The sequence below is a fragment of the Helobdella robusta genome (assembly GCF_000326865.2).
Source record: "Helobdella robusta unplaced genomic scaffold HELROscaffold_29, whole genome shotgun sequence".
NCBI lineage: Eukaryota > Metazoa > Annelida > Clitellata > Rhynchobdellida > Glossiphoniidae > Helobdella > Helobdella robusta.
Window position 1 is genome coordinate 1,893,593 of NW_008704475.1, and position 72,089 is coordinate 1,965,681.

The 72,089-nt window shown below is 31.4% G+C and overlaps 5 protein-coding genes across 5 annotated transcripts; 1 reads left to right on the forward strand and 4 right to left on the reverse strand.

Moving 5' to 3' along the window:
• Positions 1-1,077: 1,077 nt before the first annotated feature.
• Positions 1,078-1,350, reverse strand: HELRODRAFT_153281 (hypothetical protein; the record flags this gene model as incomplete). The annotated part of the gene is made up of 1 exon (XM_009020872.1): positions 1,078-1,350. A coding segment is annotated over one exon (273 nt), but the record flags the coding sequence as incomplete, so codon positions are not given.
• An 18,407-nt stretch (positions 1,351-19,757) lies between these two features.
• HELRODRAFT_174367 (hypothetical protein) lies at positions 19,758-21,281 on the reverse strand (the record flags this gene model as incomplete). The annotated part of the gene is made up of 7 exons (XM_009020873.1): positions 19,758-19,820; positions 19,972-20,082; positions 20,143-20,307; positions 20,409-20,483; positions 20,696-20,794; positions 20,878-20,934; positions 21,135-21,281. The coding sequence occupies 7 exons, from the start codon at positions 21,279-21,281 to the stop codon at positions 19,758-19,760; spliced, it is 717 nt and encodes a 238-aa protein (XP_009019121.1).
• Positions 21,282-25,850: 4,569 nt separating this feature from the next.
• Positions 25,851-44,561, reverse strand: HELRODRAFT_81167 (hypothetical protein; the record flags this gene model as incomplete). The annotated part of the gene is made up of 20 exons (XM_009020874.1): positions 25,851-25,947; positions 26,471-26,547; positions 28,020-28,101; positions 28,483-28,623; positions 30,394-30,561; positions 31,715-31,819; positions 31,884-31,960; positions 34,845-34,992; positions 35,300-35,355; positions 35,426-35,550; positions 35,702-35,784; positions 35,856-36,091; positions 36,148-36,213; positions 37,979-38,113; positions 38,220-38,333; positions 39,244-39,398; positions 41,005-41,125; positions 41,569-41,729; positions 41,899-42,008; positions 43,966-44,561. The coding sequence occupies 20 exons, from the start codon at positions 44,559-44,561 to the stop codon at positions 25,851-25,853; spliced, it is 2,853 nt and encodes a 950-aa protein (XP_009019122.1).
• A 4,691-nt stretch (positions 44,562-49,252) lies between these two features.
• On the forward strand, positions 49,253-53,140 carry HELRODRAFT_174373 (hypothetical protein; the record flags this gene model as incomplete). The annotated part of the gene is made up of 7 exons (XM_009020875.1): positions 49,253-49,426; positions 49,684-49,755; positions 50,364-50,609; positions 50,727-50,820; positions 50,930-51,005; positions 51,066-51,096; positions 52,058-53,140. 7 exons carry the CDS (start codon positions 49,253-49,255, stop codon positions 53,138-53,140), a joined length of 1,776 nt encoding a protein of 591 aa, XP_009019123.1.
• Positions 53,141-57,903: 4,763 nt separating this feature from the next.
• HELRODRAFT_81107 (hypothetical protein) lies at positions 57,904-66,803 on the reverse strand (the record flags this gene model as incomplete). Its single annotated transcript, XM_009020876.1, has 9 exons — positions 57,904-58,001; positions 58,315-58,558; positions 59,466-59,641; positions 59,859-60,007; positions 60,111-60,180; positions 60,471-60,581; positions 60,903-61,021; positions 65,830-66,231; positions 66,721-66,803. Coding segments are annotated over 9 exons (1,452 nt in total), but the record flags the coding sequence as incomplete, so codon positions are not given.
• Between the last annotated feature and the right edge of the window lie 5,286 nt (positions 66,804-72,089).

Below are 72,089 nucleotides of genomic sequence, written 5' to 3' on the forward strand. Positions count from 1 at the left end.
AAACCTCGATTTTCCAATTTTTGGTCAATCGTTAGGTGTGTCAAAAAACTGCATTTATTATAATTTTTAACTCGTTTAAACAGCCTTTGCTCAAAAATCTCACGTGGTTTTCGAATTTCAAAAAACTGACAGCACTTGTGACGGTTATTTATCCGATGATCAGTCGCGCAGGATGCTAAACTATGAGATTTTATATAGTTTTGCTAGTCCTGTTGTTCTCATCCGGTCCTTTGCTATTTTTTTGCCTACGTACATTCAGTCAGAACTATCAAAGCGAATGTGGTTGTTTTGCTGCTATTTCATTAGTATTAGATTTTTGCCCTAAAAATTGCAGCTTAGTATTTGCTTTACAAGAATAACATTAGTAATCTTTCCCGTATCTAAGAGTCCATTAGTATGTGAGTCAACAACTACAATCTCTCATCAAAAAACTAACTCGCCTCAGCTATCTACCTGTGTCATATCCTACCGTCACTCAGATATTCGACACTCGACTCAAGACTTTCCAAGAAAGTAGAAAATAACAACAACCACGTCATCCATCCTCTACTACCACCAATCAAAACTACCACACACAATCTTCGTCAACGCAAGCATAAATATCAAGTCGCCACTCATTCAACATATCAGGGTAAGACCTTCATCACAAGACACCTTAAATATGTACATATATTATATATATCCACGATAAGCACTCAAAAAAACTTTATCATTTACTCAATCTAGCTTTCTTTTTTTCTTATCGACCACCTCACTAACTCATTAAGCCAGTATCTAGTTCATTAATAAATTACTTTATTTCTTTGCTTTTTTATACTATTACTTTATTTTGTTTTCAATACTTTTCATGTTTAAACAGTGGCGGATTAATCTTTTTGCCGCCTAGAGGCACTCGTGGTTTGCCGCTCCAATTTTAAATTTTATAATTAATTTAGAAATTAAATTCATATAAATGCAATATTTTTAAAACATTTTTATTAAGTACATTCTTTAATAATATTCATGTAATGTAATATTATCAATTTTAAAAAATAAATTTTCTTTCATTGCAGTTTATAAAAAGTATTTCAAAACTTTACGACGTGCCTTCCTGCGCGTAAATTCATCAATAACGAAATTAATGTCTAAATCTTGCAAAATTGTTTTTTCGATGCATAGAATTGCAAGATAATTTAACCTTTCTTCGGACATTGTCGAACTTAAATAGTTTTTAACGCGCTTTAAACAAGAAAAAGATTGCTCGGCCGAACAGTTTGTAGCAGGAGTACAAGTGTACATCCGAAGTGCAATGTCTACATTTGGATATACACACTGCAAGTCATTCAATCTTATCCATTCACACAAATCAATTGGAGTGTGTGGAACTGCATTTTGGTCTAAGGTAGCCAAATGAGACTTTAAATGCAACAGTTCAGTATTTATGGTGTCTTCTAGATCGTTTGGAAATAAAGATTTTAATCCATCCGCTGCAATCTCTAACTCACCCATTGACAATGTTTTGAACTGTACAATTGCTTTGAAATTTTCATTAATTTCTACATAAGCGTTTCGTTTCTTTGTCATTTCAGTTAAGTTATCCACAATTGCCAAAAATAGGTTTATACGAAAATTTTCTCGAGTGGTAAATTCTGTTTCATTGTCAACTAATTCGTCGTAATGCCGCTTCCGCTTTCTTAATGGCGGTATCTTGTAGTCATCAACTAAAGACAGGACTTTTCGTTTTTTTTCATAATCCTCAAATCTTTCTCTGAGTGATTCGAACAACGTTAAAAGTGAGTCGTAAATTTCGATTACAGTCGATAGATCAATGTCTACTTTTTGAAGTTTGACGTTAGACTTGTTCAGACATTATAAAACATAACCCCACAATTCTACCATAATTCCGGTTTCAAGAAAACTCAAATTAGAAATAATTCCTTTAGCCTCAGCACGAGTTTCTGGTTTGAATCCTTTTAAAGTATCAATTTCAATAATTATTTTTATTCAACTTGAATATTTTAAAATAACAAAATTTGCCGCCCCCCAAAATTTGCCGCCCCAGGCCGGTGCCTGTTGTGCCTGTGCGTTAATCCGCCACTGTGTTTAAACATTTTTTATCCGTTATTTTTTTTTCGTTTTCCTTTTGTAACAATTTCCGCATCTGTCAGATTCAGATTTTTTGAAGAATAATAGAAAAAACTCAGGAGATTTACTTAACTATATAAAGGAAAAGGTGATGTTCTACTTCTAACTTGATCGTTATACTGTGAAAACGGTTGAAACTGATTTCATGATTCTTGGATTATTTTATTTTTTTTCAGTGTCTGTTCCAGTCATGGATATATAATGGATATGGCAAATCTCATATGTATATATATATATATTCATACATCGGTTAAAATACATCCATAGAACCAAAAACATCAATGAAAAATTAATTTTAAAAAACATTTAGCTTTTTATCTATGTTTAGAATATCGTCTAGTTTTCGATTATCGTCATAGCTTCCGTAGTTGAGTTATTACCAAATAAGAATTTCGCTTTAAAAAACTAGCAACATAAGTTGGTAATGTTTGATTGCTAACGTTGCTGGTGTGTTTCAGTTGCGTTGGGCTTTTTTGATACTAATTTCCAAAATTGTTGTTGTTGTTGTTCATATTTAACGGCATTTATGCTCCCAAAGTGGTACAATTGTTTGCCAAATTAAGAAAAAATTATTTTTTTTCCATGTGGAAAAATAGAAGTTCAGATAATATGAAAAATGTTTATTGCACTGAACGTGGGGAAAGAGAAATACTATGGGAAAAATATTTAAATCATATCGTAGTGGTTACAATCCTTCAGAAATTGTATTACATTGATAATATTATTGTTATTCTTAAAATTCTCTGAAACAACAACACACGTTTAGACGACATTTTCCCCGAGATCGGGGGTTGCCGTTTGGCTACCTATGATGAAACCGAAATACCCCTCGACGCCATCCACATCTGTCACTCGCCTCAGTATCACGTAACCCCGCTTTCACCCTGTCCTTCTCCACCTGCTCTCTCCATCCCAATCGCGGACGACCCCTTCCTACCACTCCTTCAACCTCGAACTCCAACGCTCGCCTAATCCCGACCCTTTCATCCCTTCTCAACACATGTCCATACCATCGCAATCTCGATCTCCTTATCAATGTCACAATGTCCTCATTCAGTCCCATCATTGACATCAGCTCTGTACTACTCCTCCTATCCTTCACTTTAACCCCACACATCATCCTCACCATAGCTCTTTCAGCCCTCTGCAGTACACTTTCCTCCTCTCTCCTCAACACCCAAGTTTCACCACCATATACCATCGCTGCTCTCACACATGCTTTATATACCCTCCCTTTCATCTTCACTGACCATTTCTTTCCACACAATACCCCACCCAGTTCCCTAAATTTCATCCATCCCACACGAACTCTAGTCGTAACTGTGCTCAAACATCCTCCATCCGCGTTCAGCTTATCCCCTAAGTAAACAAAGCTTTCCACTCTTTCAATACCACCACTCAACCCCGTCCTTGCGTCCGTCCTATTAATCACACCATGAACACATTTCTTACATTTGAACGTGCCTTCCACCTTTTTAGTGCCCCCCTCACACCACTACATCTCTTATGCACCCATTTCTGACATCCTATACACAATACCGAGTTAGCCTTCACTCTCCTGTCACATACCCCACAGGGGTTTATTTTACTTATCACTCGCTCCCCACCTTCCCCACTCACCATTACCTTCGTCTTACCAATATTAACTTTTAACCCTTTCTTTTCAATAACACTTTTCCATCTGTCAAATTTTAACTGCAATTCTTCCATGCTATCAGCCATCAAGACTAAATCATCTGCATACAAAATTCCAAATAACAACCCCTCCATTATGTTTCCACACACAACATCTATCACAATTGCAAACAGAAACGGTGATAACACTGATCCTTGATGCACTCCTACCTTAACACTAAAAGCGTCCGACATCCCCCTTCCAACCCTCACCTTTGTCTTTGCCCCTTCATACAGCTGCATCACAGCTTTAACAAGTCTCTCATTCACTCTTTTCTTCCTCAACGCCCATTCAATGACCTTCCTCGGTACTCGATCAAAAGCCTTTTCTAGATCCACAAAACATATGTACAATCATCGTTTCTTCTTTCTATAATTCTCCTGCAACATTCTCACCATGAACAACGCATCCACCGTTCCCCTACCAGGCATAAACCCACACTGCATTTCATTAACTGTCACCATATTTCTCAACCTCCTCTCAAGCACCCTCTCCACTACCTTCATTCCGTGCTCTAGCAATTTCACACCTCTATATGACCCACAATCTCTCACATCTCCTTTGCCCTTATACAACGGCACCAACACACTGTGTCGCCAATCCTCAGGTATACCTTCATCATCAAACATACTGTTAGCAATTCTCATCATAACTTCAATTCCTATCACCCCACTCGCTTTTATATGTTCTGCCGCCACTTCCGAAACCCCTGTCGCCTTACCTAGTTTCATTTCTCTAACTGCTTTCTCTACTTCCTCCATCGTCACCTTTTCTATAGGTCCGTGTGTGACCGCGGATTCCACATCTCCATCTCACTCATTCTTTTCATTCATCAACCTTTCCATATGAGCTTTCCACACCTGAGCTTTTTCCTCCTCATCTATGCACAACTTGCCAGATCTATCCCAAACACATCCATTCCCTATAACATCTTTCCTATCCCTCATTGACTGCTTTGCTACTTTGAACATTTTCCTCGAACTCACATCAAATTCCATTTCCTTCATTAACCTATCTGATGCTTTCGTCATTGCAGTTGCCACTGCCTGATTTTCAACCTTCTTAGCCTTCCTATACTCAAACTCCGCTTCCTCCGTCATGTCCCTTCTCCATACCCTAAACCTCTTCTTCTTGACTTCCAAAACCCTTCTTATATCTTCATCCCACCACCACGTCTCACCATGCCTACACTTTCTTTTCGTCCATCCACATACTTTATCTGCCGTAGCCAACACACAGTCCCTGTATCTCTCTCAAACATCTCCATCCTTACCACTCTGCCAATTTTCAGCCACCTTCACTTCAAATGCCTTTCTCACCTCTGCATCCTGCAACTTCCATGTCTTTCTCTTTGCCACAAACTTATCCTTCTTCCTCCTCCCCATTTCTTTTGATGTCACATCCATCACAACCATACTATGCTGCAGCATACCAGGTATCGCCTTCACATACTTCCTATGTTTGGCCCTTACCAATATATAGTCTATCATCGACCTATGCTCCCCTGACCAATATGTAATCAATCACGCTGGTTCCCTTGTAAACCAGGTATCCCCCACCGCCATGCTATGTGCATCCGCCAACTCTAACACTCTACGCCCTTCCTCATTCCGTATACTATATCCCCATGTACACCTTCATATCCGTCTGCATCCGCCCCCACATGACCATTCAAATCACCCAACAACACCACAAACCCGCTTGCCCAATCTCGTCAGAAACATCATCATAAAACCTATCCTTCTCCTCTTCCTTCCTACTTTGTTGCGGAACATATCCTGATATCACCCTCACTATTACTTTTCCAAACACCATCACCACCACAATTACACCATTGCTTCTCCGCCTCACTTCCAACACCTTCTCCACCAACTCTTCTCTTACCATCACACCAACTCCTCCCGTACCATCATCCCCCTTCCACCACAACTTATATCTTTCACCTTTAGCCCCCACAAACCTTGTACCCTCACCCTTCCATCTGATCTCCTGTAATGCAGCCACGTCGACCATTCTCCTTTGCAGCTCCTCCACCACTTCCAAACTTCTTCCTGTCAACGTGCCTACACTCCAGGTACCAAACCTCCAACCCCTTGGTCTACAAGTAGTCTTTCCATCTATAGTGCCTTGCACCGCCACACTATAGAGTGGGGTGCCGGTAGCCAGACCATCCACAGGGCCTTGCACCACAACCCCATGGACTGGGTCTCCGGAGATTCTTCGCACCCTCTTCTGCCGGATACTGAGGGCCATTGTTATTTCCGTCATCATAAGTATTATTTTTTGGCTAGTTTTTACGCAGGACGCCCTTCCTTACGCAACCACAGTTATAAGCAGTGGGGCTAGCCTTTGATGATCCAACATCACTCACAAGGCAGTGAGGGTCAGTTTAATGTCATAACCAGTACAACTTAAAATTCTCTGAAAGCTCTTTATATATTAAATGTTTATGTCTATTTGTAATTGGGTTCTCGCAAGTTATAATATATTGGATTGTTAATTTGTGTCTGCAATATTGACATAATGTTTGATCTGACTTATTTAATATATATCCATGTGTTAATTTTGTGTGGCCAATCATTAGTCTGTTTATTCTAGGATACCAATCGGTGAAATCGGGTGTTAAATATTCTGCATCTCTTTTGTTCGATCAATGGCTTTATTTACCTTAATTGTGTTATGCAATCATTCCATTCATTTTGCCATAATGTGTATATATATTTATTTATTATTGATTTAATGTCTGAGTAAATCATTGCTGTATTTAGTATGGGTTTATTGTGGGCTGTTACAGCTAATTGATCGGCCTTTTCATTACCAAGAATACCTATGTGACTTGGTATCCAGATTATTTTAATATGGCAGTTATTTTGTACAATGTTATGATTTTTAATTTTTATTGTATTAACAAGGCTATTGTTACTTGTATATTGTTTTAGTGATTGTACACCTGATAAAGAATCAGTCAATATTATAAATGATTTGTTAATTTCATCTTTTATGTAATCTAATGCTTTATTGATTGCCTGAAGCTCGGCAGTGAAAATTGAAGTGTCACCAGGCAAATGTTTGGCTATTTTTGTTTTATCTATTATAGCTGCTGCTGTTGTTGAATGATCTATATTTGATCCATCTGTATAAATTATGGTGTTATTAATATTATGATTGATGATTTCTTTGACTATTGATTGTATGATGTATTGGTCCTCACATTTTTTATATTTTGTTAGTTTTGTATTTATTGAAGCTTCATTCATTCTCCAGAAATAAGGAAGTTCAGGATTTTTAAGTATATCTTGATGTTTTATGATTTTAATATGATTTTCAATGCGCAAATAAAATGGAGCTATTGCTTTAGGTTTTTTGAGAAAGTTAGTTATAAATTTTTTACTTTTAATGTATTTATATAAGGGACTTTCTGGGTATGATATGATTTTATAATAATAGTTGAGTGACAATTTAATATGTTGGAGAGATTTAGTGGAATTTCATGTAGGCTCAGAGATGGAGAGGTTCTATAAGCGCCCAAACACAATCTTAGAGATTCATTTATAATTGGGAGTAGTGAATTTACGTATGATTCTGGCAGATCCATAGACTTGGAAACCATAGTCTATTATTGATCGTATTTTGGATCTATATTATAAATAAATATTATAAATTAATAACTTTTCGTCATTTGCACCCCATTTGTAATGAGAAAGAACCTTAATTATATTGAGGTATTTAAAACATTTAGTTTTAACATACTTAATATGATGTATAAAATTGAGCCTTTGATCAAAGATTAAACCCAAGAATTTTATTTTGTTATCAAATTTGATTGGTATTTTATTTAAATGTAATTTTGGATATTTTATTTTTCTTTTATTTGTAAATAATATGGCCGTTGTCTTTTGAGTTTGAAAAAAAATCCCATTATCTGTTGACCAGGCATAGATTTGGTTCAATAAACCGTTTAATTTTCTTTCAGTATTTTTATTTTTGTAAGCTATCATAAAATCATCTATATAGACATCCAAGCATGTCCGGTGGAATTATGTTGCATAAACCATTTATTTTCAGACAGTACAGGGTAACTGATAAAATTTATCAGGTCGCACGATTTTTCAAATTTTTTTTTGTATATAATCTACTTTTTCTTATAAAGCAAAATTTGCTGATTAAAATAATACCAAATTTATTATTGTAGCATTTATAGTTACCGAGAAAACGAATTTTGAAAGAATTATTTTTACTTTCAACTTGCGCCATGTTAAGAGTGGCGCTCAATGTTAAGTGAGCATGGAGCGTTATATTCGCGCACAAGACGTGAAAAGAACGATTTAAAATTGAACACAAAACAATTTTTATTCTTGTTTTTATAACAGCTGTAAAATAAGAAAATAATAATTATGAATAATTTATATTTACAATAAAATTTAATTATAAATGATTAATTATAATTATAAAATAATTATATATATCTATAATTTATATATATTATATAATATATTATAATAATTATATATTATTATTATTATATGATTATTATATTATTATGATATAATAAGGGGTGCTGAAGGTCTTGAATATTTTTCTTTTACAAAATCTCTCAAAGCTTGAGCTTGCATAATGATTTTGAAAAGACTTCAACAAATAGAATAGAAATATCTGTAAAAAAAATAAATTCATTTTATTATGCATCATTTTATCATATTCTAATTACAAAAATATTTTTACAGAATGTTAAATAAATGGTTATTTATCACATTTCTCTAAAAATTGTCGTTGTTACTTGTGAAACTTAGCAGTTACAAACATTCTGATGAAAAACTACCAATACAATTCAAACAACACATTTTGAATTTCGAGACAACGCGGTACGCGCCGAAAAAAATCCATAAAAAATTCATTATACTCTAATTTCAAAAATATTTTTACAGAATGTTAAACAAATGGTTATTTATCACATTTCTTCAAAAAAAGTCGGTGTTGCCCATGAAAAGTAGCAGTTATGAACATTTTTATATAAAAACACAACCAATACAATGCATTTTCGTGACCGCGTGGTGCGCACGGAAAAAATCCGTAAAAAATATTTCTTCTACTCTAATTTCAAAAATATTTTTATGGAATGTTAATAAATGGTTAATTATCACATTCCTTCTAAAAAAATCGGTGTTACCCATGTTTTACTAATTTTTAAAAATAATTTAATATACACCAACCTCGTAGCGAATAGTCTGCAACAAATGTGACTCAACAACAACAAAGAAAAAATATTTTTATAATAATACATATTTCTTTTATCGCTCATAACAACCGAAAATTATATAGGTGGGCGCATTTTCGAAAATTAAACAAAAATAACGACGACGAAAACGCGAGTTTGCGATAACAATGTAAATTCACTTTCAGGAAAAACCGTTAAAGTTCAGCGCGCGCGCTTCCGCATTCTTTAACGTTGTGCGACCTGCTAAAAAATGCTACCCTGTGGAATTCCCATCTCCATTTTTTGGTCTAAAATTATTATATTTTAGTTTAAATTTTCTTTTATTCAGGAAGTTGGATATGAATAATGGAAGTCGACCTTTCAGACCAGCTCTAAACAAATCCCTTAAGATACCGTATCTCCAGGCCTTATCATAGGCCTTTTCAACATAAAAAAAAAATGGCAACAACCTGTTCGTTGCAAACAAATGCTTCCCATATAAAAGTTTCCAGAGAAACAAGGTGATCAAGCATCGGCCTTTTTGACCGCCACACTGAAATGGGGATATTATTAGTTTAGTTTGTAGGTAATATGTAAGCCTATTATTGACAATTTTTTCAAAGATTTTACATAAAGTATTTGTTAAAGAGATGGGTCTATAGTTTAGGGGGTCTTCTATTGATTTATTAGGCTTTAATATTGGTATAATTATGGCTTCATGCCATTCCTCCGGGACATCAGAGTTAATCCAAATATGATTAAATGAATTTAAAATTGAGATCAATGAGGCGTTTGGAAGGTGTTTTATCATATTGTATGTGATTTTATCTGGCCCAGGACTAGAATTGTTACTTGTATCAATGGCATATTTTAATTCTTCCATGGTAATCATGTCATTGTAAGGTTCATCATTATTTGAATTAAAATCTAACAAATTTTTTTCTTCCGTGTGCATTATATTAGCAAATGTTTTATTTATGCTGGAAATGGATGAATTCACCCGGAATTGATTTGCAAGAGTGTTTGATATTTCTTCATTAGATTGATAAATGCCCTTAACATTTATATTGTTTGAATTGCTGTGATTGCTTTTGTTAGTTATTTTGTTGACAACTGACCATATCTGTTTAGATGTATTTTTTGTTATTGTACTGACATAATTATTTCAACAATTGACTTTTTCTTGTCGAAATACTTTCCTAGCTTTAGCCTGAAGTTTTTTAAAGTCTATCAAATTTTTAATGCTGGGTTTTTTTTTAAAATATTAAATGCTTTTAATTTTAAATATCTACTGCTCTTACATATGTCATTAAACCGTGGATTAATTTTTGGTCTTACCTTCATGGGGTTGATTTTTATTAATGGTGTGGTTAGTTCTATTGCCTTAATGATCCTTTGAGTTATATATGTTATTGGATGAATTACTGAATTACTTTGTAATTCTGTTGAATTTATTGTATTGTTACATATCTTGCTAAACTGATCCCATTTTGTATTTTTTAGGTTATACTGTTCACTTATTTCTTGTTCTGTCATATTATATGTTAAGATTATGGGAAGTGATCACTGTTATGCAGGTCATCTTCCCTTCTCCATTGCAAATTATTGAAAATTACAGGTGACGAAAATGCTAAGTCTATTGTTGATAATAAATTTGGATGAATATGAAAGAGGGTGGGTTGAGAAGGATTGATTAAACATATGTCATTGTGTATTAGAAATTTTTCAATCTTTTTACCATTTGTGTTATTTTTGCCACTGCCCCAAATTACATTGTGTGCATTGAAGTTCCCAATCAATAGAAATGGTTTTGGCAAAGATTTAATTAGTTTTTCAAGTTCATTAGTATTTATAATCATATTTGGTGGGTTATAAAAATTACAGATTATCGGTCTGTCTAGGTTAACACTAACTGCAGATGCTTGATATTCTGCATTAATATTTAATTGTGATTGAGGGATTCTATGATGTACAAAAATTGATAAACCTACTCTAGGGTTTGTAGGAGTTGTTGTAGCAGCTATATGGTAAAAGCCGTAGTTTTTTATTTCAACATTTTTAGTATCAGTTAGCTTAATCTCTCGCAAACATATAATATGGGGAGAACATTTTTCAATTAATATAAAAAGTTCTAGAATGTTACTTCTAAAGCCTCTGATATTCCATTGGATTATATTAATTTTATTGGTTTTTGGTTGTCATTTATTTTGTTTTGAATTATAGTTGCCTCTAGTATATTGCTTAGTTCTGTTTATTTTTGTAGCATTGAGTTCCCCTTTATCTTCATCACTTGTACCGGCATCACCAAAATCATAAACCTCAATTGGGTCCATGCAACTTGACTTATCACTGCAAATATTTGTTTTTTTTTATATCTCTATTTAGATTCTGCTCAGTTTCTCTTGTCTTTGCTTTGTTGCTTTTCAGTGGAATGTTAATAATATCACACTGAATACCTATGTCAATCATTTTTTTACCTTTGACTATTTCTACATATGTTGGCTTTGACTCTTGTTGAATTAATAATTTGGCATCTTTATAAGTTATATTTTTATTATATTTTGTAATTAAGATATTTTTTCCAATCTGTATTTAGGGCACGATTTATCGAATGTTGCGTGTGCCTGCTTGCAATGATAACATTTCGGTGTCTTATTGCATGGAGAATCAAATGTATGTTTATGTCCCTTTTTACCACATTTGGGGCATATTTGTTCATTGCTCTTACATAATTTGTGGAAATATCTCTGACATTTAGTGCACCTCATTGGTGGGGGTATGTATTGCTGAACATAGATTTTTTGATAGCAATATTTTAACTCACTTGGCAATTTAGTAGTTTGGAATGCAATGATGAATGTATTTGTATCAATTCTCTGACCATTTTTTGTTATCTTAATATTCAGAACGTCGTTAACGCCGAACTCTTTCAGTTCTTCTCTTATTTCTTCGACAGTACAATTTTTGAAAAGAGGAGTTTTTATCACTCCTTTTACAGAGTTGAGTGATTTATGTAAATAACATTTTACTTTTATATCCAATATGTAACTTAGGTTATGAATTTTATTTTTTTGCCCCTCATTTTTTATTGAAATTAAAATTTTTGTTCCAAATATCTTTATAATTTCAGTATTTCCAATGTAAGTTTGTAAAAATTTGAGAGTTTTAAATAATGGTAATTTGCTAAATTTCAGTTCGCCCTCATTGATAGCTTCTATGACATAAAAGAGGTTTAATTCTTCATCCTCCATATCACTTAAACTAAGTTGGCGTTTTAATTTTTTGTGTTTTTGGGAGTTGTTCATTATTTCCATTTATTTTCACGCTACCAATGTAGCTGAATTAAAGAAACCACCCCAAATGGGGCCGGTCAAAAAAGAACTCTCCTAAAGGAAAAATTGAAAAAATGGAAAAACAAAAAAGTGAACCACTCCTGGAAGTCAGCTTCTGCCAGCGATAGTATTTGGAAAAATAAAAAAGAATAAATTCAATTCAACCAACTTCTTAGAAAATGAAAATTAACAAAAATCCGAATTCACGAAAAAATTGTGGAAAAAATTACAAAAAATTGTGAAAACGATGTTTACACCGCCATTGCAAACCAAAAACCAATTTCCAAAATTACAAGTTGCACTGTTATCCCTCACTCTGCTCTGCAATGGATATTCTGATAATCAATCACATTCATTTATTCATATTAATTTGTCTTTACGTTTTATTTTATTATTGTTATAAACACGATATGTAAATTCATGAGAATGTATACCAAATGTATGATTGCTCATAATTACTGTAATAAAATAGCTGACAATCATACATTTGAGTACCTTTTTTTCAATATATAATCATCTGAAGCTGAACCAAATTTCATAAACTTTCATGTTGTCTTTTGAATTTGGATTGTATATATAAAAATGGAAAATGTCTGCTTTCAATTTTAATAATTTCTAGTTATTGATAAAAGCCAGAGTAAATTAATGACTCATCTGCCTATACTATATGTATGCCATGGATATGAAATGGACTGTTTTTAGCAAACTGTGTTAATTCTACATTTAGTCAGTGATAAAATAAGTAATATTTAAATACATTTTTTTAATGTATTTTCAGTACTTTACTTTTAGCGATTAAAATAAGGATAGTTTTATATTTAAGTGCACATCCTTTACGTATGTCAATGGCAACTAATTTGACAACAAAAAGACACAAATGTTTAAAAATATTTTATTAAAAAATATAAATGAAATGAAATGATATCTTTTTCCATAAAAATTTCCAATTGATATAACATTATCTAAAGTTTATCTCAAAAAAAGTTATATTTTGTATGAAAAAATAAATTAGATAAAAAAATGAATTATCAAAACTGACAAATAATGTAAGGAAAGGGTTGAAACTGATAAGATATAAAGGCATACATGTTAGGTAAAGAAGGCCTTGAAAATAATTTTGTCAGTTGATGAATATATAAAAAGGTATAATGAACATTTTTCAATAATGGGGTTTGATTTATATTTACAATATTAAAAATTTTTTGTCGTCAGCATAATTTCAAAAACTAATTATGATAGGAATAAAAAATTGAAGGTCAATTGTTAAATGTTTTGAATGAAAAAACAAATTCCAAAACAATGAAGAATTGAAATAATAGTTGATGCATTATTGTTTCAATTGAATGAATCAAATGTGAAAACACAATTAGAAATGAAATATGATTGAAGTATGTTAAAGTATGTTAAAATATGTTGTGAATAATGATTTCATAAATGAAAAAATAAGTGAAATATAAAATAATGAAGATGTTAGAGTGACGGGTTTTATGAAAACAGATTTTACCAACAGCAAAAGTATGTTTTATATATATATGAAACAAATATAATTGCTAAGTAAATCAAACAATTCAAAATTTACAAATGGTTGATAAATCTTTTCATTGATAAATGACTTTATTGTCTTTTGAAATGTATTAACTTATGAAATTTAGAACGGATATTTATTTGATTTGTGGTTTTTGCGAAATGAAATGAACGTACATTTATATATGTTTTTGCAATAAGTCTAAGTAAACAAAAATAATGATTATTTAATCCATTAAATGGGTCTGTTAAATGTTCTTTGAGATTTAATAAATCTTCATTAGCCAACCGTTTAAAAACATTTTCATAAAGTAATTTTTTAAATGATAATTCAGCTTTTTGAAATAGAAGCCTCAATGAATACAAGCCTTATAAAAATTTCTTTAGATAACTATTTGTATTTGAGAGTTGCAGAAAGTATAATAAATTTTATTTGATACGTATATTATATTATAACCCGTCAAACATACAAACCAATTTAACAGCATATGTTGATGGTTTTTCAACTGGCCGCGATGATGTTGAGGGTAACTGAAATATGAAATTATTAAAGTTTTATTAACACTGGACGTTTTTGAATATATGTTATTATTTGCAAGACAACTGATTAATATCTTTAAGGTGATAACGAAAAGACAAATGTTTAATTATGTTTCTATCTTATGCATAAAACATAAACATGCTTCTTATATTTCAATATAAAAATATAACAAAACTTATCGCAAATCAAATTTTTAAAAATATTTAATAAAAACTGAAATACTTGGTGGCTTAAAATGTAACACAATCTTGATAATATAAAGATATACAAATACGGACCAAATTTACACTTGACATCACATCAGTTATTAACGTTGCAAAAATATTATCGGAAACTAACTTTACGTCTGAAGAAGGCTAAAACTACAAAATGTTTTAATTATGATAGAACCAGATTATTGGTTACAAACTTAAAAAATTAAAATAAGTTTATTTTTGGTATATAATAAATCATAACATAAATAAAGAACAGATTATCCTGACAACAATATCTTAATTTCAAAATTATAACTTTAAAAACATTTAAATTATACAACTGAAACTTGAAATGATTGGTTTTTATATACGTAACACTAACCTTTTCAAATATCGTTGGAAAAGCATCTTTTTGAAAAAAAATTTTCAAACCAACTTTATGAAAACTTTCGAAGTAAAATGTTTGCTGCAAATTAAAATCTATTTTTTTATCGTAATTGTCAATGTATTTTTTAATGAGGTTTTCCCATTGCCTTCTCTTAATATCATTCTTTGGCAGTCTGAATTTAAATTGAACTTAATTAATATCAGCGCAAATTATTTATACTAATTTAAGTTAACATTGCCATTTAATGCATTTATTATGTTACTAATATTACTATTATATTATATTTTTATATTATATATTATTGTTTGCCAATTATTATAATTATATATTGTATAGTATAGTCTATAGTGTTATACTTTATTTTATAGCTATAGCATAGTGTATAGTATACTCTAAATTAAATAAACCTGTGTAAAGTAACTTTTTCATCTAAATAAGATGAATGGCATTTTGTAATGTAATGGAACACACAGGCATTTTGACTTGGTTGAGAATCTGTGTCTGTCAAATCAAAATTTCTAATTAAAAATGTATTATTGTTTTTAATATTATTTTGACAAGTTAAGAATTAAGATTCTCTAATAGTTTAATCTCAATGTCATGTCATGTGTACTTTTAAAAAAGTATACTTTACTTTTAGCTATTAAAATAAGGATAGTTTTATATTTAAGTGCAAATCCTTTAGTTTGTCAATGGCAACTAATTTGACAACAAGAAGACACAAATGTTTAAAAATATTTTATATATTTTACTTATGTATGTGTATATGTATGTATGTATATGTATGTTTGTATGTTACGTAAGAATGTAAAATGTATAAAACGAAATGTATAAATGCAAAAAATTATACTAATCTCATTTCTTTTTTAAATGCACTAAATATAGTATATAATATATAAAATGCAATACGAAATCGAATTTAAGACGGCAAACAAGACAAAATCTTCGCAAGCGATAATTTCAGATCAGACGATTAATCAAAGACACTGAAGAAGACAACGACGATGCTTGATCCATAGAACAAAAAGCAATTTTTGTAATAAATTAATTTATATGCCATATCCATTATATCCGTGATCCCAGTTTCCGATAATATTTAGATTTGGGACATTCAAAAATTAAAAACAATTTTGAAAAAAGTTTTAAAATGTTTATTTTAAAATTTTATTAGATGCTAAATCATTCGACAAATGAGATTTTATTATACATTGTCCAGGTGATGCCTGTAAAGCACGACGATTTTAAACTAGCCCTGTCATATACATAGAATAAAGGTGTATGGGCTCGGTCATACGTATTACGTACACCAGAAAAAAGGTACTAAATATGTTGGGATATTATGCAAAGACATGAAATAAATCAATTAAAAAATAATTAAAATAAATAAAATCTTTAACGAATGAGTAAATATTTATTAATAAACTATAAAAATTTATAAATAGTAAAACTTCATGAGTTTGATAAATAATTCTTCATGAAAACTACAGACCAGACTAAGCGCACTGAAAAAGTGCGTTCGAGGGCCTGCAAAGATGTTCTAATTAATGACATCGTCGTATATTATTGTCTATGTTGTCTCTACCTGTAGATGAGATTTTTCTGAACACCTGTGTGATCGCTTCAGCAGTTGTTTCGCCGTTCATTCAATTAATTTATAATTTTGTCACTAATTTGTGAAATGGAGCGCATCTTTCTGCTGTTTTTTGTACTTGTTTTTCAATGTTTAACAGGTTCGTTTTGATGTTTTTTTAAAAATTGGATTTTGATGTGAATACACTTTTTTATACCGCTTTTTTATATTTGTTGGATACTAGATTAGCATTAGTAGAGCATTAGGATTAGAGATTATCATTATGATTAGCATTAGAGATGTTGTTAGTTTGTCAATCAATGTTTTTTACTTTTTATTTAGATTTCTTTTATTTTAGCTTTTTGTTTAAAATTTATTTTTAAGTTAGTAAAGTAAACTAAATTACTAAATAAACAGTATAATATACACATCAAAACCAAAAAGTTTTTGCATTTACAATTACATATCTGTTTTTCATAGATTTTTATCTGATAAAGATTATCATAAAGTGATAACCAAGAAATTATCTTTAAAATTAAATTATTAAAGGCTTGAAATTAAATAAAGATAAAAATTAAAAGGTTTGAATTAAGAATAGGATTTGTAATTGCACATTTCTATGTTGTATTGTGTGTGCATATAAATTTTATGAGACCACTATTACTTTATTAGGTACATGCTTACTATAGGAATGGTAAATTTTGCTAAAATACTTATATGTCACCATGTCAATCACAGGACCCAAGGCTATTCACAAGCCAAAGCAAAGATGTCCATTCAATAAAAAAAGAGCTAAGAACCATTTAATTCACACTTATTTTTATTTAATATTCATAAATAGCCAATGACTAGTTGCTAACAGAACCAATGACTAGTTGCTAACAGAACTAGTTAAATCAGCCCATGAGAATAAAATGTTTTTTTTATAAGTTTTATATTAAATTATTTAAATTTTTGATATCTTCACCTAAGAATTTTTTTAAAACTTGAATTTTAAATCACAATATTGGTCGGTTACCACAAAAATAAATGAACAAATCAGATATATTTATCTTGAAAATATCAATTCCATATTTGCTTATTTTTCGTTATTGTCGATGCATTTCTGTATGACATGATGAGCAGGAGATGCTATCTGCCTGCTATCAATTCCGAATGACACATATCCATCAAATATCATAAAAATAGAAGTGCAACAAGGATAAAAATGATTTGTAAAACATTTTCAAATTAAAAAAATTTTACAGTTAAAAATATCAGATTATTGAAAAAGAAAGATTCATTTATAGAAATAAATGATTTTGTTCATTAACAATTTATTTATTTTTATTTATTTATTAACATAACTGACCAGAGGGCCCAACGGACCACTTACCCAGTCTGACCAAAAAACAAGATAAATTGCAGTTCAAATAAACAAAATGGCAAATAGAAAATAAATGGATCCTTGAAAATAAGTGTCATTATCTCGATCATTGCTGTTCAGTTTGACATGTATACAGTGAATTAGAAATTGGAAAAAAATATGAACACCAGTGACATAATTTCAATTATAGTCATTGACGCTCGGTTTGACAAACAAATATAGTTGATTACAGTAGGTTAGGTAAAACAGTAAGATACATATTGATTAGTGATTAAGCCGACAACTAATGATAAAAAAAGGAAAATTAAATCTTATACGGTAACACAGTATAAACAACATAGAATGGTTGACAAGCATTTTATAAAAAGAAAAATAAAACTAGTTAAATTCATCGATCAATAAATAAAAAATTTGCTAATATCGGTAGCAAGTAATTTAGTCTTGAAAACTGTAAAAGATAGAGATGAAACTACTTCTTCCGGTAAAGCGTTCCACATTCTGACAACTCTGTTACAGAAGAAGTTTTTAGTGATGTTATTGATGGTGGTTGGTTCACGCAGCTTACTGTGATGACCACGAGTTGACAAATATTGTGAGGGGCAAAATAGTCGTTTAAATCTGAGACGACTAGCAGCTTGTTTAATAGTTTGTACACAAGACACAAGTCAATAATTGCTCTGCGATGTTCTAAGATAATCACAAAGAAAATTAAAATAATCACAAAATAAGTTGGTGATACATACAATATTGAATAAAGTGATAAGGGTTGGATGGTTTATTTGGGACTGTTAGATTGGAACTTTGGTTGTAATAAATAAAACTATGAATGATGAATATTTTATATTTCAAGGTGGATTTTAACTTTAAGTTATACTCATTTATGTTCATTATTAAAAAATGTTTTCAAATGTTATTATAATATTAATTAATTCATAATTTCGGTGTATAATTTTTAACTGGCAGTTGATTCGAACCAAATTGATGTGGATAGTGGTCCATTAAGATGCTACGAGTGCAACGTCTGGAAGGCCGGATACGGCAATGATTGCAACACTCCGAGGAACAGGTCAGGATGTTTCGCATGCATGAAAGTTGAAACAAACGTCTTCATGGGATATTACAAGAACACTCCAAGATGTAAGTCTGCCGCTCATAAATATCTATCTTTTCATCCATCCATCAATACATTTCTGTTTTTTCCATTAATCCATCTACTGTTACATGCTTATCTACCAATCCATCGTTAATCCATCCATCCATATTGTACACATGTATACTGAGGCAACCTGTCATATCATTGACGTTCTTGCCAAAAGACAGCAGTGAGCATTTGCACGGGTTCAACAAGCTCATAGGCTCAAGACATTCAGGATGACCTATCTGATCATTTATAATCGACAGTAAAGATCACATTAATATACCTTGTTTTTGTTGTTTTTATGACAGATACGACGATACTGTCCCGAGTTTGTGCAAAGACAAGAATGGTGGCTTACACGACGGGGTGCCAATATTACAAGACTGTTGATGGCCACAGTCGACGATGTTACTGCAATTCAAATAACTGCAACAGTGCACCCACCATCCAACCGCCCACTCTGCTAACGTTCGCTCTGCCAATTTTATATTTCATGAAACTCGTGCATTAAAAATCGATTTGAAAACTGTTTATCATTATTTTGTAGTGTAAATATTTGTATTTATATATATATATTTATTTATGTAAAAACACGATATATTAATTTTAATTTGCAATGATTTTTAAAGAATTATTTGTTCTACAAAAAACAGTTTGTTAAATGTAATAAAATGAATATGTCTGAAGAAAATAAAGCAATAAAACAGTTTTTCAACTCTTCGGCGATCTTGTTCTCATTTTGGAAAGCAAAGAGTTGCATATTAAAAATACTACCTGTGATGTTTAAAACAAAAAATAATACTTCTATCATTGATGGAAAAATGGCTATTTTAATTAATTAACTAATTACTTAATTAATTTAGTCGTTTTTTCATCAATGATTATTAATTAATAAACATGAACTGTTCGTTTCCATCTGACTGACCTGGAACGTCGCTGTGATGAGGCAGACGGCAGTGATGACGTCCATGACGACCCAGATGGATTGGTCGTGCCACAGGTCAGGATTTTTCGTGAACAGAGCCACAAAACATCCCTAACGATGAAAATATAAATTAAAATATTTAAAAATTTATGAATGCCACCAAAAGCGCACTTTAGTGTTGATGTTGACACTGTTTTTAACTCTGCCAATAGCATCCTCTTGACAGCGCCGGGCATCCCTCAACTGAAGTTTCTGAGGGTCCACCCAAGTTATTTCTCTGTCTTGGTTGAAGTTCAAAGCACAACAGGAGTCAGGAACGTAAACAGTTGGGTTGTCCTTGTTTAGAACAGTTGAACGCCAATTAAAAAGTTGTTATAGATGACATTTAATTAATGTTATTTACACTGTTGAAATACTGAATTATAAGTTGCTCTAACACTATCTGGGTTGGACTTGGTGAACCAATTAGTTTCCAGGTAGTCCCAAGGTCCGTCAATTCCACAACAACGTTTCTTTGCAAACAAATTAAAAAAACCATCAAAACATGACAATTTAAAAAATAGGCACCAGTGCACACACAGCACACAAACAGACGTACACAACTGTAAGAACCACAGAGAGGGAGCCATCTATTGCATATTCACTCACATCAACCATGGATACAATTAGACATGCATATGTTAAGATTTTATGCTTTAAATGATAAGAGTTTTAAGAGTTTTACTTTGACTTGTACTCTGTTCCACTCCATTCCTAATTTACTCTCCCAATCATAAAAAAGTCTCAACTGATTTTTCATGCCGTTTTTGACAAATCGGAAAATCTAAAAAAAACAAAAAATTTAAATAAATGGATTTAAAACGTTGTTAACATGTTTGAAAAGCTTGCATCATATCTTAGTCCAACTGGCAGAAATCCACAGATGAAAGCAAGAATCATGATGAGTGTGGCAAATATTGGCACCTTGAATAAACAGTTAAATGTTTGTATGTTTGTAAATCTTTTTTTAAGGTTAAAATGGTTATAAAAACACAGTTTTATTTCTAACCTAACTTACACATGCATTTTCATAAAGTTATGGCAAAATTGATAAAAATTATAAAAAATACTTTAAAGAAGGATCCAAACTAAAATATTGCATAAAACAGAAAAATTAATGAGACCAGAGAGTAGAAGCGTTTCATTTTGCTGATGATGAGGCAGACGATGCCAAAGACAGAGAGCACTGTTAGGAAGACGCCGATGGAGAGCATGATGCCTGCCGAAGCTACTAACAATCGATCGTTGTAACTAAGGACGAAGATGGACATGTAGGAATAAATATCTTTGCTTGCATGAAACCAGATCCCACAAGCCAAACATAGGAGACCTAAGCACTGAAATGCCAACAGTAAATTGTATGAATATAATTTTTTTGAAAATAAATAAAATTTATATATATTTAATTAATTTTTATTACTATATAAATAAATCAAAATAAAATTATTTAAAAAAATTTTATATGATTTATCATTTATCTGTTTATCATTAATGATTAATATTGCTATTAATTAATAATAATTATTTGTATTCTAAAAATTATGTTTAGCAACTTAGAGAAGAAATTATATTAAATTTATAAATTTTATAAATAAATAAATAATAAATATAATTTATGATAATAATAACATAATTAATTAATTTATATTTTATTTACTTATTTATTAACAATTTAATATTTATAATAATAATACAATAATGAATAAAATAATATTTCTAATTTATAATATAATTTATTCTATATAAAATATATTTTAATTCATTTATTTATTTATATTTAAAAAAAACCAAATATTGTTATTCTATCTTATCTTATTTAATAGTCAATTGTTAACTAAACATTGAAACAAAAAATAAAAATTCACCAAGTTGAAGGCATTGAGGATAATCAACAATATCGTAACGGCTTCCATGTTTCTTATTAATTCAATTTCAATCTTTAAATTTTTAAAAAATTTTCATCGAATATCCGACATAATCAAAACAATACAGGTAGAAACAAAGAAACATTGAAGTCTCTAATCCTCTACATAACAGACCAGGTAACAGTAATAGATAAATGCACATATGTACGATGTACTGTACATCCTATAATACATAAGCATAGGTCGTTTGGTTTTTTTAATTTTAATTACTTGAAATTTTATGTTGTGACTTTATTTTTTCCTTAGAGGCTTGGCCATGGTCATTCCATTTTATAAAGTCAAAGGCTGTAAATCCAAAAACTACAAAAGCATTACGCTTCTGTCAGTCTTTGGGTAGACCTGGATAAGCTCAGTGAAGAAGGATATGTTGCTGTTATCATTGGTGCCTCCTCAGCCAGTAGACACGGTCGTGATTCACAAAATGATCACTCTACACGTTATGGCCCTTAATAAAAATGATGAGGATGAGAATGTCGATGAAAGCCACAGGTGACGAAACCACATTGTTTAAAGTTAATAAAGACATGATAAAAATATCAGTTTAAGGTAAACATTTGGCCCTTAATGCACCACATAAAAACACCATTATCACAAAAGAGTTTCAAACAATTCACGCGTTCAAAACATTTGAATCGCATAATCTTAAACGCTTCAAACTATTCGACATCACAGAACCACTTTTCATCCCAGTCTCGCACATCAGAACATCATCATCTGATCCTAGGTTCATGATCCAATATTCATTCTACTCCACATTACTGATCTCACTTTGATTTTGTTTTTATATTTTCTCGAGCAGGCAATGACTTGAAACATAGTTAGTATAAAATTCATTTTTTTACTAAGCCAATGAAAATTTTTAAAAATTGGTGTCACGTGGTTGTACTTTGAACCACTCTGTTTTGAATAAAACTGGAGAAAGGCGATAGATTTTTCCGATGACCCATAAAATAAACCAATACAATAATCGAACTTTGAGTTTATTATTTGTGTTGAAAATTTATTCAATGACACATTTATTTTATTTTCGTTGCATTAAGTTGTAAAGAACAGGAATTAGCCAGTGTTATTACATGATCCTTCATTCATCATAAAATGGGAGTCAAGACCGCATCCTAAATTTGTTGCTTCATTGCAGAACTTGATACTTTTATCCTTTATCATGATTGAGTTAGTTTCAAGTCTTGAAAAAGCTTGTCGCCAAATAATGAAAAAATTGATTCATGCTTGTTCAATCTGAGACGCTCATCTATTAACTTTGGTTAAAAATTCAACAAGTTTGTCAACCGCCCAATGAAGTAATTCAGGTTTATTACTTTTATTTGAGTATTTTTTGCATAGCCATGCAATTTAAACCAACAGCCCCGAGTAACCCAAAGTATTTTTTTACATTTATCTTACACCTTTGGTTTTAATGTTTAAGTTCTTTTTTCTTTCATTTTGTATTTTAAACTTTGTCTTACACCATCAATTTTAAAGTTCAGGTTTTTTTTTGATCACTGCGTTTGTGATTATGTGCACTTGGTCAATTATATTTTAAGTTAAACATTTTGTACCGTTGATGTTAATGTCTAAATGTCTAAATGTCTATATATATATATATATATATATATATATATATATATATATATATATATATATATATATATATATATTGGTATATATATATAATTTTTACAATATTCTATAAATTCTACCGAATGTTTGGCGTTAATATGTTTGTAGTTCGTTTTTTAGATTTTTCTCACTAAAGTTTTTTGGTGAACGTTTAGTTTATTAAAATTCAAAATAAACTTATTTTTCGAATTCATGCTGCAAATAAGGCCATATTTCGATTCCGTATGAATCATCGTCAGTGCTCCTTGCTGTATATATAGGGAAATATTGACTTTGTCAAGATTAACTTTGACGTTGTAAAAATTAACTTTGGTGTTATAAAATTGAACTTTGATGCGAATTAGGTGTCAGGTTTCTTAATTGGCTGGTCATCTTCTTTGGTCTCCTTTTCTTCATCGATAGCATCATATTCTTCTTTGTCACTATTTACGATGCTAGTTTTTATTACTTCTTTGTTTTCGTTGTTGGTTAAGCGCCGGGTTGGAAGTGAGGTTGTCATTTTTTGTTGTATATTTATTTTTGGTTTATTGATGTCGATTAGGACTGCTTCTGCAATTTTAAGATGCGTGTAGTTGCTGTTCTGGTATATTACTTTGGTGTTGCTGTCGAGGATTTCACGGCTAATTGTGATTGAGTGTGTTGAGTCCAAATGAGATTTGATAGCACCACTCTGTTTATGCATCGTAAGCCTTCTAGTCAGTGAGGTAGTAGTAATCCCGATATGTGAGTCATGTTGACGTGCACAGCCGTCAAAGGGGCAATTAAATTCATATATTACGTGATTACGCTTTAACTCAGAGTTATCTCTAGGACTGCAGTTGTTTTTCAGTAATAGGTGAGACGTCTTTTTATTGTTGTAATAAATTCGGAGTTTAACTTTATTATTTGGGTTGGTTGGTGTGACATTTTTATTGATGATATGCTTAAGAATAGCTTCATCTACCTTGTATGCTGTTGACATGTGATTTCTGTAATACAAGATGAATATGGCCTTATTTGCAGCATGAATTCGAAAAATAAGTTTATTTTGAATTTTAATAAACTAAACGTTCACCAAAAAACTTTAGTGAGAAAAATCGAAAAAACGAACTACAAACATATTAACGCCAAACATTCGGTAGAATTTATAGAATATTGTAAAAAATATATATATATATGTATGTATGTCTGTATGTGTACGTATGTGTATATATGTGTGTAAGTGTGTATATATGTATGTGTATATGGGTGTGTTTGAATGCGTGTTTTTTTAGGTAATTGTAGCATGTGTTTATAATATGTATATTTAATACAACTGTTTTAAGCATTTTGTCCTTGGGCATTTAATTTTCTTTTTTTTTGTTTTATTGTTTTAAATTACAACAAAACATTTTTATTGTTGATTTATTTAAAGTCTTTGGAATATTTTTTAAAGTCGTTTAATTGCTTATGTTACAATTGATTTTAATGGACAGATGTTGTATTTGTGTATTTTTTTTAATTTTTTATAACATGTATATTTTTGTCTATTCTCTAAAGTCATTCTACTATCATCACTCACTCACTCACTCACTCACTTACAAATATTCTGCTTATTAAAGCCTAAGAATAAAAAAGAATGAAAATAACTAACTGATTGTGTACAGGAAAAGCACAAGTACATAAATAAATTTTGTAATAAATTTGTGAAGTTTTCATTTGGAAGAATGAATAGACGAAATACAAAACGGAAAGTTGTAGAAAGATAATTTGAGTTGTCTGATAGGAGAGAATTGTAGTCAAAAAGTTATAACCTACAATTTTTTTTAAATATAAAAATGTTGTTTAAAAAAGGTTTTTTTGGAAATTTACAACATTCCGTTATTTAATCGTTTATGTCAATTTTAATTAAAATATTGTTTTTCAAAATAACAATTTGAAAAAAAAATTAAATTTTTAAATTAACTTATGTTTCTAAATTGAAGAAGTTCATTTTTTTGAACAGTATTCAAAAATTTTATTATATTTTATTATACTTCTGTTGAACTCTAAAAACAACAATTTGGTATTCACATTTTAATGGCGGATCGTAGGTCGTTGTTGGTTGTTAAAAGGTTTATGAGTAAATAGATCAATATGTCCAGTGGTATGTATAAAGTTTAACTTAATATACAACGTAACTTGGACACTTTGAATGTGAATTCTCATTTATTTGGTTAAATGTCCAAAATGTCAATTAATAAACGCTTCATTTTTGACTTAATGTCAAATATTTTTATAAAAATACAGAAAACTTACTAAAAAATATTTAAACATTCAATTAAAATAAATTTATATTATTTAATTAGTCATCTGAGTAACAAATGTTTCTAAAGAGTAGGTGTTGAACCAACGACCAATACTTTCTTGATTTAAATTCATCCAATTAATATTTGACCTGATTGATTAAAATGATTACGGGTTAACTTGTGTTCAAAAGTTAAGGTTGTCAATGAAAATGATTATCATTTTTCAATTATTGTCATCATCGCCATCATCGTCATTAACATTTTTACCATCATCAACATCATACGAATCATCATCGTCGTCATCCCTGCTATCAAATCTTCATTTCACCAACACCATCAATATCACCATTATCAACATCAAACCATTGACATTATAGTAATCAATATGAATGTCACAGTCATCACCACTATATTCTTTTTCCAGCCACACACCAATCTTTTTTTTCTGCCACACACCAATCTTTTTCCTTCAACCACACACCAATCCTCTTCTTCCAACCACACACCAAATCTTATTCATCCAACAAAATACCAAAACAGAGCGTATTTTTAATTGCTTCCTTGTAAAAATTTTTTCCAAAACATCACCGTTATAACCGTTACAAATTGTTATTTTTAGATTATTGAGATTCAATAAAATAATAACTAATATCATATAAATGTTAATTCCACCTGATCAACGCTAAAGCATTTTCAAATGATTTGAGAGCCACTCCAGGCGGAGGACGGGCAGTAAATAATTCTTTGAGCTGCAATTAAAGCAAAACGTGGTGCTAATATTTCAGATTTACATAATAATTTTTATGTGTTGATTGAATGACTTTTTAACAAACCAGTAGCTTCGCTAGGACCACTATGGACGGGGCAAAAATATTGGTAAGACCCATTAAATATAGGATATAGGGTCGCTTTGCTAGTGCATTAACTTACTGGTTTTTAAAATATACATCTTATAAATATAAATTACATATAAATCAATCAGTCAATCAGTCAGTAGGTCGGTCGGTCGGTCAGTCAGCCAGCCAGCCAGCCAGCAAGCCAGTCAGTCAGAGGACAATAGATTCGTGGTATCCGGATCCGAATCCACGTCATGTCCAGATGATGGTTCATATATATATATATATATATATTACGATGGTTCATATATATATATATATTACGATTTTTCAATCAACTTATCACTTGTTGCAGTTTATATTTATATAGAGAATTTGTATAACCAAGGCTTTTGTTCTTGCAATAGGCATTTGTTGTTATCAGTGACTTTATTAATTTTACTGTCTTCTTTACTTATTGATATAGTTTCTTTGTTTGGGCTAATTGCTTTGGTATTATGTTTTAGTGTTTTTGTTGTTTTATTACTTTGGTGTTATGTTTTATTGTGCTACTTTTATTGGTATCATTTACAGGCTCTTTGATAGCACTTTGGTCGATGTTACTTTCGTTAGCGTTTTCATCGGTACCATTGGTGTTCGTAGTGTAATTTAATATTGTTCTTTTTGTCGAGAGTATTGTTGAAATCTTTTGTTGTTTGTTTATCAGAGGCTGTTTTATGTTGATGAGAATGGCTTCTGCTAATTTCAGATTGGAATGGCTGGAATTACAGTATATTATTTTGGTGTTGTTGTCCAGGATTTCTCTTGTAATTTTAATATTGTGTGTGTATTCTAAGTGTTTTTTTTATTGAACCTTCCCTTTTGTGCATGGTCAGACGTCTAGTTAGCGATATTGTACTTACTCCGATATATAAAACACTCTGACTCTTGGTGCGCCATTGTGACAAGCAAACATTTGTTCAAAATTTCGGATTAGTGGCAAAAATTTAATCTCACGGAAGTATTCATAATAAGTTTTTGAATTCATAATTTTAAACAATAAATTAGTTTTAGCTCGTTAAATCTTATAGCAAACAAATCATGAAAATAGCCTATATTATTTTATTACTAATCAAATATATTAGAACAAAGTTTTATAACTAATATAATATATTAGAACAAGGTTATGAACATTTAAAAAAAATGTCATTCTGGTGAAAAGGAAGTGTTTAATCATAAATTATTGAATACATTTTGACATTGAAATATTGTCAAAGACCTAAAACTTAAAAATTGATAGGAAATTAAATTTAAAAAGTGTGGAATTGAAACACGATAAAAATGATTGAAGGGAGAATAATGATGTCTCATCACGACAAACATAAAACAAGCAGACGTAAAAGTACCTGTTGATGGTGATACTCCGAGTTGATAGAAGTCATTGTGTAGCAGATGACGTCACGTAGCAGGAAAGCGTCTGATTCAAATCTGTGTGCATTGTTCAAAGTTTATGTTAAATTTATTAAACTCATTTTCTTCTATTGATTCCATTCCAACACACATAAACATAAGTACACACAAATGTATCTCAGCTCAAAAACAAAAGGAAATCAAACAACATTCAATTAAAGTTTTACAATTAAGAACAAAAAAAAATAAAAAATTGCTTGATAGTAAAAATAATTTTGTAAAAATAATCATGAAATTAAATAATACCAACTATTCAACCAATCAATAAATTGGTCAGCTAGTTACTCAAATTAATTAGATCTGTGTTAAAAATGTGATGATTGACAAACCGTAATTTAAATGTGTTAAAATTAATTAGTATATAACACCAAAAATTTTGCCATAAATAGCAAAAATTACTTCAAGCAGATCTCATCCCAATTAGTGAGTAGGAATTCTAAAGAAATTGATCGACTGAGAGGCGTTGCAGTGAAATATTTAAACAAATTTCTCACGTCTTGAACTTTGATTAGACTGTTATTTAATGAGTAGCTGGCATATCTTGAAAAATTAAAAATATAAATGTTGAATTATTACACTTTTAAATGAAAATCGCATCACGAACATTCAAAAAATTATAACACATTATTTAGGAAGCCGCTTGAATACATGGTTTTTCATAATTTGGCTACTCTTCACTTGTTTTTTGGCAGCGATTATCAACTTTTTAAATATCATTTCCTATGTCGTAACGACTATAATTAAAAAATTATTTTTGTTCTTAGGCTTAAGTAACCCTTACTGTAAATATTTCATATGTTGAAGTTGAAAGTATTTTCGTGCTCGTAGATACAACCAGAGGCGGATTTAAGAATTTGGCGCTCTAGACTTAAAAAATTTTACCAAACTATCCAGTCAGAAAAATAAAACCGACATTAAAAATTTTAAAGTTTATAGTAAGAAGTAATAATACAAAATTTTCATTTTGCATTACTTTTATTTCAAATTATTTCATTAATAGAATGTTGGTAATACAAAGTGCACGTCTTCAGTAGTAAATTTAGGATTTCATTATTTTTCGCCTTACTTTCCCTTCAGAAAATCTATGAATTATTTTGTCAAAAGATATATTACAAAGTACATCATTGTCTATTAATAAAATTGGCAAATCATTTAAATCTGTTTTCAGACATATTTGATCTCAAATAAGTTTTAATTCTTGAGAGAAAAGAAAAAGATTTTTCTGTTGTACAATTTGTCACCGCGATACATTTAAATATTCCCAACGCACGCAATATACACATTATTGTAAAATACTGTCCTGTTCTGTGAAACTTTGTGAAACCGTTTTTTCTTATCCAGCGGCAGAGATTATTCAGTGAAAGTTCTTGGTTTCAATGTTCGCGTGGATGAATACATTCTTCGATAAACAATTCCTCAACATCTTCGAAAAATGTTGGCGAAGTTTCATAGCAGTAGATTTTATGTTCTCGATCGACAAAATTTTAAACTCGCAAAGTACTTTAAATTTATTCTGAATCGTTTCGTAAGCCAATCGTCGTTTTTCCAGTTCAGTTCACAAGTCAACTTATCAGTGACTACTGAAAAAACCTATTGTTAGAAGTTTATTACTGTGGTTTACTGGAGCAGAATCTTCTGGCCTATCATTAAAATGGAGTTTTCGTTTACGGAAACTTATTTCTTCATAATCAGCATTAGTTAAAACTTTTGTCTTTTCTCCTATATCATAGAAATTATCTTTTATAACATCTTAAATCAATAAATGTTGAAGCCGTACTCTGCCATCTCAATGAATACTGTTCAAAAAAAAATTTATGAGGAGAAACTGGAGATACTGCGTTTAGTAGATTGAGAAACGTGCTGACATCACCCCAATGAACAAATGACCAGATTATGCGCTGATTAGAAACAATAGAAACAACTATTTCCAATAATATGCAAATTAAATGACCAGTCAGCAGCGAGCGGCAACAATTTCGAAAGTGGTCAACCTTCAACCTTCTCAACAGATGAAGATTCATTTTAAATTTGTGAACTTGATCACATTTGAATTGTGGCAGTCATACTGGTATGCTATTATTTTATTTGCATAATAATTATACTTAGTTAATTAAACCTAATGACATATGATTTTTGTATTGTGAAAAGCGCTTTTTGGAAAACCTGGTTTTATAAAGAAGGCTATATAGTTATATAAAATAAATAAACAAATAAATAAATAAATAAAAATATTTTAAATATATAACATAATGGTGAAACAAGACAAACTGAAAATCTAAAGACTAATAAATTTACTAAAAAGCATTTTACCTCCAGAGCAGCCACTGCTGTTGAGAATATGCCAACGCGTTCATCAAATACTCAACATCAGATGCTATCAATGTTTTTCTTACTTTATCCCACACAAAGTCCCATTCCTTTTCATCCCCTTTCATCACTCCGACAGAGTATATTTCGAATGTGTAGTGTGTTGGAATTCTATTGTTAAAAAGAAGTGCTTGTCATGATAAGATATAAAAATGTGTATCAGCAATTTAGACTGCTTGAGCCTACAGAATTTTATTTGCGAGAAAATTTTAGAAATAAAACTTATGCATTAAAACTATTTTCCTGCTGCCATGTTAGACTAATATCATTAAGATGTATTATTTGTTAAAGAGATTTTAATTTTTTTAGGAAAAAGTTGTAAAATAATATTGCAACCTAACGCGAAATCTTATTTTTGTTTTTCAAAGCAGAGCATTAAATCTAACTCAAATCCAAATGGGTGGCCTGATGGCCTAACGGTTAAAAGCACCTGGTATTATTTCGGAGTGCACGCTTCGTTTAGCACCTATTCACAGTATCGTTAAGTGCCAGTCGAACGAGAGAAATGATAGTCTTTCCTCACGAATGAATAGCAAACAATTGGATGTGTGAATGAACGGAATGTAAAATGAAAATTTTGATTATAAAATGGCTGTCCATAAGAAATGTCTTTCTTTGAAGAGGGGGGAGGCGATACGTGTAGCAATTTATGAAGGGATTCACAAAATTGTGTCACTCATGTTCAGCTCTTTTTCATTAAAAGGTTAAACAAGAGAACTTTTACTATGAAAAAATGAACAATTTGTCGTAAACTTTTTGAAGAAAAAGTGTTTGACATTGTGGATTCGTTAGTGCGCGTAAAAAAATCTACTTAGAAATGTTTTATTTTGCACCTTTTCACTTTCGTTATGTACCTGTTTATTTTGTTTCAACGCTATTGGATGTAATGGATTTTTATTTGTCAATCATTATTTGATTTGCGACATTGGTATGCATAAAACTCTTTTTAATTTTCAGCAGAGCAATTAATAACTTTCAAGAAGGGGGTAGTCTAAAAATTGACATGCATTATATGAATAGGTTGAAATATTTGCAACACTTTATGACAAAAAAAAATTAGGGTCAAAAAAGCTAAACAGTCTGATATTTTTTATGGACAGCCCTTGAAATTGAAGGGAATTGGAATAAAATGACAGTTCTTTGTTACAATCTGTCAATTTTTTAATGCAACAATAACAATAATTCAAACAATAATAATCATAACCATAACAGAAATAGCAAAAACTATAAAAAAATAATATTTAAAATCAATATTTCTTTTTACTTGGCGTTTGAGTACATCCAATCTTCAAATTTCTGTTTGGCCCATTGAATGACATGCTTAATGTTTGAGCGAATTGCTTGAGATAACATAAGCTGATCGAAATTTCTGAAAAGAAAGTTTTATTTAAAATGAAAATGAGAAGAAGTGTTTGAAATTCCATGCATCTTACATTTTTAACAAATCTTTATCCTCCATTAAATCCAAATTTTTAGGCAGCTTTGGAATTATTAATTTTCGAAGTAAATTCTGTTTAATGTAAAAAAATAACTTGAAAAACTAATATGTCATCTGTTATTTTTTCATGCACTAGACATTCAGGTTCATATCATAATCAAATTAATTAGTATATACAATGACTCTGTTACTATCTATGCCAGTAGGGGAGACGGGGGCTGAATGGACCGTGTACAGAAAGGACCATTGAATATAAATGTAGTAAAAACGCGAATTTTTAAATTTTTTTTTTAAAATTTAATTCCGTCTTTTAATTATCTATAACCATATATAAATTTAAGATCATATCTTTGGAAGCGAATTTAACGAAATCGCTTTGTTTTGATTTTGAAAAAGTGAAATTTTCGCGTTGAATATAAATGTAGTAAAAACGCGAATTTTTAAAAATTTTATTTTTAAATTTAAATCTGTCTTTTAATTATCTATAACCAGATATAAATTTAAGATCATATCTTTGGAAGCGAATTTAACGATCATATCTTTGGAAGCGAATTTAACGAAATCGCTTTGTTTTGATTTTGAAAAAGTGAAATTTTCGCGTTGAATATAAATATAGTAAAAACGCGAATTTAAAAAAATTCTTTTTTCTAAATTTAAATCCGTCTTTTAATTATCTATAACCAAATATAAATTTAAGATCATATCTTTGGTAGCGAATTTAACGAAATCGCTTTGTTTTGATTTTGAAAAAGTGAAATTTTCGCGTATCTCTTTTTGATTTTTTAGAAAAATTTAGAATGGCATATTTTTTTTTACTCATTTTTTTTATAAAATAATGTTTTCTGAACAAGAAGTGCTTATTCAACAATTTTATCTTTTTTCATTTTTGAGGGGGGGGGGCAGATTTTTAGTGCGCAATGACTATGTTGTACGGGATAGACCGGCATTGTGTGTACCAAATGAACCACACGTATAATGTAATATTACTAACATTTGTTAAGAGTTAATTGAATCCATTACAAATTCTGAAGAGAAATGTTTTGCTGTTATTGTGTAGCAGCATCTAAGATGGGATTTGGTCTTAGCAGTATTAAAATGAAGCAACTTGCATACGAATATGCTGAAAAACTTGAGAAAAAGATTCCTTATTCACGTTCTGGAAATCAAAGATAGATCAGAGTCAAAGATAAAAGAATCAAAGTCATAGATTCAATTATTGAATGAATAATTTAAATCTGTTACAGTCACGTTACTACTGTAACCTGACTCAATGCACACACGTGCATCACAGCATATTATTATTATTATTATTGAAGTCTATAGGAATCCAATAAACAGGCTGGATTTTATTGGTTAAAATCTATTTTATCATGAAATACTGAATTGTTTATGAGAAAGCCAGAACCTACTTCAATTGGCAGAATGTCAGGTACATAAAGGAGAGCGTCAAGTTGGATCGTTAAAAAGTGCTGAACAAGGATCATTTGTTAGAAAGTGCAAGAAGAGAGAAACGGAACATTTAGAAAAAATAAAGTTTAAAAAAATTTTGATTTGCGGAGAAGCTGGCCGAGATAAGGAGATATGGAATTATTGCAGAAATTGTGCCAAGTGGTCGGGTCGCATGAACTATGTACAAATGCATCTAGTGCTTTGAATTACATTTGTGAATTTTGCATGATATTTTGTTTCATTTTATGTAGAATTTAAATTATTTTAAAATGTTCATATTCTTTAATTTGTTTGTTTTGCTTCATTGGTCCATTCAGTACTTTGTCAGGTCCGTTCAGTACACCGTCATGGTAGGAGTCAATCAGTCATCGTGAAAATTTGAACAACCCATTTTAAAAATTAAATCAAAAAGTTTTTCCGTTATTTGGCAAGATAAAAAAAATGCCGGCATCTCAATATAAAGATAATAAAGAATCAAAATCAGTTATTAAAATAGCGGTGGGTGATTTCATTTGACAGAGAAATTTTTTTAGTAAACGTGAAAAACAGCGGCCCATCCATTCCCCGTCTCCCCTATCTATGTACGTTCAAGTCAACTTTGACTTTAAATGTTATAATTCAATTTCTATTGGTAAACTCCTAACTGTTAATCTATGAATTAAATGATAGCCTGAATAAAATGTTTTATTTGAAATTTGATGGAGAAAAATTTTGGAATTTATGTTAATTCTTAATTTATTCTACTCTAGCTCTTCCCATTAAAAAACCCTTTATTACACGTGAGTCTTTGTTATATTTTTTTTAAATTAATTATTTTAAAAACCGAGCAGAGAAACAATTTTGTCATGATATAATCAAATTTTTGTTACATATTTTTTAAAAACTATTCCTAACTCCATGAGCTTTGCTAAACCTTGCTCTAAAATGGTCTCAATGCATTCTGATTTAATTCATTCAAAGAGAAAATGTTTCTTTTAATTTTTTATAGAGTTTCTATTTACTGTAAGTTTTTATAGGGTTCATAATTTTGTGTACATCCCTTTGTTTTTTTATCACCATCAGTTATGAACTATACTTGCTCCTGACATACTCTACCAGATTTTTTATCAGGTTTTGTTGTTCTTTTTGTGTTTTAGGCGTGAGTCCGTACCTATCATATACCTAACACATACCTATCATAAGCGTGCCTCAAGTTTGTTGTTTGGCTTCCAGATAATAACAATTTGTTTTATAGAGCTTTCAGCACTGTTATTTTTGCCAATACTTTAAAAAGATAAGATAAAAATATTCTTATCTAACACCTTTTTTAACTGAAAATTTTTGTGATATTAGGCTGCTATTTTCATTTTATCGTTTGTGTCTCCAACCAACAGTTTCTTATATAGGTTAGAGACTGACTAATTGCCGGCGCATTCTGGCTTTATTTGTTAATTAATATATAGATCCAGAGCTCCTATTTTGATTCTAAATAAATTGTGGTTTATTATTTAAAAAAAATGATGCCAACTTTGAGTTTTCCATAAAAATTGCTAGTAGACAACATATCTTCTATGAACTCCATTGAATCGAAGAACGCCTTCCAAGGAACATAATCATCTTCTTTGTACAAGTACATCGATAAATTCAAAACAATCTCATATGGTAACATGTTTGCTCTGCCATGATAAATTGAACTTTATATTAGTAACAGTAGATATTTTGTAAAAACCGACAGTTCAGATATAATGAACGATTGCCGTGAAAAGTTTTCAAGTAAGATTGTTATGGAAAACATTCCAGACTAAAAATATACGCAGAATATCTAACGATAATAACGCTAGCAATTAGGATTACAATAATCATAATAACAACAATATTAATATGACAATAATTTTATTAAAAATCCCTTGACTACGTTCTATATGAGCAACATAAATAAAAATTAAAAATATAAAGAAAATACATTTGTACATGAGATGTCACCTCGCTAAATTGAAAGCATCATTTATCAGCCCCGCTCGATTGGCTACAGAGAAGACCTGAAAGGTGAGTTTAAATGTTTCTGAATGTTAGTTCGGCCGGCTCAATAATAACAATGAAAAGAAGAACCTTGTGATTTCGATACAGCTGCTTTATTATGAGTTTCCACTGATTTATTTCATAGTTGACCCTGTAGAGACCCGTTGAATTTATATTCCCCAGCACCCATTTGTTTGATGGAATTTTCATTTTGACTATTCAGCCGGCGATTGTATGCAAATATTTTTATAATTAATAAGCCTAACAAATATTTTATTCTAAAATTATTTCTGTTTCAATAGTTTAGGAATGTAATAACAACAGTCTAAACTCCCATGCAGTAAAAAATTTGTAATTCGATGCAACACAAACTCGAATCGTTGATCCAAACAGTGTGAACTGCATCGTCATCTTCTATCTTGTACATGAAGGGAATTATCCATTTGTACCTTTGTATAAAATTGACAAAATTGTTAAAATGTGTGGTGAAGCATTGAAAATGACATTCAATGTGACCAACTGGTATGGACTCGATTGTACTTCATATGAGTCTTGAGCATTCATTAGGAAACGTTTTTGATCAATGAGATATAAATTATTTCTTATGTGTTTTATAATAACAACAGGAAATCCCATTTGCAATGTCCATGTGTTCATTATTTTTCCAACTTCGATTTTTTGTTCGGAAGAACTCTCAAAGATACTCCAGAGTTGGGACATATTGGCGTTGGAAAATTTAAACTTTTTTATATAATTCTAAAAAAAAATAATGCTTTGATTGACACAATTTTAAATTTGACTAAAATACTTACTTTCAGACCGTTTTTGAAATTTTCAGCACCTAAGAATCCATTTAACATTCTCAAAAGAGCCATACCCTGAATTTAAAAAGGTTTGTTTCAAATTTGTAAAAAAAAGTGATAAAGATTTTATAGGTTTGAAAAAATTCAGTTTTTGTACAGTATTTTATTTGATGATTTCATAAAATTTGAGTTTACAAGTATTCTTTTGTTAATATCAAAAACTGTAAATTGCACTTTGAAGTGCAAATACACAAAATTTATTAAAACCTGCATATTGAAAAACTATCAAAATAAGAAATTACAGTTTTAATAGTCGGTGTTTCAGCAGGATAATGTAGAGTTAGAGTAAGGCTGTAGTAGTAGAGCGCTTTGGGCAAAAACTGTTTTGATGGTCAGTCGGTGATAGGTGGGTGGTGATCGTTGGAAGTAGACATTCTAAAATTTTTATGATGAGGCAGATTAGGGAGAGAGAACCACATGAAAATACTTGAGTGACGTCTTTTCCAGGTTTAAGTAAAGGGATGATGGCAGCTGGTATGCTGCAGAATTGGATCGATCGATTGAAGAAGAGAGTCTTGAAAATGATACTAAAGTGATCAACGTGTTTGAGGTGGATGTTGATGATGTTGTCGGAACCATTAGCCTTGGAGGTTTTTGCTTTTTTGATAGCAATTTCGATATCGTCTTGAAAGTGTGGCAGTATTTTTATTGGATTGGCGGGGTCAAAGTTTATTGAGCATTGGTGAAGTAGAGCATTTGTTGTCGAGTTTTTGATGAGTTTCTAAAACTTGGAGCTTTTCCCGTGTTTGAATTGTTCGACGAATTGGTGCAATTTTTTGTAGGATGCTTTTTTAATGTTGATTTATATTGTGAGAGCGTGTATTTGAATAGACTGAGGATCTTGTTGACATCTCATGAGGATCTCTCTAATTCTTTATTTATATATGGTATTAAATTATGGTCCTCCTTATCTTCTAATATAAAATTATTGTCTAGCATAAATAAGTTTAAGAAATCAATAATTATACTGTTAAATTTTGGATATTTTTCTGCTGTTTGATTAAATATATAAAACTAAAGTTTATGTTAAATATCATTTATATTTCATCAATATGTTTTCATGACACTCTGGTTTTTATATTATGAACATTAAAATTATAATTTAATTGATTAGAACTTTAATTTTAGAGATTTTCATGTTAAAGTAAATTGAACAATTTCAGTTTTGCAACATCTCTTTTTGCTAATTATGTTATATAGTGTTTTGTTTATTTCTGATCATATTACGTTATGTTTTTTGTTTTTGTTTTTTTTGGAGGTGGCCATACAAGCATTGCTTCAGGTCTCCATTAATAAAATTGTGTTAAATAAATAAATAAATAAAAAAGGTTGTTTCTATTGGTGATGAGTGGTTGGAGATGTTTGGGGAAGCAAGGTACATAGTTTTGTAATTTTCCAACACGATGGGGAAAGGTGTATTTGTTTAACATAACGGTGGGTTGTAGCCTCTTGAGTGTTCTACATTTCATGTCAGCATGAATTAGATATTGAAGACCTTCAGTGAGGTGCGGATTGCTGTCATGAACACAACAGCTAGTCCAACAAAAGATTATAAAGATTCATTATTGATCGTATAAAATTGTGTAGCTCAAATTAAATAAAATGAGTTTTGCTCGAGATAAAGGATGAAGATGCTGGATAAAAAATGTTTTACATGAGACAGTTTGAACACTTAAAGCTTTATATCATCAAAAATTTATATTCTACAAACAGACGCAATAAACTTTTATTTAAAAAATTTTTTTCAAAAAGACTTCAATGTTAAATATTAAAAGTTAACCTTATCATATGAGATAGCGTCAAAAGAAGTTGTTATGTTATCAAGGTGGATGATGGCAGTTGAAACTGCATGGGATGTGTTTAAGGAATCTTTGGTCATGACAGGGTGAATGTAGCTGACAAGCTGCAAATCAAACTGAAATAATATCGATTAATAAAAAATTAGTTGCATACATAATTTTTAGCATTCATTTCAATTATTAGTTTTAAAAATTATTTTATAATACGTATATAAATCTTACCACTTTCCAATTTTTTTCAAAGTGATCAAGAGCTAAAAACATAAGCGTATTGGCGAATCCTTCATTAAGCCACAAGTCGTCCCACCATTTCATCGTCACCATATTCCCAAACCACTGCATTCAAGTTCATCAAATATATCCTCATTTTATTGGGTTCTAATTATAATTATTTCTCCGCTATTTAATGATATTCATATATAAGTATTGAAATTTCAGACAGTTCACATTAGTTTTCTCAGATTTTGCGTTCCAATTTGATTATGATTTAGGTGAAGGGTCTTCATTCAAACGTTGAAACATTTTTGAAAATTAAGGGCTTGTTTTATAAAACTTAAATTTTAAAAAACTAATTAACTAATTTTATAAAACTAATACTAATTATATTATTATTAATCTATTATTATTCTATTATTATCATTATTATTATGATCATTACAATCATTATCACCATCGTCATTATCATCATCGCAACGGTTGTAGTTATTGCAGCATCATTTTTTGGGTAGGTTGGATATTAGAGACAAGGGGGTCGTTGGGGTTGAAGTCCCCACAACAGAAATTTTGTTAAAGTTAAAATGAAATTAAACAAAATCTTTGTATAAATTGGAAACAATTTGAACAGAAAAATATTTCAGCTTCCACAGCAATAAAACTATGTTAAATTTTGCACAAAAACAGCAAACTTGGGGGTACATCCTTGTGTACGCCACAGTGAGATAAGGATTGAATGAGTGGAGAGAGAGTATGGAATAGGTTGTTGGGACAGGACGATTAGTCGTTGGGGTATTAAAGGGTGCGATGAAGGAAAATTACGCAATTGATTTAGTTATTATTGTTTCACAGGCACATTTATAAATAAATGCAAAATTTGCATGAACTATTTGATAATATGGTTGAAGCAGGCATCGGCAAACCAACTTTTAAGCCATCACACCGTCGTTCAAATACTTCAAGAATAATTAAACAGTAAGACCATGAAACGTTGTTGTTTAATTGTAAACAACTTAGGAAAAAATGAAACAACCGAGTGAGAAATCTCGTGCGCCATGACAAGCGAGACCCAGTACATGTTGGGGATGGAGGAGCTGTTGTTGTCGTGCAGCATTGATGTTTCTCGGTAGAAAACTAACCCCCAGTTCTCCATGGCTCCGGCACTGAAGTCAGGCACTGCGACGTGATCTTCATGGTGGCGTTTGGAGTTTTTAATAATTTACTAAATTATAATTATTGATTATTTGATTATAAATAAATAAATATAAATAATTAACGTGATTTTATTAACTGTAATATTTTTATATTACAAACAAAATGTTTACATACAGTTTAGTGATATGTAGATGATGATGATAAAATACACAAATAATAAGGTATGTAGTATTTGTAACGTTTGCATGCTTTTTAAGATGTAAAAGACGTCCAACAATTAACGAGGGTAGAATAGAATAGTACGTAGAATTAAGTAAAGTATTGAAAATAGCAGTGAAGTGAAATTAGTGGGATAAGATTGGATATGAAGGAATACCATGCATAACAAACATTTTTTTCAAAAGAGATAAGTGGAATCAAATGGATATATGTATTAGGATGAGATTGTTTGAAATAAGATTGTTTATTAGATGATAGGATGGGACGGGACGGAATGGAATGGAATGAAATACGATGAAAAGGAATAAGTGAAACGGATTGTGATGGTAAAATACAGAATAAAATGGATTAAGATGATTGTAACGAAAATGAAAGGATCGATGTTAAAAAAGGAAAGGTGTAGATTCAAAATTTTTAGGTTGGATGGAATAAGATTGAATGAAATTACAAAAAATAATTTTTGTCTAAAATCTTCTAGCTTTCGTTTTTATTTTATTTCTATTTTGATTATTTCGTATTTGTTTTTTTTCACAAAATGAATTCCTATTTATGGTCACATGTGGTTATTTTACAATTTTTCTTTGCCTTAAAGACAAACCTCAATTTCAACATTTAGCCAAGGCCTAGCTTTTGTTTATAATTCATATGTACAAGTGCGTATCTAATGTTTAATGGAGCTTTCACCCGAACGAGGTTTCGCCGAGTTATGGAAGATTCCTCCGATTAAGTTTTTTTATGTTATTACAATATTCGCCGATGACACTCTCACCAGAGGTTTTTACAGATGATGGCTGAGATTATAAGTTTGTATAAAAACTTAAAAACTAAACGAAGTGCATTTGGGTTAGTGTATGTGTGTACGTTTGTCCTCAAATGTGTCTGTGCACGTCTGTATCACAAATGACCAATGATGGTCGGTATATTGATATGCACGCATATGCACGAGGATATTTATTTATGTTTTTACGGTTTATTAAAATGTAAATATGAATACACGTATTAATTTTTTTTATTTTCATAAAATTTTATGAATATTTTTATTCTTTGTAATGAAATTATGTCAAACGCAGAGCTGCATACATGTTATTTTACTCCTATTTAAATTTTCGTGCCAAAAGGCTGCACCTCCCCTACACTATGCACACGACACGACGCACGCACGAATTTGATGATTGGGTGTTAATAAAACAAGAAGAAACTCAAATACTATAACTTGTTGGCATTTTTGCAATGGTTTTCACTGATAGGTTCCATTTAATTTACTTAGTTTTGCATATATTAATAGTGAATTGAATTAACAGTTATATTGATGATAATAAACCATAAAAACATAATAATAGCAGTAATAAAAGTTCTTGAGAAGTAAATTAATTTATCAATAATAAATTTTTCCAATCAGCTGGTTACTTTAGCACCGCACCTGTTTTTGTCACAACTTCGGAACAGCCAAAGTAGTCAGAAAAGAATTCGTATGTTTTATTTACAAACTCCAAAGCGTAACTCGTCTGTTCTTCCAAATCCCTCCTCGACCATACTTGAATCTATCAATTATGAATTACAAAAAGTTTGTTCGCAAATTTATTTGTTTTTTTGGATTTGCAATAAGTAATAAGTTTTTATTTTCAGGGCATTCCTGCCAAAGACAAGAGTAAAGTTATTCTACATTTATGCTTTTAAAACGTACTGAAAGATAATAATATTGTTTGCTTGCATTATTGTGCACTGCCGTTTGGGCTGTAGATTTTTTTGCTGCGTTGCGAAGATTCAAATTTCATAGTTGGCGAATTTCATAAAAAATGGAAACTGCTGCTTGAAAATTGTTTTTAAATATTCAATCAATTTTAAAATAATGTAAAGCGTATATACAAATAGCTACACTATATAGTTTAGAAGCAATTTAAAAGCCCAAAATTTGTAGGTGCTCCACTGATTCATTCAACCTTCAAATAATGCCGACATCTGAATTGGATGAAGTTAAAATTACCTTGAAGCCGTTACTGTTTTCAATACTTTTATTGACAAAATCAGCCACCAAGAAGGCGAGCAAGTAGGTTGACATGATTGGAGTGTCGTGGAACTCCACTAGGACCGCCTCACCATCGAACGTCCTCCTTCTCACCGCCATGTTGGATAGCGCAGTGTAATCTGAAATATTAGCAAATTAAATAAATATAATTGTTTATCGATAATTTTGTCATTAAATCCGATAAAATATAATTAGTATTTGGACAAAAACATAAAACATAATAAAATAATTAAAAAAAACTGCGTAAGGATTTTCGCGGTCGATAAAACGTGATAAACATTGAAATACTTCTATGGTGACGGATGGCGACGGCAAAGACCGCCTTCATGTCTGGCTCGTCGAAACATGGAAAGACCCTCCTGGCATCTGTCGATTGCAACTGAGACACTGCCAGGTACCTGCCGCCCGATCATTTATGCTTCACATCAAATCGCATCAACATTATGTTGTATGCATAATAGCAAATATTTATATATGATAATTAATATAATAATAATATATTAATAGAGAGGTTGAGAGGTTAAAGGTCTTTTGTACATATGCTTCAGAGCTTTCAACGACAATCACAGGGTATAGAATAAGCGTGAAAAGCACGCATCATACACGTTGCATATGATTGGCGGGGATCTCTCTGTTTTCGAAACCAGTCACTGCAACGGCAGGACCAGGCTCCTTTAACCACTAAGCCATCACGCCAACTATTGTCCTTAGTTTAAAATTGAATCATTACATTTAGGCAAAATGATCACATAAATAGAACTGTCATTTTGTACAGCCCCATAGCAAGCGACTGTGTTTTGTACGTAAGCAAGGCATCCACACACTTTTGCACTTGATAGGGGTTTCTTTGCCATCGAACCAGGTCACTGCAAGAGCAATACGACATGCCAGGCATCTTAACCGTGACACCATCGCACCGCTAATAAAGTGCCAATTGCGATGTTGAATGCAACTTTGTAAAAACTATAAAATGTGTTCTGGGCAAACCCATCATTAGCACGCCTTGTCTTTAACTTATATATGTTCAATATTTTTCGTTCTACAAAAAACAAAGTTACAAGCAAAAAAAGAAATAAATTTTACAGTTATTTTTACCGCAATTAAATAACAAACATTTCTTAAAGTTAGTTGTCGAAAAATTTTTTCTGGTTTCTGCAGAAGCGAACATTATGATGAACGCTTTAAATTCTAAGTTCATTTTATTTTCTTCAATATATTGAGCAATACCAAATTATAACAAAGCTTTACCACAAATTATAACGGTTGACGAATTAGCTCAGCCGGTAGAAGTGATATGTCTCGTGCAGTTAGGCGATGCCCTGGTTCGAATACTGTTGGTCCGAAACTCAAAGACTATCATACGCCATGCGCGTATGATGCGCGTGTATACATAATGTATTTGTACGTCGTTACATTGTATGGTCTGGATAGTACATTCTCTGTGGTCCAAAGGTTTAAATACAGGAATGATATGCAAGCGGTTCTGCGTATGTCAGAGCTGCATGATAAAGAACAAAAAAAGCTGTTGGTAATTTTGGGTCCATTTTTGTTTCATGAACGACCCCCAAAAAGTTGCTACTGTTAATATTTAGAAACAAATTTGATGTGCAACTTAAATTAGGAAAAACTCCAGTTATAAAAAATGAATTAGTGGACAAAAACATGGACAGATTGTGGACAGATTATTTTGTTACCATAAGTCTAAGAAGTTTTCATGCTTATAAGAATAAAGATGTGAAGCGCTTTTAATACGTTTAAATTTAAAGAAATACTTATATTCATATTTTCCCCTTGTTCAAAAATACCGATTTAAAATACCAAAAAAAACAAAATTTGACTAAGTTTTAATTGATTGTAATTTTTATTTAATTTATTGTGAAATAAATAGTTTGTTTTTATTTTACTGTTTTTGAATTATTTATTTATTTTTATCTTATTTTAATTGTTTTTCAAGAGTCCTAAATGAAACTGGCGCAGGCCACCCTTGGCCAATAACAAGATGCCTTCATTATTACAACAAAATGTGGTTACAGTAGGAATGCGACGGTTCAGAATTCTGACCCGAAATTGGAGTTTGGAGTCTAAACTAAATTGTGTATTTTCGTCTAAACTTTAGACAACTAGACAAAAACAATGTCAAGGCATCTTTATGAATGAAGTATTAAAAATGTAAATATGGAACAACATAGAGTTATATAATTTTTTTCCATTTTAATTGCGGTTAAATATATGCGGTGCAACATAAATGCTTCTAATTTTTACAGGAAACCTAAAATAAATATCACATATTTTGTTATTTAATTCCAAATAAAAAAACGCATAAAAATAAAATGAAAAGTTAAGTTAACTATTTACTTAGTGCTTCCGTCAAAGGATTGATAACTGCTTCGGTAGAGACCTTTCAACTCGTCCCCTAATATTCCACTAAAGTTTCTAAATTTGATTATGTAACAGCTGTTTTTAATTAACATGTCGACAGTTTGAATTGCGTACATTTCGTTGGAGCCGTTACTGTACAACCGACTTATCGCGATAGATTCGTGAGGAAAATTTTTTTTCACCACTTCAACGGACGAGTTTTTGATGTGAATGGCAGTCGCATGCAAAATAATCCAACTGGTGTTTTCGTGCACTTCAACCAGAATGTCAACGGACCCGTGGAAAACAAAATCTACCAAGTTGATGTCTAAGCTGATGTTGTAACGAGTGGGGTTGATGGTCCGAGGCAGCCTCAAATGGGGCCAGGGTTCAAAGGGGGATATTTGATTGTCCGCTGAGTTTTTCTTGTTCAGAGTGGAATCTTCAGTTGAATCAACGTTGTTTTTACTGGTCAGTTTGTCCGTGATCGTTGATATGAGTGGTGGCAGGTTGTAGCAATTTAAAATATTTGTAAATAAAAGTGCTGTTAAAATAATTATTAACAAAATGCAAAATATCAATGCGCCAGCCATAACAATAATGTTTGTTTTGTATTTCAATTCCAAATTTTTATTTGAATCATCAACAACTGCATCGATTTCTGCATTTGATTTGGTCGAAACAACTTTGTTTTCAGAAGCCATATTTGTATAAATAATAGGAAAATATATTTAAAACAGTAAAAATATTTAGAAATGTTGTAAATAAAATTGAAAAACTGAATTTTTGGAGCACAAGTACTATGAACGATGCTGTGAGCTCGTGATGGACATGAAAGAAAGCATAGCTCCTGCTTGCTTACATGCTCCATCCAGTTCAACGCGTCCATCAGGTTTCTATCTTGCGCACGCAATTAAGTGCCTGGTTGGCTGGTTGTTCCACGCACACATGCACGCCTTGTAGAAGCACGTGAATGTGTGCGTGATGAAACGATATATTGATTGATCCATCTATCTATCTTTTACTGTGAGTACGTGCGTGTGTTTGCGTATATGTATATGTTTGAAGGTCATGCTACATGCTGTTTTCAATCAGACAAAATAAAAATATATTAAAATAATTAAAATTATTTTTGTATTTGTAATATATATATATATATATATATAATATATATATGTGTGTGTGTTTGTGTGTAGTATATATATAAATTTATATATATATATATATATATATATATATATATATATATGTATATATATATATACGACCAACCGACGTAATATACATACATATATATATATATATATATATATATATATATATATATATATACATTCTCTTGTTTACGTGTTTCTGAATTAAATTTATATATATATATATATATATATATATAATATCGTATTTTTTACAGTTTTTAAAAACAGATATACAGTTAACAAAAGACATCCTATAATAAATATTCAAAAAGGGTAAGGGTAATTCTTCATACCAATAAATTTAGAAACAGAAGTATCATCGATAATGAAAACACGTAAAAGTGTTATATTTAACGAAGTTGAAGATTGTAAAACTAAGTATTCACTTTAAAAAAACAAGGAATCAAAAAAGTAGAGTAGAGGCACAGTATATATATATATTTGAGTATCTGGGCACAAACACAACATATCAATTTGAACACCGAAGATGGTATAGGAATACCGAAAAAAGTATTTTCGTTTTGACTTAAAGAAACTTGAAATTGATTTACGATCAACCGTTAGAAACACCAAAAAGTTTAACAGAAAAACAGAAAGTTAACTAACGTCGTACGTGTTGTGATTTTCATCAATAATTGCATTTATGACAGTCTTAATCCAATATATATATATATTGGAAGTTAGAAGAAGACCATATTTTATACAGTATTGTGTGGATTCTACCGAATTGTTGGCATTAATCAATTTAAAATTTGTCTTTTTAATTTTCTTTACTAGAAATTTTTGGAAATTGCTCAATCTATTAAAAATAAAATTATATTCCAAGTTTATTATGAAAATTTATTAAAACTGCTGTTATCCAAGTTCATCATGCAGATAGGCTTTGAGTTACAAGCTAAAGCCAAGAAAAAAAGAGACAGTTTTCAGAGCAAACATCTTAGAACAGCCGCAAAGGAATTGAAAGAAAATGAAGAAATTGTCATTCGCCGTAAAGACAAGTCCAATAAATTTGTGGTCCTAGATAAAATTGACTACAACACAAAAATCGAACACTTTCTTAACGACAGCACAAAATTTCAAGCAATCACAAAAAACCCAACTCTTCCCTTCACTTCAACGCAGTAATAAGAAAAATCAACAAAAACATACCACAAGAATAAATCTAGCTACTCCAAGGCAAATTCTCACTTGGATACACCTCTATGGCAACATCAAAACACACAAAAATAACAACCTCCTTCGACTTATCACCAGCCAAATCCTGAGAATAACATACCCTATTGCAAATTGTCTAAATAAAATTCTGACCTCATACATTCCTAATAACTAAAACCTCCAATCCTCACGAAAATTTATCGATCTATTGAACACTAACAAACCATCAAATCATATTACTTCGCTGGATGTCGAATCCTTATTTACAAATGATCCCATTTATGACACAATTAATATCATTATCAATAGTGTTTATCATTCAGACATAGCCCTCTTAAAAAATACCAAAAACACATCTCAAATTTCTTCTCCAAATCTGCACCAACAAAAGCACCTTTCCACACTCCCCACAGGCAAACTATACAAGCAAATTGACAATGTAGCCATGGACTTACCACAAGGCGTCCTGTTTGCAAATTTCTTCTTAGGACATCATGAGAGCAAAACGTTTAGAGACAATCCAAATTTAAAACCAAACATTTATGCCAGATGTGTTGACGATATCTTCGTCGCATACGATGATCAGGAACAAGTCAAGAGAGCTCCTAGCAACCCTGAACCAGTCAAAATTAAATTTCATTATCGAGCAGGAAAGTGAAAATTCATTGATATTTCTGGATGTTTTAGTAACGCATGACGAACAAAGATTTATAACTGCCATATATGTCAAAGCAATAAATAAAGGTATTTGTCTAAATGGGCTAAACAAATGCCCGGAACAATTCAAAGTAAGTATTAATACAATAATACAATGCATTCACGCAATCGTTCTCAACTAAAGATCGCAATACAGAACTTAGAATAATTACTAATTTACTAGTAAGCAATGATTAAAAAACCTTAACCACTGAAAGCACCATTCAACAAAGACAACAGCAATAGAGGAATATATTCAAAACAACATAAATACGCTTTCATCACACTCACATATATGCATATATATATAACTAACATATATTATATATATATATGTATTAAAAAATATCACTGCGTTTTCAGCTTTCACCAGTTTCTGGTTAAGTTTCCAATATTTTTAACCGTATTTTTTATCATTGTTTTTTTAACTTATTCATATAGAAAACAAAACATTTTGAATATTTTTCTATTCATTATACAGATAAAGCGTTTTCTCGGTAATCTTTAATCATTTTCAGTGAAGTACGTTATCCACTATTAGTTGTATCTTATATATACCTATATCTGAACGTTCCTAATTTATTGAAGTAAATCTTTTTTTATATATTATAATAAATAAGTTCTGTATTTATTGAAATAAATAGATTTAAAAACAATGATAACAACTGATCAAATATTAATGAGATATTATTTATCAAGGCCGAAAATGCAGTTATTTTCTTAATAATTGTCTCAAACTTAATTATATATATATATATATATATATATATATATATATACATGTAAGCATAAAGGCGTGTTTGTGCGCTTGTGTTGTGTGTGTAAGTATATTACAGGCGTTCACTTTTTAAATGTTCAAGATCTATTTAACCAAGGCGATCTCGTTTTATTTATTTTTTTCTATTTTCTGGGCTTTGTTGTTTGTTTGAATGGACGGATAATTGGGCCCGAAAAAATAAAAAATAAAATATAGATAACAGAGGTCGGCATTTTTTTTTTGGTTTAATTAAATTTTTTTTGGTTTAATTAAATTTAAAAAGTTTAAAGTTCATTCGTTATATTGCGTGGTTGAGCTTCATACACATGCACCACCTAAACTGCTGATGGTCACAATTTAATATAATTTCATTTCATTAGATTTGATTTAATTCTCTACACAGTTCAAAGCCTACAGTAATTAAATTTGTGCCTGTCACTATCACTACAGTGCCATGACCGCGACGTTCAGGCAAAACAAAACATGTCCTCGCCTTTGCAGTTAGTTTTTTCTCTTTGCCACTTCTCTAGTTTATTGGTTATGTCGATCAGCCGAATGTAAACAGTAGAAATGTAAATAAAAGATAGAAACTAAAAATTTACTTTCGAGTTGGTTTAGTTTTTTTTATCACATGAATCATTTGATAACACTTCTTCCTTTTCTTTGGTTAGCATTCTTGAAATTGCATCACAATATAAATATTACGTTACCAAACATTCATGACGTTAATGATCAAAAAATTTGTTGATATGTTAGAAATAAGCAAGATAATAATAACAGTAAACACTTGAAAGTATTCTCCAAAAGGAATATTAGAAGGTGTGTGAATGTTCAGATGGGAGAACTTAGTGGAAAGAGAGACTGAGGTTGATCGATGAACAGTCAATCTGTCTGCATCAGGTTTGCCACATCAAAATTAGAAATGCTTGCAAATAGATTATGGAAAAGTGAAGAACCGCACGAGATTGATTATGTTTATGGTCGTATTTGGCTCCATAGTTTAGAACTCTCACGTTATTTCAACCAATCAGCAACTGGAAACTGTTTAAAAAACAAAAATGTAACTTTTTGATAGTATTTTTATTAAATTAATTAAAACTTTTGGTTTGTTAATTGTTGAAATGCAAGCAGAAGAGATGTATGCGTACAAAAAGGCAAGTTTCAAGCGACCCACGATTTGAAAACAAGATGCAGGAGAGTGTGAAGGAGCGTTTAGTGGCAAATTCTGTTTTCGATCCGATCGCTCTCAACGATTCCTCGCATTTGTCGAGTTTGTGAGTTTAAATGCATATTTCTAAATAACACAAGATTTTTTTATTAAATAGCCTTACTAAAATAAAATTATATATACTGACAAAACAATAGGGTATAATTTTTTAATTCTTTATAAACTAGACCTTAATTTTAAGCTAACAAAAATGAATTATTTTTTCGAAGAAGACAAAACGCAACAAAAAGAAATAAAACAGCAAGCAATCAAATGAATGTTACAGAAGTCGTTGAGAAACTTTTCCAACTTCACATTCAATTCATAAATAACCTGAGGACCAGCAAATCAAACAAAATCATCATCGAAGAAAACGTTGAACAAAATTACTTGACTTTCGCCGAGCCTGGGAGTTTGAAAGGAGAAAAAATATTATCCCTTATTAAAGTTAGCTCTTGTGGTGCTAAACATTTTAGTTGAATTATTATATTGCGAAAGTTTGAATTTATTTTTTGTGGGTTTTATTTTCACCACCCTGGTTGTTACGGCAAAGCATTCCCGTGTTCCTCTCTCTCTCTCTCCCTGGAACTCACGTTCATGCCGGTTGTGACGAAATCAAATAAATGGATTCAGACTAATTCAATGTAACTCGCCAACTATTTTAAAATTTCAATTATGTCGTTCTTCATAAACACATTGACAAGTGTCTAGTCAGGTGTCAACCCGTACCCCCGTGCAAGACCGAAACTCTGGCTGATACATATTCGCACATCAAGGTTAAAGATCTATTGCACTCTTCTTAGGTTTTGAAAAATCAACGACACACAAACAGCGTTTATGAATACCTGTCGAACGACGTATCTCACACGAAGCATGTAATAGAAATAAATGGTTGGACGACATTATCAAATGGACTAAGATGGGAATATTGAAATCAAAAAGAGGAAAAATTTTTGAAAGCTTGAAGGAAAGGTGGACGGCGTTCACCTCAACGGTTCCCATAGAAACTAAAAAAGATCACAATAATCATCATTTTTTAAATCTTTATCTCTTAAATCATCATCTCATAAAATAATCTCATACGATAAATTTTTTTCTCATAAATCATCTTATAAATTGTTACCTTGAAAATCATCTATGAAAAGACCATTTTTTTTTATAAACTATCACCTTATAAATCACCAACCCAAATCATCATCTCATGAACCCTCTTATGAAAATATAAATTACCATTTTCCGTACGATCACCCGACATTAACAAGTTGAACCGACTGCGCACGTGGTTTTGTAGGACAGTGATTTTATGAATAGATTGATTTGATTCCATTTTGACGTTTTTGTTCGAATCGAAAAACGAATGTATGATAATTGTTAAATTTGCCAGGTTCCTTTCGATGTGTTAACGCAGGACAAAAACTTAACAACTCTCTGCAAGTCTATACAAAGTGATCAGGTGAGATTGTTGTGGCTTCGAAAAAACGAAGAAGATTTCAGTTCACCTGGCATTTTATCGGTTCGCACTCCGACGACGTTTTACGTGGCTCCTTTCCCGGATGACGAAAGGTCGCCGGCCGGACCTATCAGACGCGAAACATCACGACCCTGGAGGCTGAGGAAGCATTCTATTCATGTAGGCATACATCATCACCGCTCTGTCAAGTGGTGTTTTTTTTATGTAATGTAGTTTCAGAAACAATTATTTTTATATGTTTGATTTTAAAATTTAACGAACGAAATTTTTTTTAAGAAAAACATTAAAAAAAAGGAATATTTAAAAATGTGCCAGCAGTCACCTGTTCATTTTATTGATGACAACAAAGAAAACAAGTCTAAGAAAAAAGGTTTCGGTCATATAATATTTAGTACTACTGCTAAACTAAAACAACTGTTGCTAATGCTTTAATTTTGACATCTATAAAAATTTTTTCCCACATTTTAAAACAATTTCAGAATCTTCAAAATATCTAAAAGAAAAAATTAAAATATTCAAGTTGAACGTTTCTGCTTCGGAAGACAGTTTGGTCAGGTAATCTGCAGTTAACAACATTTCAAAAGAAAACATTGAATGGTTAAATTTTCATTTCAGAAAATGTGAATCATGTGAAATTGCCCACACGGTTGGTTTGAAATATTTATTCTATACCAAATACCATCAGCATGTTTTTAGCACATGTAAAAAGTCAATTTTTTTTGTTAGAACTAAAATAATTACTAAGAGTTAAGTGCTGCTGAATAAACATGAAGATGTGAAAGTTATAGAGATTTCAAACTTAAAAACAGTTTTTAATTAATAAAATGACAGCTATTCAATGATCAATTCGAAATTGATAGCTTTAACTTTTCTCAAATTCATTCTAACAAATGAGAATTACAAGTTTTTTTTTTATTAAAGCAGAGCAGTCTAATAAAAAATATTGCACACAATAGTTGTACCGCAAAAATACGTTAATCTTAAGCCGAGCAAATGTTTATTTGAATATGATATGAATGATTTAGCCGAATGTTAAACAATTTACTTTCTGCAAGACCAAAGTTATCGCAACTTCAAAAAGATTCGTGTGAGATCAATAAGTTTTTCGTAATCACAAAACTGTTTAACATTGCACTAAGTAAAACCATTACTTTTATTTGATAAATAATATTTGATGATGGAAGTTTGATACGATACGTGTATAGCGTTCAAATGATTACAAAGTAATTTTGTATTATCCATTGTTCTTAATCTTTGCAATTTTCTCTAATGAAAATCATTCCAATTATGAAAATTTGCTTCTAAACTATTTTTTATCAAATTATCCATTCAACATATTTTAATACGGCGAATTTCAATTGTTATTATTATTGTTATCATCTGAACATATTATATTGGTATTCCCACTGAGGCTCTCGCACGATATGAAGAAAAAGTATCACAAAGTGCCATCAAATTTTTATAATAATTCATTGAAATACGATTTGTTGCTTGTGTTTATTTCAGATTTATGAATTTTTCTACTTAACGGCGAATGAAAATAATTCGTACATTAATTATTCATTCTTATTGAATTAATTTTTAAAACTTCAACAACCACTATATAGAATACAAGCGTTGAACTGATTGCAAATCGAGAGCCCCATCATTATTTGGACTATAAATGTCGCTTTTTCGAAGATGTCTCGCCAACAAATTCAAGCCAAAAAGATGACTTACCTTTTAATAATGATTATGAAAATAAAACGACCGCTTTCAGTTTAATTTTGCAGAAAAATAACCAACAACAGGCTAACTATTTGCTGAACGAAGAGGAGAAAAGTGCAGTGGAGCAGAGCAACGCGTTGCTGTCTTATTCTGCTGGCGGGGAAAAAATGACGCGTGCCCGATGCAGCACTCCAGCTGGCGCGAAATCCTGCAACAGTCAGGAATATTATTCCACAAAAGTTCAACCGTTGCCTTATTTAATATTGTGTCCTCCAAAACCACGACCCCACCCTATCATAATTCACCCAACGCCGTGGATGGTTCAAAATAATGCTCAAACATTCATCACACCACTGTTATCGACGCCTATGTTCTTTCCAAGTTATCGAGCAATACCTAATCAAATAAATGTATCAGATCAAAATTCTTCCAAATGTATGCAATCAATCAATACGAACTTGCGATGTTTACCTAATTTATCAACAAAATTTGAAAAAATAGTATCGAAGGCTGACCTTTCAACAAACGACCGCCGCGCATGTTTGAACAAATCTGAAAATTTTTTTGCTGCAAAATCGTTGCAATCGCAACTCACGTATTTAACAAATTCTTCCTTTGTTTCATCTCAATTGGATATCAAGAGACTATCTAAAAAATTTGATCAAAGTACTCAAACTGAACAAACTGATAAGCAGAGCTGCCCCAACCATTTGCCGAGTCTTCATGTGCAACATATTGGCAAACAAGATATCAACGATCTTACAGTATCATTATCCAACGCCCAACAAACTTTCATGATGAATCATTATAAATTGAGCCAAACAAAAATGTCTGACATCAAATTTTCACTTTTACAAATGAGTAGAAGCACTTCGACTTTTGCTTTTCCGTTAAATTCGTTAGGAGGATCAACTCAAATTAAAAATTATGGGGTAAACTGTTTTCCAATTGTTCAATTTTCTTCAGTTAACAATAATGTTTAAGTAGTTGCAGGTTTTATTCAATTTTACTTTTATAAATTAATATAAAATTATTTTATGTTAGTAATTATATTGGTTCTTTTGATTAAGCTTTTGGTTACGTTCACCTTTTATATTTAAATGTTAAAGCATACATTAATTTGACGTGTCTAAATTCATTTGAAAAATGTTTACCTTACGTTAAACAATATATACCTATTCTAAAAAAATCTTCCAATATAAATTTTTGTTTTATTTTTAAAGTTATTTCAAATCTATTAGTCCTAGAAACGCTCTTTCAAATCTTCAGCAAAGATTTTCATTCTTTAGTTAGATCATACATATTGAATAAATATAAGCTACCTATATAGAATAATTTGGGCTGTCTTTTCCTCCAGCTTACTTTAATTTGTTAAAACGACATTAAACTTTTGGAAAACCAGTTTATAGTTGAATGATTATGACAAGAATAATAAGTAGAAAAAACAGTCAAAATAAGGCATTGTTTGTACATTCGTTATAGGAACACTTCGTGTTTATAAAAAACGCATCTGCAGTGTGAGAGTTAAGGATCGCAGTCTGAACCTGGAACAACCTGACAGAATAAACACATAAAATAAAGTTTTGTCACAATTCGTCAAATTTCGCTTTTTAATTCATTCTATTGAAATAAATTGTAAAATGTGTTTTTACTTCTTATAACAGATTAAATTCACATCATTTATTGACTGAATCAAAGACGTCAAAACTTTACATTGGTTTATTCATAAGTGTCGATTTTCCAACTTACATATCGCTTGAGTCAAAAACGCGGTCGTAAAATAATTCTCCATCAATAATGAAATTCATTTTTTGACATTTTACGAGATCATTTCATTGTGTTCCACCTCATTCCAGATTTTTTTCTCTTCAGTGCTGCTTTAACATACCCTTTTTTCATAACTCTAATAATTAATCGGAGTCATAATTTTCTAACTTTTTTAATGTATACTTAACGTTTTTCATGCAGGCTGATTTTTAACTTGTAACACTCCATTTTAAACGCTCACAATTTGTCTATGATCCTTATTGTCCAGATTTCGAATATACACAATATTACAAAAATACATAAGCTTCTATTATTTTAATTTTGTTTAAGACATTTTTTTGAATGCAAACACTCATGCAATAGCTATATGTCAATCTCCTTCGAACAGGTGTCACAGGTGGTGAGACTGGCCAAGTACAAAAAGTCAACTAATTTTTTGATTTTTTTTTTTGAATTCCACGCTTTTCACTTATTTTTTCTCGAAATCATAACTTGTTTGGTTCATGTTGGTATGCTGTCACTTGAACACCGAAAAAGCTTGAAAGCTCTCTCTCTCTTCCCAGGTCCAGAAGAATCAGAATGGTAGAACAATAGATATCATTTTATCTGATATCTTCTATAGTTTTCTCAATATCGGTCAATGTCATAACGAATTTTAAGAAAATAATAAAAAGTGACACCATTTTATTGATGAAACTGATTGGTAATAATACAATTAGAGGCACAAAACTTGACAAATTTAGTCGACTGATATGTGTTAACATTTATGCCAAAATTCAATCTAGTTTAATACATAAATACACAAATGTCGAACCAAGATAAGATATTTTCACCAATTTACAAAGCGACTAGAGTTTAACATCATGGTTGCAGTAAAAATTTTGTTAATGTTAATTTTGTGGTCAAATGATTCAATTATTTTTTGGCCGTACGCACACACGATTTTAATAGAAGTTAAAAATTGTAAAAAAATTAATTGACAAAATGTATATTAAGACACTTGAAAATAATACTGTAAATATATTAAGCAATAACGAAAATTAGTTAAAATTGTTCAATCAAAATAAAGCAACAACAGGTATGAGGAATGACTGAATTAAATTCTGCCTAATTTATACTTACAGTAAGACAAACAGGCAATCTGGGAAATTATTTATTGCAAATAAGGCAGAGTTGAAGTTCAAACGTAGAGTGACTCGGAGGTGGCTGTTGCTTGCGTTGTTGGAGCGTTAACGATCATGCTGTCGACATCTATTTCCAGGAGTGTACACGGTTGGATGATGTGTGGAGGTGTGAGACCAGGTGATGTTATTGGATGATTTGATGCAATATTTGTCATATTCAAAGATTCGCCGTCCTTTAGGCCGTTGTGAGTTGTCGACATCAAATTTAATGTGACAGGTCGAACTGGAGCAATTGTTTTTATTTCATTTTCAAATTTTGCAAAATGCTGCTTCGTTATTTCGTTTTGCGAATTAACATCCGTTTGATTATGCGGATGAATGAAGTTAGGTTGGAGATGAGTGGGATCTATATCATTGGAGAAATGAATGCTTTCAACGTAATTATCTTCACCACTCGAGTGAGTCCGGGAACTTTCTTCGCTGTTTTCCAGCAAAAACCTGCCGTCGTCCATTATCAAGAACTCAGCGTCAGACGTGCACACTACATTGCATTTTGCTGAACAGTTTAAATTCTTCCCAACATCATCATCATCATTATCATCATCATTGTTATCGTCTTCATCATCATCTTCATCTAAAGTGGCGTAGGAGTGAGATTTTTTCTCGACGAAGGCAACATTCTCCATGGAGACATCATCGGACAACAAATGATCCTTCAGAGAGCAACAACAGTTGTCTGTTGAACTCTGCACAGATTGTGTTGGTGTGTTGGCACCGTAACTGGTCCGAGATTGAATGGCTGTGCGAATATCATAGCCCACTGCCACAGACGCCAAGACGGCAGTGGCCTGAATGAGCGCTCTTTGCGGTCGCATGTTGTCGGAAGCTTCCTTCGCGTTGTTCGTGCCCAATGAAGTAAATCCCATTTTTTTGATGTAAGACAGAATGAACCTCTCGTCACCATCTGGTTAGTTACACGTACAAAATGGTTAATAAGTCTGAAGTTTAGTAGTGATTGGAAAAAAATTCATTTGATCCTATTTAGAAACTTATTAATTAACTTTCCGGTTATGATTAACAGAGAGAATAAAAAGCTAATAATGTATCTTGATGTATATCCTACCTTTAATACTTTCAAATAAAATAACTGCTGTCAATTAATGAAATTGAGAAATGATTTGAGTTATGCAGAAATCATCAAATTCATGATGAAATTTATTTTGCTTATATCGACTTGATTTAACAGATCTTGGATACTTTGTGAATTTTTTACAAACTTACATTTGATACTCATGTCAAGCAAGCAAACAAACAACAACAAACAAACAAACAAATAATAAACAAATAAGCATATGAACAAATAAAAGATTGCACGAACGAGCGAAAAAATAACCTGACGATTTGTTGAGATGTGACGATTGGCGTGATATACAGTTTGAACTAATGATACTATTACTTGATGATTTCTTGTTCAAATGACTCAAGGACGTTTTGTTCAAATTTGGAGCGCTTCTACTCCAATCAAACTTCCGAAATGTCATCTTTCTTACTTTCTTATTTGCAATGCTGGGTCCCCAAGTTTGTCGCGTCATTGAGTTTTTGCTAGGACCTGTCGTATAACAAAAATGAGAGAGTACGGTACACAGACTAACAACGGTATTTTTGAGTGATATTTTTAAATAAAATAGCGAATGTATTTGTTCACGATAAAATGACAATGCAGACTCTTAGAGGTCCACACCTACAGCCCCACAAATTGAATTGAGAGGTTGAAACTGAAAACTCGCAAAATCATCCCACCATAGGAGGGAAGACATTGATTCTTTATGAAACAGTTCTATCGGATACCGGAAGAAAAAGTCAGTACTCGGTGGTTTGCGTGTTACCAGGAAGATTCAATAACAATTATGTAAGTTTATGGTTGAATAAACGGATGAAGAACGATATTTCCTCCTCTAATAATTATTGTCCGCGATTATTTACTAAGCTCTGAGAAAAGACCAAGCTAAAAATTTTTATACAATATTCTCGGCTGAGCCAGCACATGAAAATTTGCTCATATAAAGCAGAAACAAATGAAACGATCTTACTAGACTGTATGCTTAGAAATTATATTAATACTACTGCAATTCTCTCTTGAAGAGTGTAATAGACTTTTAACCTTTTAACCTTCTATTGCCTAGAGCCACCCGATCTTTTATTAAAAAACTACAGACCGTTCAGAATAGAACTGCCAGACTCATTCTCAACGAACCTCCTCCCCGCTCCAGTCATCCATTATTGTTCCTATGCTGCATTCACTTCCTCTTTCTACTCGCATTTTTTAACAAAATTGCAGTCCTATCCTAACATTTCAAATCACAACGACAAAACTTCAGTGCACCTACACCAACCAAATGTTCCACATCAACACCAACTCACGCTGTCACCATCAACATCATCTCACCTTATCATCATCATCATCATCATCGTCATCTCACAAGAATCATTATCATCCCACATAAACATCACCATCATACATCCTCATCAAACATCATCGTCATCATCATCACCATTATACATCATCTTATATCATCTCACATCAACATCATCTCACATCACCGCCATCTTGCAACATCGTCATCTTACATACGTACATCTTACATCATCACCACCATCATCACCACCACAACTACCGCCACTATCATCATCATATCTCACATATGCATCGTCATACATGGACATCACTTCATCACCATCATCTTCACCTCACACCAACATCATTTAACCGGCAGGTCAGAAACGTGTTATTAAATTTTATTATGATTATTATCGATTAAAAGCTGTCCAAATGATGTGATCAATTGAGCAGGAAACTAACAAGCAATGGTGAGTCTCGGCAGGAAGTCAGGGGAAACCGGTGGACTGATTGGACTTGGTTTTTCTTGTTGAACTGTAAAGTTGTGTCTGAAGTCTGTTGGGAAACAAGGTGATAAATCTAAAGAGATAATAAAATCTAACAGATAACAAATCTTCAATCGAAATGACAGCAGTCAAAACAGTTAAACGTTATATAGAACATTCTTACTTAAGAGCGTTTCACTCAGAATTTGATTGATTGGTTGAATGTTTGGTTGGTTGATTGTTTGGTTGGTTGATTGTTTGGTTGGTTGATTGTTTGGTTGGTTGGCCAATCAACTGAGGCTTTCTTTATAATAGATTAAACCCATTAAAACAAAAACATGAAAAGATAAGATAGCGATTAAATGTAAATCGAACGTACATACCAGACGGTTCACTAATATTTTTCCCCCCGCCAGCCTTCAATTTTTGCAAGCGACTTTTCCTGAACTTGCCCTTGCGTTTTTCAGGCTTGTTCATGCACTGCTGCTTGATGAGCACTTGAATTTCACGCTCCACCAAGTCCAACTCCCTGCCCAAAAGTTCCCTCTCTCTTCTGTGCAGCTCCTCCTCATGAAGTTTCCGTTGCTCCAATGCTTTGTTCAGTTCATCTTCGAGCAAGTGCAACTCCTGCATAATTGTGTGAAATTAATCTGAGAACTTTAAAAAGATTTATTCATAAGGGGTTCAACATCTTAAATTATTTTCAACAACGTTTCACTGCCGTACTCCTTTAATATTTTAATTTTTGAGACTTTTAAGATATAACAGTGAGCCTTAAAGTCAGCAAAAATTTTCGGCTGTGAATGAAATGATGCAAGACAAAAAAATTGACGCTTTGGTGGTAAGTGAAAGCGGACATTTCACCTCCGCATATGTATCTCTGCATGGTTCAACAACGGAAGGTCATAAATTTTTGAGGCAGCACGAGAGCTGGCAGACCCTCCAGGCGTTCCATCTGGCCCTCACGGTGGTGGTGGTGTCCTTCTTTTGAAAAATTATTTTGGACCTTCCAGGTTGGATCTATATTTTCGTCCGAAAACCTTCGAATATCTGAGCATTACAACAATCCAAAACCCTAAGTCATAGCGTATAGACCAGGTTCGTCTGCAATTATAAAAGCATACTTCGACGAATTTCGACTGTTTCTTGAGCTCCTTACTGTTCTCAATGGCCATGTAATCGTCATGGGTGACGTCATCACTTCCAACACTGCTCTCCTCATTCGGATATCAACAAGACCTAAATTCGTCAACGCCAGTGAAAGGAGATTATGGCATCCCCTCCAGCTCGTCATTTCTTTAAACACGTTCGGAACTACAGAAAGATTGATCATACTAATTTAGAGATTTATCAAAAACATATTTATACGTATCAAGACAGATATGATTAAGTCTGAAAAATCATTTGCTTAACCTCCCTCAGCAAAGAAAATGAGATGCACATTATAAATTTTGTACTACAAAACAATAGAAAACAAAAGTTTAGTCCAAACTAACTACAATGAAGCTATGACAATAAAAATACGATATGTTACTTTTTCTTTTTGTCTCAACTCTTGAAATCTTTCTTCAATTTCTCGATGCCAGTCATCTTGCATCATTTGGAAATTTTCGTTTGAAGTTTCCACAAATGATGAATCAGCAATTGATTCGAGAATGGATATGATGTTACGAAATGTCGGTCGGTTGTGAGCTGCGGGCTGCCAGCACCCTGCAACACGAAATCACTTAATAAAAAAATAAAGGCTGCAATTTTCTAAAAATGTTTATTTAAAATTAGTTTTAAGCGGAGCTAGGTAAGATTGCAATTGCGATTGATTCTGATTAAAAATTATCTTTAATCTTTAAAAACACATAGTTGTAAAAATAAAATTTAACGTTTCAGCAGTTGATACAATAATTTAGGAAAGCAGATAGAATAGAAATACTTTGAAGAAGATCTTTGAAGCTTTGAGGACAGGAATCAGGTATAGGCAACTTCAAAGTGTTGTTCCCAACTCCATAGAGGATGGCTGCAAAGTTGAAGCCCTCGTACGGCGTCTTCCCAGTAAGTAATTCCCAAAGTACAACTCCATAACTGAAAGTTTGAAAAAACTTCAAGAAAGATGCGGTTATAAATAAAAATTATTTATATTTTTGAACAACGTTAAACCTAGAAGGCATGAAATATAGTAACAAACCTCCAAACATCGCTGAATTTAGAAAATTTTTGTGACTTGAACACTTCTGGAGCCATCCACGCATAAGTACCTGTCGTTTCAACATTCACAAATGATTAAAACTATTTTCAACGTAAATTTTCCTTAAAACCCCGAACTGCTAAACGTGGAAACTACTAAAACTGCAAACCAGAAAGGGATAGTACTAAGAAAAGTACTAAGCAGAGAGAGTTTAACTAGAGATAGTGATAACTAGAAAAGTATTAGCTAGGAAAAGAACTAAGAGAAAGAGGAAGTGTTAATCAGAGAGAGTACTGACCGGAAATGTCCTACTAGGGGGTATACTAAGTATGGAAGTTACTAAGAAAACCATTAACTAACCAGCTGTGCTCATGTGAGTGGTGTGTGATGCTTCCCTCGCCAATCCAAAATCAATAATTTTTAGCGTTTTGTTTTCCAGGTTATTGCCTTCAATGGCTTCCAGAATTAAAACTGCATATAAAATAACGCAAAGTCACATAGGAAAAATAAAACTGTAATAGAACATGGACTGATGTTAAATTTTAAAGTTCATCGTATGTTTATAAATACATATGCTCAGTACAGTTCAGTTAATGCTGTTAATCAAATTTAAAAATCGCCATTAAGAATGTTATTCTTTTTTCCCCTAGACAGTTAGTTTTGTCTCTAGAATGAGGTATTTATTGACATTATAGTGTAGAAATAATAAAAAAATATTGTTAAAGTTTTCATGATCAATGCAAACAATGCATTCCTAGTAAATCGAGATAAGAACGAAATAGTTCGGCTGACTGTTGTTGGATTTGAGGTCTCGATGGACGATGTGCAGTCGAGCCCCTTCGTGTAGGTAGTTCATTCCTCGTGCTATTTGTAGTGCCCAGTTGACTATTATTTCTGGAGTTAAGCTGAATCTGCAATAAAATTAATCGTCTCTCTAAAATAAAAATTACATAATTCATGTTAAAACAGGTTAAAAATATTATAACCATAGAACATTTAAATTATATTTCGACAATGTAGCATGATTAACTTAATCTAGTATTAATTAAAATAAACCAAAATAATAATAAATATAACAGGGTGTGAAAAAAACTAGATAAAGTAATGACAAAAAACGCAATATGATCCAATAAAAACATCAAAAAGTAATGCATGTAAATTAAAAAACTAAATGTTATGACAAATTTGTTCATCAAACGTAAGACATTTGGTTGAGACTAAATAGATTGTTTTATATGAACGTGTTATGCTGATTAATTTTGTCGTTAATTTTAAATTTAAAATGTGTAAAATCAAATAGATTTCTGTAATGCTTATTTTGTGAAGCGGAATGATGTAAAGGTCGGAGGCACTCCGTCCTGCTTGCTTGCAGTGACCGCGTCCCAATGCAAAGATATTCTCGCCTACTACATCCACGCCTATTCGCATCGCGTGCATTTTATGCGCGCTAATAACTAACTCTGAGTAAATCAATGAAAAAAAACATAATTCCATGGTCTGAATTTGGACTGTGTTTAATGTGAAGATGAGTGCTCATACAGTTCAGAGTTGAAAAAGGTCTGTCTTTGTTTGAGTAGCATGGTGTTAGTCGGGTCGCTGGGTGAAAATAACATTGCGAAAATGGACATTTTTTTGACAAAAGCAATAGAATACTCACTTAGAATAGGGATGTATGTTAAAATGTATATTTTAAAATTTACCGCTATCCAATCCACTTTCCACTTTAGGGAAAATTTTTAATTTGGACTCAATGTTTTCTTAAAAGATTTTATTGCATTTGCATCGAAAAGCCTTGAGAAGGCTTTATTATGTAGCTTGAAAATAATCTTTACGTTAATATTAATGGTTCATTTCAAATGTTTGATGAATAAATATTTTTATGTAGTTGAAAAATAATCAACTTTTTCTTATAATTTATTTTCATAATTCAATTTACATAGGTATCTAAAATTTTTAAAAATGTGGCAGCATCGTCTGCGGATCATTGCCATCCGCAGTCGTTTTTGATAGATACGAAATTAATGCAAGCATTAAAGATTGTGAAAACTAACGTAGATTAGTAAAAATTTCTCCAAACGTCGTTTTGTCTTTAAATGCGCTGCTATTTTAAACAACGAAACCACTAAAAAAGCATTTGTCACTATGCTTACGTCGCATTTGTCACAAAATTATGTAGTAACTCATTAATAACGATACGGTAAAAAATGTAAATTTCGCAATTTTGGATAAGATGTTTGAAATCATATTCCATTCTTTCTGAAATAGTGTGCGCCTTTTTCCATAAAAAATATTTTTAGGATTGGGGTCGCCACATCATGAGGGTTAGTATTCAAGGGGTCGCGGTGTTAAAAAGGTTGAGAACCGCTGTTGTAGTTGCAAATTACATAGATAATATAATTTTATTATTTTTTAATTTTGATGATTTTATAGGAAAATTGACCATAACTGCAACGAGTTTGTTAGCAGGCCGCCCAGAACGTCCTCCACCAACTGAAAATGATACAAGATATCAATTATATAAACTGCCTTCACAAGTAGTCCAGTGAAATGCAGCTCGACCATTGGGGACGGCGACTACTCGATGAACATTACATTTCTTTAGACATAGATTTAGAAGTAAAACCATTTTGACGAATCGGCCGCCACCCAGGTCTTCAAACCAACATCATGAATTCCAGAAGGAAAATTGCTGGAAAGCTCATATGTCAAGCTTGAATTTTCAGTCCAGAATTTTTAAACCAACAAAGTACAATTTTTCTCAAGTTTCTTAAACTGCATTCTGATTTCATTGACTGTTTCTATTGCTTTTGTTTTAAATTGAAACTTGAAAATAAAAAATAAACATAAAACAGGTTTTTTTCCAACTGTATAAAACAGGGATACAAAAATTGACAGAACCCATGTGGTACGCAATTGATAAACAACAGTTAAATGTTATGATTGATATAAGGCAAGATGCTCAAAACTCCCCAGAAAATCTAATTAGGTCCCTCTAACTTGGAAATTTCAAAAAAGAGGCTGTGATGCCGACACAATGCCAGGCAACGTGAATAAGTTAATGTTAAGATTTGAAGTAATCTTCTAAGCCGAATTTTTTCTCGGAAAAAAATTTATTTGGACTGATATTCGGCTAAGCAAATATGTTCTATAAAGCAATTTCTAATAGTTTGCACAAATTTGGGCATATATAAGAAAACTGACAACCCACAACAAAAATTAAAGATTAATTATAAAAAATCTTCAATGAAAATTTGTTTTATTGATAATTATTAATTTTATAAAATCAAATTCTCTAAACAAAACGTTTCCTCAATTGCTAATGGTAATCATTTTACTCTGAAAATCGGAAATTGTCATGAACAAAACATATTTTGTTCAGTTTTTCACCTTTTAGTTGTGACCGGCGTGAGTTCGTAATCTAATTCGTAGTTGAAAACATGGATTCAACTGGAACTGATGATGCAGAAGAATAAATATATGCTAGTTGGTTTAAACTATGGAAACGAGCTGAGTTGAAGAAGCCAAAACTCCAACACAATATCATTGCTTGTTGAATGGGATGATAAATAATAAAAATTTTTCGAGCAATTTGACTACCATTTTTATCAAAAACTTTCTGTTCTTTAATCTCAATTGACAGCATCATCATTTCTTTAACCTTTTGTAGAGGATCTTTATAATCTTGTAATATTTGCCTGTTACCATCAAATTTTGATTGTTGTAACACAGCCAGCAAATTTCGTTCATAAACATTATTAAAAGCATGTTCCAAAACACTTTTCAGCGACAAATTTATACCTATAATCATGCGCATTTACGATTGTCATAAGAAAATTTAAATGCGAATTGAAATTTAAAAAAATTGAATATGAATACCAAATAAAAAAATTCTGCGGCCAAAAAACGTCGAGCAGCTTAAATTTTATTTCTTATTCGGCGATTGATGGCTAATCGTAAAATTTTTTGGCGGATTTTAGGCGCATTTATGATTTATGACTTGATCAATTTGTTTCAGAGTAATTATTGTTCACGAGAAGTTTTTTTATTCTTAATAATTCTGAGTTGATGAGTGTATAATCTATAATCAGAGCAATGTTGAAACGCTCTGTTAACTAAAGAAAATATAACACTATTTTTATATTGTTCTGAGGCCTCGCTTTTACCATTAAGACAAAATCCCAAATTGGTGTCTTTTACATAAACTTGCGTTTGAAAACCAATGTCATTTCTGGTTATCAGGACATCCAAAAATGGTAGCTGTTTATTATTTTCAATTTCATGGGTAAAGGAAAAAACTGAGTTGGATTTAAATTCATCAATTAGGTCCATCAAGTTGTTTTCATTTTCTACTATAATGAACGTATCACCAACATATCTTACATACATTTCGGGTTTTTAAATATTGTAAAAATAATATTAAGAATATGTAGTTAATTAAATAAATTAATTCGCGCTTCTCGGCTGAGCGTTGATATTTACCTTAACAATCATAATATAAACAATCTTGCCGTTCAAAATTTTAAAAATCGCGTTTTATATTGTTTATAGTTATTAAATTTATTTTATTGATTTTCTGTTTTAATTAAATAATTTATATAAATTAATAATTACTTGTTCCTTCTTATCAAATATCTTACTTACCTTATATATAATGCACTGAAGATGAGTTATCTATAACTCGAAATAGCTCTTTGCAAATTTATTTAATAAAAATTTTTAAAAAACAATAAAATGTCTAATTTCTCTGAAATTAATAAATTAAAAAGAAATATAAAAAAGTTGAACAATGTTGAATGTAGTGTTGAATTTTTGAAATGTTGCGTTAACAACAGTCTGTTATCAAAAATATATATATATATATATATATATATATATATATATATATATATATATATATATATATATATAGACACATAAGCGCATAATTTAAGAACATGGTATGTTAAAGGTTAGACTAGGCATACATGACACATAATTACAACATCACTAATTGTGAGGTGAGCTGGAACTTGTGCACGTACATGCATGACACATAATAACAACATCACTAATTGTGAGGTGAGCTGGACAATTTTCTTCATGCTATAACATGGGTTATGCATAAATTATAAGCTGATCTTTGTGTACAGAGTTTGGCGTATCACACAGTTTATTCATATATTTGAATTAATTAACTATTTGCTTGGTGTTATTTTTTGATGTTCAACATGTAAATAACCGTAAATGTGAGTATTTTTTCTAACGTATGTAAATGGTAAATAAAATCCGGCCCCGGCTTCGGCCCCGTCCGGTTTTTGAAAAACCTAAATCCGGTGCATACCTACTTAGGAGTCTAGTTTGAAGCAATCAAAACAAACGGAAAACATGCAGCGACCTCTAGAAAACATTGCAGTTGAATGGATACTAATTTGGCTAAATGGGCAACTAAGTCGAAAATAACGTGCTCTTAACTAAAATCCACCTAGTTCGGTGCAAGAAGTTGACTTAAAATCAATCTATAAACACTAAATATTTTATTTCAACGAATAGAAATTTCAACGATCCTAACTTCTTTATTTGCATGTCAAGATTTTTTGGCTGTATGTATGAATTTTTTATATTTTTACAATGCAATAGCGGATTAAATAATACAAATAAAAACAAAAGGAAAGAGAATAATTGTATTCATAAACATGCAATGAATGATTTTAAAGAAAAATAATAATATTCGAAGTGAAACCTTTGTATGATTTGACTGACAGGACCCCCTCTGGCATACTCCATGACCAGGCACAAATTAGGTGGACTCAAGCAAACTCCCAACAATCTAATTATGTTTGGATGGTGCAGTAACCAGAACAGCTGAGCTTCTTTTCGTATGCTTTCGATCATGGAATTAACATGGTTGGCTGGAGATATTGAAGACACGACAAACAACTTGATTGCAACTTCTTCACCTCTCCAATGACCTCGATGCACATTGCCAAACGCACCGTGGCCGATCATTGAGCCCAGGGGCAGCAACTCATTGTATTCAATTTCAATGGGCAACAGTTCAGAAACACACAAACACGGGAAGATGCCTACCTGGTCGTTCACTTCTCCAGCCCACCAGCCCTCGTCTCCTGATATTCGAGCGTCTCTACAAAAGAGTGCAAATTAATTATTAATTCATTAATAAGATATCACATCATCACATGAACCATTGAGAATTACCAAAATTGAGAATTGAGAATTACCAAAAAAAAAACACTGAAAGGAATGGGCAACAAAATCACATAAGAAAAAAATGTTATTCGGAATAGGAAAAAAGAAAATTAATTCCAGAAAAATGTAAGTAACTAATAAGATGTCAAATTGAAGATGTATAACGATTTATAACGGTTACTGGTAATGATAATTTTCTCTTGTTGCGTTATTCATAGGCATCAATTTATGTGAATATATGTGGATTCAATGCATGTGAACGCTTACGTCAAACACGGTGCGTATAATAGAGTTCTCTCTGCAATGAAGTCAAGTTATTGCAATACAGAAGCAGACACCTTCAACTCTATTATACCACCACGCCACTCATCTCTCTATATAATTCTATTATATAGTGACAATGAAAAATAAAAAATGTATATACTTAGACAGGATTCGAACTCTGGCTCCCCTTCGTAATGTTAGTTCATCTTTCCTGGTTGCTTCGTAGTCTGATATAACAACCCATATATGTTCTCCTTTGTATCGAAATGTATTGCGTCTCCATAAAGATGATCCACTTGGCTTGGATTTCCTGAGAAACTGGGCAGAAACATTGATAATAGGATAAGATTACAATCACTTTATTGCAATCAATTTTTAGGTTAAAATACTTGTTCAAAAAATGAAATAATGTTTTTCAAAACTACACATTTATAAAGATTATTTATTTATTTATAAACTACCTTGAGATATCGTTTCTCAAATGTTGTTCTTAATAATACTACTTAATAATACTAATAGAACTCCTCCACTCTCACATTTGGAGTACCTCAAAGACTTATCCTTGATCCTCTTCTATTTTTATTCTATACTTCAAAACCTCTAAATAACCCGGAATTAAAAATTTTTCTATTACTATTCAACTGTATGCTGAAGTTTTTCATATCTATTTCCTTCACTTTATCTAATTTTAATAGTTATCTTCATAATTTAACTTTATATCTTTCTGCTATTATCGAAGCATGTTAAAACTTGGAATGATGCAAATAATGGAAACAGAAATGGTCAATCAATCAATGATCCTCCTTTGTCCATCGGAGGACCGTCGGAGCCGATGATGTACATCTAAGCATGCTTTTTATATTTATTTTTTCCTTTTTTCTTTCCAAAAACCTTTTCTATCTTTGGCCAGTTTCATTGAATTCAGAATACCAACACCAGTCCATCCAGTAATGTCATCTATCCATTTCTTTGCAGGTCTACCAACTTTTTTCTTCCAATCTTTTCTCCTCATTAGTAACATCTTAATCAATTTGTCTTCTCTTCTTCTACAAATGTGTTCAAAAAATCCCAATTTTCTCTCTCTGACTTTGTCATATACATTTTTCGATCTTCTAAGTTGATTTCTGATGGTATCGTTTTTTATTTTCTCCCTCCAACTGATTTCCAACAAATTTCGGGTAACACTTCATCTCAAATGCTTCCAATCTGTCTTCTGCAAACCTGAGATCTTTGACAGTTCTCATTCCTATGTCAATTCCACCAAATTCCGAATTTTCCATTTTTCCATTGCTCTTTCTAACAATGCCATAAATAGTATTGGTGATATTGGATCGCCCTGTCTGCTTCCAATATCTGCCTTTATCCAATCCCCAAGTTCTGTACCTATTATTACAGACATTTTTGATTCTTCATAAAGCCCTTTCAGTATTTTAACCAGCTTTTCTGATGACCCCATACTTTTTAATGTTGCCCACAAACCTTCATGTCAAACAGAATCAAAAGCTTTCTTATAATCAAAAAAGCAATGGTAAATTGTCTGTCCGCTACTTTTTGCATCTTCCATCAGCAGTCTCAAAATCAGAATTTGTTGAATTGTGCTTCTGTCCTTTCTGAAGCCTGCTTGTTCTTCATGCAGATGTTGCTCTATGACCTTTTCCAGTCGTTCTTTTATGATGGTCAGCATGATCTTGCATATTTGCGGAATTAGTGCAATTGATCTATAATTATTACAGTCTTTTTGGTTTCCCTTTTTCGGCAGCATAACCAGAACTGACTTGCACCATTCTTCTGGTCACTTTCCACTTTCCCAAATTTCTTGACAGATTGTGTGAATTTTTTACACACAACTTGTCCTCCTGCTTTTATCAGTTTTATCGGAATACCATCCTTTCCTGTACTTTTGTTGTTCTTCATTTTACTCATTGCTCTTGTAATTTCTTCCCTCGTTATTTCACTTTCTTCTTCATTATTTTTTGCTTTTCAAAACTTCAAGCGTTTCTTTTTTGTATGTGTTCTTGTCTGTGAATAAGCCTTTAATATATTCAGTCCATATATCCTTATTCTTTTTACTTTCTGTTAGGATGTTACCGTTTTTATCGTTAATAATCCTAGACATATTTTTCTGTTTTCCTTTTAACTGTTTAACCAGCTGGTACGCCTCTCTTGTCTTGTTTTGCCCAATTATCGTTTCTAATTTTTCACATTTACCATTAATTCATCTCCTTTTATCTGCTCTAGCACTCTTTTTTATTTTTTGGCTGACTTCTTTGTATTTCATCTTATTTTCTTCACTCTGTCTATTCGTCATTTTCAAACTTCTTCTTTCTTCTAAAAGGTTCCATGTTTCATCGTTTATCCACGGTTTTTAACTCCACCACTGGGGCTGCAATCCAGCAGAGTTCGGTGCCGGTCCCAAGTCCGGGTAAAAAAGGAGGATTGACAGGATTTTGCTACACTGTTTTAAAAAGGCTACAAACACGATGGTAAACACAACAGCAAATAATCATACCGGCTCGGGGGTCGCCCGGGACAACAAGGACCGCATTGCAGCTTTGTGGTAAGTTGGGACACATGAGATGATGAAAAAAGAGCTTGAGGGTATATTAAGGGTGTCATGAAAAGAAAAAAAAAACGAGCGAATGGGTTCTGAAAACGACTGGCGTACAACAAAACATACTGTCTAAAATCAAAAAGAAAAAATTAAGCTACATTGGTCACATCTTCAGGAAACACCAATGCATGGAAAAAGATATAATACAAGGGACGTTGTCCGGATCAAAACGAAGAGGAAGGCAAAGAAGATGGAACAATGACATTAAGGATTGGACGGATTTTAAAATGAAAGAGTTGCTGAGAAAAAGGCAAGACAGCGTTAACTGGAGAAAACATATTTATGATACAGTCTACTCATGAATCAAGGATGGTTAGAGATTGGAGTGATTCTATGTACCTTAAAATAAATCCTTCTAAGTTCGAACTAATATGTTTTAATAAATCTAAACACTCTGTTACTACTCGTTCTATTGATACATTACCTGATTCTAAAACTCATGATTTTTCTCAGAAGTTTCATAGTCTAAGCTTAATTTTGGATTTTCTAGCATGTCTTTCTCCTCACAGAATAATAGTGTTGTTAAAAGTTCTTACATTCATCTACGAAAAATAAAAAACTTCTAACTTTCCTTGATGATCTTATTCTTCTCTTACTTATTACTTCATCTGTTTTATCTGGGATTAATTATTGTGACTGTAACTCGTCTTCCTGATTCTAACTCTATCCTTAGTAAAGAACACCTATCTAGAATTGAAAGTTATTTATTCCAATGTAGATGGTATTTAAAATAAGATGGATGAAACAAAAGCATTAGTTTCAATTTTCGAATATAATGTCATGATCATCACAAAAAGCGGATTGATAGTGAAATTTGACCTGAATGCCAAATCTGATTGTGTGTGTATGCAGAATAATTTACTGTGGACCCAGTATATTTTTATGCTGCATTTACCACAGAGGTAGTAATTTTTTTATCATAATAATGAAGCAGTATCCACCACAAACATAGTCTTGTGCTACATTTATTTATATTGCACATACGAATGCATAAAAAATCAAACTTTACTCCTAACCTAAACCTAAAATTGTACTGTTGATAATTTTATTGATGTAAATAAAATTAACAAAAATATAAGATCACTTTCTTTCTATTATAGGCAATGCATTTAATATTTACATACCTTAATGTAATACAATTGATAGTAGTGATAAGAAATGAAACCTGTTTTTAAAGGTTGGGTTTAGTCTGGTTAGATATAAATATGAACTTGGATCAACCATGAGCATGGTTCACATTTGGTTAAACTTCACAAAATTACACAATAGCAAAACTAAGTAATAAGTATCAAAACAACTGTGAACTAAAACTTTACCGTTTGGCATGAGTTTTTTACTTTGAAGTTTCTACTTTTTGTTGTCTTAAATTTTAATGAAAATCTATTGTTGCAATTATTATTGATTGTTATTATTAGTTGTTTTTGTGATCAGCTGGTTATTGTTGATGGGTTTTTTGCATTGTATTGGTTCTGTATGTGTTGGTCGAGTTAGTTATATCTTTTGTGATATGTAGTGTACTGTTTTAATAAATTTTTTATAATTTTGATTGTTGTTAACATAAAAAGTTAGTTCTACACAAGAGGTGCAGAAACAAAGAAACTTCTATCCCAAAAAGATTGTTTGTCTGGTTTGTTATTTGTTATATATACCTAATAGTTTCCTTATTTAGTTCATATCTAACTTATGATATTACAAACTTATTACATTGTGAATGAGGTAAAGAAAATTTATAACATTTTGTTGCATGACATGAACAAGTAACAGATTGGTGGTGAAACTGATAAATTATTTATCATCAGAATTTTTTCTGTTAAAAATTATTTATGAAAAAAACACCAAAATTTTAACAAAGGTTAGATGTATAAATATCTCAGGTGCAAATACAAGCTCAGCCCACTTAAAAACAGCTTCTTTAATTTAAGTCAGGTCCATTACATAAACATACTACACATTGAGTAAAAAATAATGTGTAGGCCAAAGAGATTATTTGTTGTGAACATAATGTGTTGAGCAATAATAATAAAATAAGCATTTTGTGACTTAACTGGCAAAAAGTTTTATTAAACAGGTGTTAAACAAACAGAATATACAATACACATACAAAAAGCAATTATTTTTTCCACTGTTATTATCAACATACTTATTCGAACTAATCATAGTATATATAAAATTATAAATATATAAATTAAACAGAACAAGAACTTCCAATGTCAAATAAATCACAAACATAAATGATAAAATTAAAAAACAAAATTATTAAGATTGCTTGCTCACTGAATTGGACAACAGTTCGCTTTTTGAACGAGTATGCAATATCGAAAAGGGATATTTGATTAATGGACGTTTGACTGAAGCTGTCGATAAAGGCCTGAAGTTTTGCTGACTATCCATTTGGTTCAACTGAATTTTTCATAAACTAAAATAAAATTTTAAACTAAAAAAAGAAAAAAGTAGAAATAAAAGAAAGTGAAGAAGATAACTAAAAAGTAGACGTTTGGTTTAAGAAACACGACCAAATAAGTTTGCTAAAAAGAATGGTCATGACGAATTTGAAGACGCGAAGCTACTTTTATTTCATAAAAAATTATTGAGTACTAATAAACAAAATGAATATCTCTTCTAACAATGTTTTGTTTTCGACAAAACGTTGTGGAAGATATCCTTTTAAAAGTTTTGTAAGCGCTTCTTTTACTATTCAGATTTTTTATTACTACAAAATTTTCCAGTAAATAAATTTTAAAAAAAATAGTAATCTAGATTTTTAAATATTGTTAGATAAAACAGTAGATCATATTTTTATCCATTCGCCTGCTTTCTAAAGAAAGCGAAACAAAACTAAAGGGCAGTGTATCATTGATGGATTCCGAATCTAATTTGAATTGGAATGCTAATTACCCCTTAAGAACATAAAAATTATA